Raw genomic sequence first — 72089 nt, forward strand, 5'->3', positions numbered from 1 at the left:
GCTTAATTATTAGGGTCCTAGTCTTCATTCAGCAAGAGCATTTCCTCTGCAAAAATGTCTGAGAAGTTACTATATACACTTAGGTTTACGATTGTATGAATGAGCTTTGTAATTATGCTTCATGCTTGCTAGGCATGACGCTTATCAATGGAGATACATCCTCAGGCCAAGTAAAATGATTTTTACTTCAGGAAATAACTATTGCAAGACACCTTGGATCCTAAGGCCATTGACTTAAAGGACTAACTTTCAAATGAAAAGATTCATTTCCGTACTTTTTAGGACTCCAAACTCAAATTGGAAAAAAACAAAACAACAACAACAACAAAAAAAAACCCCCAAAACTTTTAGTGAGGTATTTCTCTATCTCTCAGACCTCTTTGTTTTACCTCTACTTTATCCATCTAACTCTGGGACCAGCCAGTTTCCCAAAGCTGGTGACACTTTCCTGCCAGTATCAGACTGATGAGAGGATGTTGACTTTGTGGGTGGGTGTGGTGGACACTAAGTCACACTGGACTTGCAAGGGGGTGGGGGCACCGAGTTTCATTGAGTGGGAGGTGGCTAGTGCCTCAAGGCTGAGCAGGGAGGGAGAAGGTTGACAAACTTGACTTTGGATCCTGGTTCCACTGCTTCAGCCTTATGACCTCAGGGTAGTTCTCCTTGCGAGCTTTCTTCTGTCAGTAGAACAAGTAGGCAAGCTCTACTTGGCCCCCCTATGGGCCGATGTGAGAATTACATGGAAGGATCTTAAAAAGCACAGGTTTATACCTGTTAGGGGTCATTCTCCATTAAATAAAGAGGTGCCCTCAGCATCCAGCTATCAAAAGCTGAGGCCTTGGCTCTTCCTTTCTCTGGATACGTATTTCTTTGTTTTCTGGTGGTTTCTTAAGATCTAGAAAAGGACAAGACAGGCCACAGTAAGGACAGGACAGGGAATCTGATGCCCTTCAGTGAGTGAAGAGTTGAAAGCAAAGGTTAAGAAAGGTTCTAAGTTGACCTCTTAGACTCAAGGTCAAGCACTCTCTAATCGCCTGGAAGAGCCAGAATCCTGGTGTGCAGAGGCACATGTTACACCTGTCTGGGCTCTTCTTTCACAGCAGAGAGAATGTTCACCTTCAAACAGAGAGCAGGCCGGATAAGACACAACCAGACTGTATTCAAACCCATATAAAATGCAATTTTAAAAGTCATATAAATAATACAATGCAGATTTCAGCATCTGTGGCAGATAATACAGCAAACAGTGGTAGGGGGCACACATTAATTTAAAATTTCATTGAGGACAAGTCACCTGACCTTTTGTACCCAAATGTTAAAAAGAAAGAAAGGAAGGAAGGAAAGAAGGAAGAACCAAGCTGTTCTTTGGAACTGTGGCATTTAAAGTTTTCTTCTCACACCAGTTTATTCCCCTGAGATGTTGCTGTGTAAGCACAACATTGCATGAAATTTGGATAGAATGCAGCCAGTTCCTCTGAGCATTTCATGGAAATGTCAGCCAACCATGAAAAGCTAAGGAGGGACTGACCTGAAGGCTTGGGTTTGGGTAAACTAGGTAAGCTAAGCTGTCATTGGTGACACGCAATCAAGGTGACATATAATCAAGGAGGTCATTGTGACCAGGGCCTGAATGATTGGTTTAGACTCTAGCATGCAAATGTGGTTTTTTTTGTTTGTTTGGGAGAGAGTCATTATGGAGCCCTGGCTGGCCTCAAACTCATAGAGGTCTGCCTGCCTCTGCCTCCTGAGTCCTGGGATTAAAGATGTGTGCACTACACCCAACCTCCTGTCTAGGCTCTGAACAGTAGAACCCAGGACAGCAGAGGAACAACCACTACCATGCTCACTGCATGCACTTAACATCAGTGTCTGCATAAAACTTTCCAAATTAAGTCCTTCAGGATGGGAGGCAGAGCTTCCAAATGCCTAAAGCACTTCTGAGCTCAGGTGAGCCCCAGAAATTCAGTGGGTGCCTGAAGGCTCATGAATACACACCTCTAAGGAGAGGCTAAAAGAAATCTCCAGAAGGTTCTTCTGGCTCAGGTCTGTGGTCTCCAGCCAGGACTGTTTCCTGACTCCCGGAATTGCAGAACTCTCACTTCCCAGGTGGCTTTGTTGGGAAACAGAGCAACAGCTGATGTTTAAAGCGCTCTGGACTCCAGCCAAGCCCCTGAAGCGTGCAGCCTATGAGGGAGGCAGAGTTCAAGTTGAGTTCTTCCTCTGTCTGTGCAGTTTGAGTTAGTGTGGAAGGAGAAAGGCTGTGTATGAACAAAAGAAAACACCTCCCTTTAGCTCTGATGCTGCGTCCCACCTACTCAAAACCCACTCATTCCCTCTTAGGGAAAAACCAGGATATGACATTCAGGCAGCTGTCAAGGGCTTATGCTTGTAGTAGGGCAGGGATGACGCAGCAAAACGCAGCCCCCGAGAATCTGTTGTTGGCTTGTGATTTACAAAGCTAAAGCTGTTTAGGGAAAATGCCAAGAATCATAGAAACAGACTCCACCCCCAGAACTCCGCTGAGTGGATGAACACTTCCTACCACACAGACCAGCCAGGGCTCTGGAAGTCGCCAGCCATTAGTCTTCAGAACTTTACCACGGTGGACTCTAGGAACAAGTCTGCCCTCCCGTCCTTACTTGGTTGAAATGGAGGCCTGACTGGACTCTGAATCCTGTCCTGGGTGTTTTTGTCTTTTTGAGTCATTTTTAATTGTGTGTGTGTGTGTGTGCGCGCACTATGTGCATATGAGTGCAGGGACTCATGGAGTCCAGGAGAAGGACTCAGATCCTTGGAGCTAGGTACTGGGAACTCAGTTAAGGTCCTCTGGAAGAGCAGCAAACCCCTTTAACTGCCGAGTCACCCTTCCAGTTCCATGGAAGGTGGTTTTTATTAACAGAGAGCTGGGCCTGTTTTCTTGAGATCCAGCCCAGAACAGAAGCAATTGAATCATGGATCTTGGCTAAGAATGGGCTTCCCTGTATTCCTTCAGTACATGTCTTTAAGAAGGACTTCAGTGTGTCTGTGGGATTCCCTAGGAATGGGGCTTCTAGTCTCAGCAGTAATTTGAGGACCAATGATTTGACCAATGGCCAGTGGTCACCTTAACAGATGTGACAGCCACTGTAAACTGATGATGCTGAAGACCACTGTAATCCTGTCCCTCCCCCACTCATCTCTTTGACCTCCAGAGAAAAGGTGTGTCCCTCTGCCATTTTGGCAAGATGAGAGCTATGATCAGTTTTGTTAAGGAAGGACCTGAGTTTCTGGAATAAGATTTGTGCTTGTAACATGTCCCTTTTACCCTTCTGTTCTCACTGCTGACTTACCATGAGGCACATAGGCAGAAGGTCAACTGCTGGTTACTTACATGTGCTTGCAAAGTCACAGAGCCTGAGTGCCATGCTGGGCTTTAGAGTAGCCATAGAGTAGCAGCCCCCTCTCTCCCCACCCGCTCATAGGAAAAGCAGCAGGAGCCCAGTCTGCTGCTGGCAGTTTGAGGCAAAGTCCTGTGGAAGGGATGTGCTGGCAGTGTGTTCAGATGAGGCAAGGAGCTGGGCATCTGATGGGAAGTATACATTGTGTTAGCCTGGAATCTACACACTGGGAAAGCCACAGGTCCTATCCATCCTGGAAGATCTCCTAGGTCCACATAGGCCAAGTAGGCCTGTTTCACTTCAGTCCTGACCGCCTGTCAATTTGTGAAAGAGGTCCTCATCGAGCGTTTCATTTTGGTCCTTGGATCGGGTGGACAAGAAAATGTAGCCACCAATGTACTCGTGCACAATCTTGCAATCCGCACTTAGGCAGGTGAACGCGATGGAGACATTTTGGTCAAACTCGATTGCCACCTGGAAAAGTAAGCCATGGATAAACTTAAATTCTGACAAGTAAGGATGAGAAAGCAGTTGTTAGGCTGGGAATAGCCCCCCAAAGCTGAGGACTATGGAAGTCTCCAAAACACCAGGCAGAAAAATGGCTTTCTGAGACATGCCTTTGCTCTTTGCGCCCTCTTGTGGTCTTAACTCTGATGCGTGCCTTTGCTCTTTTAGAGGTAAGGACGTCCCAATCACTCCCTGTGTGGAGGAGAAAGAAGCTTTGCGGACTCTTGTTTGTTTTTTAGAGACAGGGTTTCTCTGTGTAGCCCTGGCCATCCTGGAACTTGCTCTGTAGACCAGGCTGGCCTCGAACTCAGAAATCTGCCTGCCTCTACCTCCCGAGCACTGAGATTAAAGGTGTGTGCTAGCTAGCTTTTAACTATTGCTGACTAGCTTTGTGGACCCTTTCAGAGGAGGTCTCACTGTGTGTAGCCTAGGCTAGAAGCCCTGAACTTGCAGCGATCCTCCTGTCTCAGCCTCCTGAGTTCTAGGATTACAGGTGTGAGCCACCATTGTGGGCTGCAGACTCTTTAGTGGAGAATAAAAGCCCTGCCTTAGTTCTCCAGCAGCCTCTGCCCGTCAGCCTTTGCTCCATGAAAGTTACAAGTTCTAAACACTAAACCACTTAGAGAATGGCCCATTTCTCACCTCTCCACTCTGGGATTCCCTGCAGAACTTTAAAAATGACTGACACTCACTTCCTACTCCTGGACAGTAATAGTAAAATGCTTTAAAATATTAGATCAATTTTCTGGCCTTCAGTCTATGCATGTGTGCCCAGACAGTTAATATAATCTGTCTGCAGGGGAAGTCTTCACAGAGCTAAGTTGATTGGCAGTGTTAACTGAATAACTCTGGGCCTAGATTGGCTAGGAAATTGCCCAGAAATGCATGCTAGTATTTTAATAGGCTATTACCACATGTTCCTGGCTCATGAGTTCTAACTATAAAGGCACCTGAATCTTTGCTAATGTACATCTGTGGGTCAGCTTAGACTATCAGAAGCTTCTACCTCACCTGCCGGATTTCCCAGTTGACATTCCACTGCTTCATATTGGCGAATCTCCATGTTGTAACTGGAATCCCAGTGACTGCATCGATTCTAATCAACCTGTTGTATGAAACTCCCAGAATGTCATCTTTCTTGCTTCCTTTAAATCTGAAAATAATAGTGTTAATTAAGAGAACAACAGTTATTCATATATAAGTTCTTTAAAATAATTTATTGTTGTTGTTTGTATGCAGGATGTGTATGTGTGGGTGCAAAACACACGTGTGAAGGTCAGAGGACAACTTTATGGAGTCAGTTCTGTCCTTCCACCTTTATGTGGGCCCCAGGGAACTCAAATCACCAGGCTTGTGCAGCTTTTATCTTCTGAGCCAGCTCTCTGGCCCCACATACAGTTTCTCAAAGGTGACCTCATAACATTTCTAAATTATCTCAGAAGAAAAGTCAATAAACCATCTACGTTCTGAAGGAGGACACTTTCGTGTTGATAGAGAAGATATGAAGAACGGGAGGGAATGAAGGCTTCCCTGAAGACATTCTTTAAAAGAAGATGACATCAGAGGAAACAAAATCAGAGGAAGTCAAACCACTTCATACAAAATTAGCACCACAGCGTTCTAGGCTTGGGGGGTAGACTATTCCTGACCAGCAGAGAGTGAAGAACATGAATAAGTGATGTCCATGTGCCAGATAAGGTAACAGAGGAGAGCAAAGTGCAGAGGTGACAGGGAGTTCTAGCATGAGGTCACTACATCTGTAGATAGAGGTCAGAGAAGGTGACAGAACCAAAGAGGTGATGCCTGGGGGTGAGTGAGCTACGTGGGTATCTGGGGGGAAAAGTATGGCAGGCAGTGCAGTATTGTAGCATTACCACTTACGTGTATAAATGAGTATGCGTAAAGACTGCCAGGGGGCCAGGGTGACTGGCATAGTATAAGGAGGGCAGAGGAATGGACACAGAGAGCTAAGCTGTAGAGACATGCTGACTCTGAGTGGCACAGAAAGATGCCAGGGGGTTTGGGGCAGAGGCTTAGCATGGACTGCCTCAGGTTTTACAGGAATCACTCTGAATGCTCTTAGAAAACAAGGCTAGAGGCAGAGAAACCAGGTAGGGCCACCCTGGCAGTGCCCAAGTGGTAGTGAGATTCTGGGTGTGCCCTGAAGGCAGAGCTGGTAGGATTTGCCAGTATACATGGTGTTAGTGCAACAGAAACCATGGTTTCATGTAGTGAAAGAGTTTCATTTAGTGAGGTGCAGAATAACTCAAGGAGGGGCAGCTTTAGGGGAGAAAGAATAGGAGTTTTGGACATGGGAAGATGAGATGCCAACTCATTAACACCATGATTTGATTGGATGGGTGAATCTGCAATTTAAGAGTGGATTTGTGGACCAAGACACACATCCCAGAGTAACAACTCCTTGTATAAAGAAAGCCAAACAAATGGCTGAGCTATAGTGTGAAGAGTGGGTTAAGTTGCATGAGCTTGTGCACTCTAGTATTCTAAGAAACTGGGGAGACAAGAATGGACCAGGAAAGGAGATTAAAAGAATTGGCCAGGGAGGGAGGAGGGTAACTAGAGAGGTCTGCTATGTTGGAAGTCTAGGTCCAGGAGGAAGGCATGTGTTGTAGAATATTATTTTAATGTGTGTTACTTTTGTTTATGTTGCATTTAATTCTGTGAAGCTGTGATACTGTGCTTGTCTAAAACACCTAGTGGTCTAATAAAGCTCTGAACTGCCAATAGCAAGGCAGGAGAAAGGATAGGTGGGGCTGGCAGGCAGAGAGGATATATAGAAGGAGAAATCTGGGAGGAGAAAAGATCAAGGAATGAGAGAGGAAGGAGGAGGACATCAGGGGCCAGCCACCCAGCTACACAGCAAGCCATGGAGTAAGAGTAAGATTTACAGAAGAAAGAGAATGGGAAAAGCCCAGAGGCAAAAGGTAGACAGGATAATTTAAGTTAAGGAAAGCTGGTAAGAAACAAGCAAAGCTAAGGCTGGGCATTTAAAATTAAGAATAAGCCTCTGTGTGTGATTTATTTGGGAGCTGGGTGGTGGGCCCCCCAAAAGAGAAAAAGCAAGCAACAATGGACATGCTTTACAGTTAAAGGTTGTTGAGAGGTCTTATGGCACAAAGGCTCAGAGTTAGCCACTGGATTCAGCAAAGGTCAAGGGTGACCAGTGGGTGACCTTGATGACAGCAAGTGGAAGGCTGTGGAGTGGGCAGGGACATGCCTGGGGTGGGTTCAAGAAGAGAAGGAACTGGAGACAGTATTTACAACACGTGTGAGGAATTCTGCTGGGAAGGGAACAGACATGTAGCAAGGGAGGATGTGAGAGGGGATATGAGGCTGATACCAGTATGGATATTGTAGAAGAGAGAAAAACAATTTGGGAAAAATTCTAATTGAACAAAACACTTTTCATCTTTCTTATCTCCTACCTTTGATTAAAGTTAGCTCTACTTTCTAGGGTAATTTTTATACCTTTTATTGTTCATTCTGTTACCTTAAGTATTTTGAATAAATAAATAATTTTTTTTAGAAACATGGTCCTATGTAATCCAGGCTGATTCTCTTTCCTCCATCTCTCAAGGATTACAAGTCTGCACCACCATATCTAGTTTTATGAAGTACTGAGGATTGAACACAGAACTTTGTACATGCTAGACAAGTACTCTACCACCTAAGCTACACCTCTAGCCCCTCAACATTTAATAACACAACTCAGTGCATGTCTTGCTCTAGTGGATGAAACACCCCTGGGCTGCTCTTTAGCTTCCAGGAAGCAGAGATGTACAGACCCAGTTTTCTTAGGGTGGTCAAGTCTCTGCTACTGTGGATCATATTACACATGGGGTCTGCGCTAGCCCTTCCTTCTAACTAGCCTTTGGAAGTGCAGATTTTTAAAAACAAACCTTGGGCTTCTGCCTCAACATCTTTATAAACAAATGTTAGAGGTTACAGGTGTATGAGCTGACAGGTCAAACAGACAAGAGGGAGAAGTCATGTCAAGGGGTCGTCATCCTGGGATGTCTGTTCAGGGCCTGCCCACACTTTACAATTAATTACCATGTAACTCACACTGTTACCCTGTTGGATTTGCTCAACAGAGCAGGTCCAGACACCCACTAGCATGTCTCAAAGCTGGATCATGGGAAGACCAATGCAAATGCCCAGGGCCAGAAGCTAGCGTAGGAAGAGGTGAGATTGGATGCTGGGCCTGGTTTGTCTAAGTACCCCTGCTTCCCACTGTGTGGTGATGACCTCTGAGTTACAGATAAATCTGTGCCATGTGTGCATACATGCACATACATGTGTGCTCATATGGGAGTATCCAATGTGATTTGTCCTCTCTCCATCGTTTTTCCCCTTTGTGCTTGGGATGGAATCCAGGGCCTTGAACATGTGCTCCCTCCCTAGTCCTTGATGCTTTGCCTGGCTATGTAGCTCTGGCTGGTCTTCAGATGGCCTTAAACACATGGTCCACCTGCCTTTGTCCTGCTTGCCAGGCTGATAATGGTGTGCCACCATGTGTCATTGCACAACAACTCTTTGTTGTGGTGAATAAAGCAGAAGGATTTTGTGGGGGACAAAAGTTAACAGTGAGATTCGAACAGAAGTGAGTAACTGAAAAGTCTGAACACATTCCCTTGCCGGCAGAGGCGGGAGGAACCAGATTTTTGGAAAGAACCGAAACGTACACAAACTGTATGTTTGTGATTGGCTGTATCTTACACAAGTCAGTCAACCACGTTATGAAATGAGGTCGTAATGTACCACTTGCTGTGCCAGAGGATTAAGCATTACATTTTGCTTTAGCTCCGGTTTCCCTTACTTGGATTTGGCTGGCTTAAAAAGGAGTACTTGAAGTTGGGAAAATGTTTGGAGGGAAGTGGGAGGATCTGGAGAGGAAGGCGTGGCAGAAGGTGGGTTTGATTAAAACATCAATTTATGAGCCTGTCTATGGACACATTTTGGAGAGCCACATTTTATGTGGTAGACACAGCCATTGTACCAGTGCAGATTGCCAATGTCAGTGGCCCTGGCTATTGGGTTGAACTTGGACAAATCATGTAACTCTTTTTTTTTCCATAGAGAAACATGTTCTCATCTGTAAAACACAAGAAGGTAATAATAGATGAGCCACACCACAGGAACAGTGTCTTTTCAGAAAAGGCTGGGGGACATGATGCGTGTGTTTGCTAGGACATCTCTCTGGAAACCCACAACTCTACCAAGCCCTACTGTGAGATCGTAGCAGGGAGGGAAAGTTGACATGGAGGGAGGTCACAGGTGGCAAAAACTCAGGAGCGGACACTCTCCTTTTGGTTCAGCACAGGTGGTTAGCCTAAAAGAATACAATTTGTAAAATCTGAACATTCCCCCCCCCTTTTTTTTAATTTTTCAAGATAGGGTTTCTCTGTGTAGTTTTGGTGCCTGCCCTGGATCTCGATCTGTAGACCAGGCTGGCCTCGAACTCACAGAGATCTGCCTGGCTCTGCCTCCCAAGTGCTGGGATTAAAGGAGTACTCCACCACCGCCCAGCTAAAATCTGAACATTTCCTTTCCTGCATTTAAGTTTCAGGGAGTGTTGACTCACTGAGCAGAAGGTATGGAAGATTCTTAAGGGCAGTCGAAGTACTTGGGCTGTTTGTGAAAGGGCAACATTCTAAAATAAGAGCTTGACATTCTAGACTGAGAACAAAGTAGGCTTCCAGAAAGCCATCTGTGGCTGAAGGGAAGGTGAAAAGACTCTGTAATTACCTGACGAGGTAGTAGGTGAGGCCGAACTCTGGTAAGGACTGCCATGCCTGGATGAACTGCAGTTTGGCTTCGACCAGAGGCATCTGGGCTACGTTATGGTGAGCTTCCAGGATCCGGGCTGCCAGCTAAGCAGAAACGGGAGACATCAAACTCTGCTTCACATTTGCTAATTGCTTTCTAATCATTCTTCTGGTTCTAGATCCCCAGTGAGAACAATCCATCCAGAGCTCCGCTGAACTCTGCACAGATGGCTCGTTCTACTAATTAACTAGTTAGTTCATTCACTTTCTCCTTTTGGCAGAGTTGTGAAAATCATTGAGGAGGAGGAGGGCCAAGATCAATCAACACACACACACACACACACACACACACACACACACACACACACACACACACATACTTCTAAGGTTCATGCAGATGGCTCTCTCTCTTCGGTGTTGCTTACACTGGACTAGGTTCACCTGTGCAAACTTTGATCCATTCGATGGGAGCATAATTTTGATTCTTAATGGTTTAACTCTGGAGTATTACCATATCCAGTCAGCAGTAAAATAATCTCTAACAAAACCAACAGTAATTCTGTCACATTATCTACTACCCAGGACATTGTCAAATTTCTCCATTAACCTATTTTTCATGATGATGGCCTTAATTGGATGGAGCCCCTCCTTTTATTTTAGAGCATAAGTACTGTAAACAAACAACCAAGCAGGTAAGAACCTGTTTAGACTTGTGCTTTTTTGCACAGCGAGGCGATACTAAACATTCTGGGTTCATGTCCATGCTTTCGATACTGGAAGCCACGAGAGGCGATGAGTTCCGGTTTTTCATCTTCAGAAATGAAAGGATGCTGACGACCTCTGGCTGATAGGAGCTGTCTGCCATGGTTTTACCCTTTGATGCCAAGATGCAGGCAGCCATCCACCGGGCATATTGATCCTCCTGAAATAAATGTCAGAGGACTTAGAAACAAGTCCTCAGTGGAGTCACCTTGCCACAGACCAGCAGAGATCTTAGCCAAGAGGGTGAGAAGCAATAGAGGCCTTGGGCATTGATACAAAACTATTGTTTTCCAATCACGGAAAGATGTGAAGCCGCACTCCTTCTGAGTGGCTGCTAGCCGCGGAAGGTAACACCCAGCAAGATCTTTTGAAGTGTGTCCTGTCAGCTTTGAAAGACATTTTAAAATAATTTATTTAAGTTTATCTTATGTGCATTGGTACAAAAGTGTCTGATCCCCTGGAATTTGAGTTAGAGAGTTGTGAGCTACCATGTAGGTGCTGGGAATTGAACTCAGGTCCTCTGGATGAGCAGCCAGTGCTCTTAACCTCTGAGTGTCTCTTCACCCCAGCTTTGAATGAGTTTGCACCAGGAACTCTGTGTGGAAAAATGATGCAAGGAGACAAAGGAGTCCTGAGAGGTGCAGACAAACGAAGCACCACATTTCCTGAGAGCCTCATAGATATGATTTCTAACTTCATAACTTCATACATGATGGAGAACCCCACCCCCAGGCTTTCTGTATTATTTGTATCCTCATCTATCCTAGGTAAAGATTCCAACTCTAAGGAGACAATCAGGCCTTGGATGGGATTTGAACCAGTCAGTGGAGTTTCTATTGCTCTTTAATACCTGTGCCAGGCAGTCTGGGACCCAGAATAAATAAAGTCAGCTCAAACTGAAGCAAGGAGCCAAGTCAAGGTAGACCTGTAGTTCAATAAGATGCAGCCAGCTAATAGCAGCCTGGAACACCAGACTCCTCCAGCCAAAATTCAAATGTTTTTAGAACATCAGTGCAACACTACTTACCATGTCTGTTACAGACAGAGGAGCAGCTTGAGCTATGATCTCTATGGGGCTGCATTTACTACAGTTCTATAGAGGAGACTTCAGTTTTGCGGTGATCCTTTCAGTACAGATTCAATACGTCACATATAGCATTTAGTACTTACTATAATATAGGCGTTGCGTTAGGTGCTTTAGCCTATGTGTAGGCTAATGTATGTGTTCTGAGCATGCCTAAGATAGGCTTAGTTGGGATGTTTGTAGGTTAGGTGTTTTAAATGCAATTTTGACTGAACAGTAATTTTAATTTATGATGTGTTTATGGGATTGAACCCATTATACGTACATCAACAAGTATCTGTGTGTTTTGCTCTTAGTATTAAATTTTATTTATTTATTGTTTTTTGGGGGGAGGCACATGTGTATCCTGGTGTATGAGTAGAGGAGGTCAGAAGACAACCTGGGGGAGCCAGCTCTTTCCTTCCACTGTGTGAGTCCTGAGGCTCGAACTCAGATCACTCAGTTTGGCAGCAGGCACCTTTACTCACTGAGCCATCTTGCCAGCCCCTGCTTAGTCTTAATACAGAGGAACTGATGCGATTTAGTGGCTTTACTTACATGGTCACATCTCAAGTACACTTCATTCATACCATCGGCGACAGGGATTAGTAACTTGATTCCAAATTTTCTCCCCGCTACATTCACATCTGGAGCAATTTCACAGCCTGAGGAACAAAAAACAGGTCAACACTGAGTGCCGAGAAATCTGTTGTAATAAATATCAATGTGTATCTACAGCCGAGACTTGCCCATGAGTCAAAGCTAGAAGAGCAATCAATAACAATGACTCAGGGAAAACTAATTAGGAATAGAAACAAGAATGATAAAGAAAATGATTCTATTATTTCCTTTAAAAATCAATTGAATTCATTTTTAAGATGATATTGACTATCTTGTTAGGAGCAATTATAATTATAAATATAAAATTTTTTTTTTTTTTGAGACAAGATCTCAATGTGTCCCAGGCTGGCCTTGAACTGGCTGTATAGCTTAGGCTGGCCTTGAATCCATAATCCTGCCTCAGGAGGGTAGCCCCACTCCTGGTATGAATAAAAAAAAATGTAAAAGTGAACAAAGCAGAAGTGACTGTCTGCCACAATGGTGGCAGAGCTGAGTACACGGGCTGATTAAATCACCCAGGGGGCTGAGACGCCACTTTCAGCACTTAGAACGGGCACTAAAGTAACTAAGACTGAAACACAACATTTCATGGCATTCCTCCCTACCCCCTCTCTGTAGTGCTTAGGATCGAACCAGGAACCTTGCACAAAAGTACATGCTCTACCAACCCCCAGCCTGGACACAACTGTTTTTGCATCAGAAAGCCTCACATGCTGGGTGAGAAGGGAGAATCCAGCACAGACCTCATGCAATGCCCATGTCCTGTAATGCAGAGGAGCTGCTGTCTGGTAAGCAGCGAGGCTCAGAGTTCTTCTGCATCTTGTTGGATGCCACAGCGAGATGCAAAAAGCCCTTACCTCTAAGGTTTAGTTTTTCTATTGGCTCTCCTTGTTCAAGTTCCTTATTTTTAAAGTAGGCTATAGATGTGTCTTTAAAGACAAACCAGTATTGCTTGAAAGCTTTTAACATTAGCTTCTTGGGCCTGCAAATTAAAGAACAGCAAATATTTAAACACTAGTCGGAACTGCAGAATACACAGCAAATATAGAGTGGATTAAGGCCTTGGGATAACATAGTCTTTATTGTTAAAACAATTTCAAATTTCTGATTTTAATTCTACTTTTTTCTAATGGTGCCGAGGATCAGACCCAGGGCTTTGGGCACGCTGGGTAAGTGCTATCCCACTGAACTGCATCCCCAGCCCACTAACAGATAAAAGCAGGAAGTGAAACATTGCTGTGTGATGTACACATTGATGCAAATTAATTCAAAGGCCCAGAAGTCATAAGTCAGACCTCTTGGGTCCATGCTCTTCCTCTGCCTCTGTGGGACTCTAACAGTGGGAGCAGGGGCTGTCTCTGACTCTTTTGCTGGCTTCTGGGACCCTGCTCCTCATACTGGGTCACCTTGTCCAGCCCTAATATAAGGGGGAGGTGCTTACTGCAACTTGATATGCCATGTTTTGTTGATATCCATGAGAGGCTTGCCCTTTTATGAATAGAAAGGAGGAGTGGATGCGGTGGGAGCAGAGGGGAATTGGGGGGAGGATTGAGAGGAGGGAGGGGAAACTGTGGTCTGGATGTAAAATAAATAAATAAATTAAAAAAATTTTGCCTGGTGATGGTGGTGCATGCCTTTAATCCCAGTACTCCAGAGGCAGAGGCAGGTGAATCTCTTTGAGTTTGAGGCCAGCTTGGTCTACAGAGTGAACTCCAGGACAACCAGGGCTACACAGTGAAACCCTGTCTCGAAAAACCAGAAAAAACCAAGCCAAGCCAAACCAAACCAAACCAAACCAAACCAAACCAAACCCAACAAACAAAAAAACCCTTAAAACATTTTAAATACCTGCCTTCTTGACGAATGTGTAAGAATATATAAACAGTAACACTGTACTACTAAAAACATTATTAAACTTACACAAAAATACAAAGTGAAGCACTCGGGAGGCAGAGCCAGGCGGATCTCTGTGAGTTCGAGGCCAGCCTGGGCTACCAAGTGAGTTCCAGGAAAGGCGCAAAGCTACACAGAGAAACCCTGTCTCGAAAAACCAAAAAAAAAAAAAAAAAAAAAAAAAAAGTACAAAGTGAATGGAACATTAAGCCCATTTCAAGAAAGGAAGCAGTTGCTTACTCAAAACTCAATGGATTTATCTCAGCTGTGATGACTGAATCATGACGCCGTAGCCCTAGCTGTACAAGTGTTTGTCGAGACAAAACTACTGATATCCATCTTCTCTGAGGCCAGTCACTCACTCAGGAAAGTTAAGTAGACCATACGGAATTTTAATATTTTTAATAAGTACATTTCAAACTCATTGTAGCTCTTGAAGTAGATCACATTTGTCATGGAAATATATGTTACCATGTTTTAAAAGCATTCAGACTTTTTTTTCTCGTATGGTTTTAAGGACTGAACTTGGACCTGGCACACTAGACAAACACTCTACCTCAGCCATTATTGTTTTTATAAAACCACTTTAGCAGGGGTGGGTAGTGGTGGGCAATGAGAAGAAAGTATAATGACATTTATGTAGGAAGATACCACAAGGCATTACTCTGTATGCCAGCTGTGGTGGTTTGAAAGAAAATGGCCCCCAAAGGAAGTGGCACTATTAAGAAGTATGGCTTTGTTGGAGGAAGTGTGTCACTGTGGAGGCGGGCTTTGAGGTCTTATATATGCTCAAGCCACACCCAGTATCTCAGACCACTTCCTGTTGCCTGCGGATCAAGATGTAAGAACTCTCAGCTCCTTCTCTAGCACCAGGTCTGCCTGCATGCTGCCTTGCTCCCCACCATGACAATAGTGGACTAAACCTCTGAACTGTAAGTGAGCCACCCCAATGAAATGTCTTCCTTTATGAGAGTTGCCATGGTCATGGTGTCTCTTCAAAGCAATAGAGACCCTAACTGAGACACCAGCCTAAAAATTACTAAAATACTGTAATCAGGTATGGTTGACATACAAAGAGTTTTGTATATGTAATATACAAATCTGGATGAATTTGCGGATACCAATGTGAAATCATTGCCGTTAATGCCATATACATGTTTGAAACCTCTCAGAGTTTCCTTGTCCCTTCCTTCTTACTATTCCCTTCAGTGTAAGAAGAGTTAATTTTCTTAGTAAACTACTCTTTGTTGTAGCGACCTCTAGGACTTACTTATCTTATGTACTGGATCTCTGTATCCTTTGGCCATCAGCCCATTTCCTTCTTATTCCAGGTCACACCACCACTTCTACCTTCCATTGCTGTGAAATTGATGTTTTAGATCCACAACATTTGTCTTTTGGTTCGTTTCTGTTTTTTGAGATGGGGTTTCTCTGTGTAGCCCTAGCTGTCATGGAACTCACTCTGTAGACCAGGCTGTCCTTGAACTCACAGAGATCTGCCTGCCTCTGCCTCCCGAGTGCTGGGATTAAAGGTGTGCGTCACCATGCTTGGCCTAGCACTTGTCTTTTTAATGCATGGCATGGTTATTGGCAACAGGGTAACCATGGAAACTTTGCAGAACATTTCTAAAATGTTATCTTTGGGGACTGGAGAGTTGGCTCAGCAGTTAAGAACATTTGCTGCACCCACATGGTAGCTCACAATCATTTGTAACTATTTCCATGGGCTCTGATGCTCTCTTATGACCTCTGTGGGCACCAGGCTTGCACATGGTACACACACACAAATGCAGTCAAAACACCCATATACATAAAATATTAAAAAAATTTAATCTAAAAAATGCTATCTTCACAACATTCCTATCTTTCAAAAACTGGTTATACTATAACTATTTCACAATCACTTGTTCCTTCAAGGAGAGGTAAGTGTGTATGCAGTTTTGGAAGCATGTGGTAGCTTACAAGTGATGCTAAGTGGGGAATACTTATTTTTGAAAAACAAAACCTCACAACACCATTTACTGGCTTTGCCTACATGAAACCAGAGAGTCTTATGGTGGGATCAAACTTTCATGATCATTCTCCATTTATTTATGAAGTATTGTAAAGATCCTGGCATATTTTAAGAGTCTTGTCTTGAAATAAATCAACTATATAGCTCATGTGTAAGTATTACTAGAAGTTCTTTGCTGTGGTAGCTTGCTGATAAATAACTCAGTGAACAAATTTTATCTGCAGCATTCCTATTAACTGTTGATGGAGCCATTTTATCTGCTCCAAAGTGGCACTGGTAGCAGCTTTGGCATACACCCTGTTCACAGGAAGTCATTTATTAGTAGCGCCAAGACTTATAAAATCTGCTTTTCTCAAATGCAGAATTTCTTAAGATCGTGTTTGTCTGGAATATATTTACAGACCTACAGGAAGTAGACTTGAGAGGTTTGACTGAGCACTCTCTTCTCTCAGAACTTTCTGGACCGCTTCCTGTTGCCACTGGCTGCCCATGTGACACTCTGGGCTGCCACCTTTCTGTTGTTCTCCTGTAGGGAGTCTGTCTTTTTCTTCTTCTTCTCATCTTCAGATGTTATCAATGGTTGGGTTTACCAAGATTTAACGATTTATTGATTTTTCCTGCCTAAGACCCATGACCCATGGATTTAAGCACTTTTATTTTCAAGATTCATGGAAAACTTTGAAGTATTCTCTTTTGAATGCTTCATTCTCTCCAATTATTTCCTCTAGAACTCTCAGTAGACACAGGTTGGGCCTTGCTAGTCTATTTAAGTCATATTTATACCATTTGGAATTTCTTTGATGGCATTAATAATTTGATGGTTAATATACTGAAACAATTAAAAATTTTATTTTGTGTCAGGTTCTCACTATGTAGCCCAGACAGACCTCAATCTTGCAGTAATCCTCAATTCTCTACCTAGCAATTTAAGATCCCTATGCCACACATTTTATGGTCAGAATTTCTATTTTGATCCTTTCAACAATTCATGTTCTATTTTCCTATAACTTTTACTTTTAAATTTACTTACTGGTTGTAATCATACTCACTTGATAGTTTCTTAGTATTTTAACATCTAAAATTATTAATGGCCCACCAAGTCACATGGCTGTGATTTTCCGTGGGAACGCATATCGTTTTGCATATGAAGTGTGTGGGTAGCTCCCTCTTAAGTATTTTCATAGCTGCAGTTGCTAGGGCTTCATGGGTCTTGTGGCCCAAACCAGCTTTCTTTTAGATTTCCTTATCAGTTAAGACACTTAGGTTATATCAGTCTGCACCAAGCATGCACCCTGCCTCTGGTTCCACAAGAGAAGCTTCTGTTTTCCCACAGATGGCATTGCGAGGATAGCTTCCTCTCTGCTTGCCAGGTGCCCTGTAGTTTTCCTATTTTGTTTTGAGCAGAGAAGATGGTCCTCATGAGTTCCCACCTTTCGCTGGTTGCTTCTGTCTGGCTTATTGCTTTATGTGACCTGCAGAGCTATATGTCTTATACTTATATAGAAATTAAAACCCCAGCCCTAGCCAGGTGTGGTGGCACACATCTGTAACTCCAGCACTTGGAGGCAGAGGTAGGCAGATCTCTGTGAGTTTGAGCCCAGCCATTCTACACAGTGAGTTCCAGGTCAGCCAGAGCTGCATAGTGCCCTGTTTCAAAACAAATAATTAAACCAATCAACCCAACACAGCAAAATAACAAACACCAGTCCCAAGGCATTCGAACCCAATTCCTGTGTGGCTGTGGCTTCATTTTACAAACATTGCTGTTGACTACAATCTAGTGTTGTACACAGCATTCAGGTGTACTTATAGCCAGACTGGGGTGCGTACTAGACTCAATGCCATGTTGCTGGAAACTGAAGCTCACCATTCAACAGTGACAATGGGGACAACAGAGTTTGTTTAGAAAACAATAAAGAGCTTCCCTGTACAAAGAATAAAACCTCGGCCTCAAAGGATTCATCTACTGTTCTCATATCAATGAGGAAAGGAAACCCAGGGAAATGCAGGGCCTCCTGGACCTGACACTATTAGGAATGCAGCTCTACCCACTCTCCAGGACTCCTCCTTTCCTCCCCCGTCTCTGTCCCTCTCTCACATAACCTCTCACCCTCCTGTCTGCATTTCTTCCATCTAGGAACACTACTGTATCACTATTACTGTATAGTGAAGTTGGTGTCTTGAGACCTTTGGTAGACAGTGTCCATTCAATAATATACAAGAACAGTCTTGGCGAATCTGGGTGTAAGTTACAGTCAAGCCACCGGGCAGCAGAAGTGAAGAGGACACTTTCAACACATCACCCCTTTGTCAAACACTAGAGCATGGACAGGAAGGGGCTGTCTCCATTTGTTTTGTGGTGTGCTGGCTACACTCTATTCAGAGACTATGAAACTAAATTTCTTTGTGAAATAGCTATATATATATATATTTTATAAGCTGTATTTGTCATGTCAAATTACTCTTTTCCCCTGAAGCTCCGAGTATCATTAGACTGATCAATTGTCGTTACAGCTACTTGTGTCACAGAAGTCACCTGAGATCATACCCTATCATCACAACAAAAGACCAAACAAACCAATACTAGAAACCCAGTGACAAACAGCCTCTTAGACCCTTGCTTCTCAGGTACACCTCATTCACCACTCAGACTTTGCAAGTCCTTCTCTGCCTCTAGTATGGTCAAAAGCGACTTGCATTTCTCTCAAGGCCTGGTGCCCCAGTAAGGTATTGGTTTGTTAAGAAAAGTCAATAAACCATAAAGCGACACAGTGACTGCCTTGTTTCTTTCAACTTAACACTCCTTGGCACTATCACAAGGGTGGCAGTCACCCAATAAAACAAGCAGAGATGGTAACAGACTGACCAACACTGAGCAGGTGAATGGAGGTTAATAAAAGTGACTACTCCCTGTGAGCCCAGGAACAAAGAACTAGAAACAAAGATTTATTACACTTCCAAACAGCTCTCCAATGGTGTAGGAGTCCTGAGCCTCCAAAGCAGACCCTAACAGAAATGTTGTTGTGATCTACACATGCTCAATCTTGCTGACCTGCTCATATTTACACCACTGGTCTGCGAGCATGTATGTGCCAGGCACCAAACTACATCCTCAAATGTCTCATTTTATTCAGTGCTCCCAACGAACTCAAGAAGAGGTCTACCCTCACTTTACAGCTTAGGAAACTAAAGCTCAGTGTTATAAAAACTCCACTCAAGGTGGCCAGTGCATGTGATGGGGGTTAAGGTTCAACTCATTATTGTCTTGTGACAAAACCCATTACTCAGAGCCCACCTTTGACCCATGAACCTGGCCGCTGGTTATGCAATTGTGTCCAATCCCAGACCCTACTTGTGAGGGTCTGCTACATGGGGTTCTTTTGCCCTTTCAAGTTACTTACCTAAATAATTTGAGATAATCTGCAAGTTTAGGGATATCAGTGATGTCCTCCTAAGGAGAGATATATGAATTACTAGCAGGAACTTCACAGATGGCACTGCTGGGCCACACCTGTGTCACCCAGCATGGCAATCACTTGCCACAGAGACTTTACAATCTGAATTAATTAACATGAAAGAAAGACCGAGTTCCTTAGTTACATGAACCACGCTAGTTCTCTCTGGGGGATGGGAGGAAGGAAGCTGAATGGGGAGCATTCAGGGGCTCCTGGGTAGGTGACAAGGTCCTGTTTCCCAATTCCGATGGTGACTTGGTTGGCAATATTAATTTGTTAATATGTATATTTGTGTGTTTTTTTTAAACTTTTCTTTGTGAGGATAAGAATGTGAAAAGAAGTAAAAAAAAATCAACTCATACTTTTTATACCTATACATAATTCAAGTTAAAAATTTGAGTTTGGAATGAAGACTTACGTATGAATAGCTCTTTTGTAATTTTTAAGTTAAAGTGGGCTACTATGGTCACATCCAGGTCACTGATTAAACTTGAAAGGAACCTGGTTCAAAGTTCATTCTGAGGTGGCGGTGGATGGCTGGCGGCAGTACATAAAACTCCTGAGGGAAGGAGGGAATTTCTCATTTGTTCAAGCAGGATTAACTTCCTGTTATATACTCCGTGGAGGTGGCAGGCCGAAAGCTCCAATTTCTGCTTGGTCAGGCATCGGCATTGTGTGGTAAGCATTTGCTTTCCTGTGGAACCAACTCCCCATTTTAAGGCAGTTCCTGATAAGAGAACTCCCAGTGAAAGCAGAAGAATGCAGTGACTCATTCTTAGCGTTCATTTAGATCACAGTTTCAGCAGACCCTCTTGCTTGGATTCAGGGTGATTAAACCAGTAATTATTCCTTTGGTTGAAGAAGTTAAAACAAAAGAGCTGCGCTCAGGGGAAGAATCAAACCAGAGGGACATTCCAATGACAAGGCTGTCATTCAACCACCTATGGGGAGAGGGGCCGGGTTGCTAACTAGTTTTCTTTCTTAGGTGTGACTGGAGGGTTTTAGTTCCTGAAATCAAAATTGTTTAGGAGTGTTTGATTATATCCTAGATCAGTGGTTCTCAACCTTCCTAATACTGCAGTCAATACAGCATTGATACAGTTACTACAGCATTAACACATTAACATACTTTTAATACAGTTCCTCATGTTGTGGTGACCCTAACCGTAAAATTATTTCCATTACTACTTCATAACTGTAATCTTGTTATGGCTATGAATTGTGATGTAAATATCTGATATACAAGATACCTGATATGTGACCCCTATGAAAGGGTCATTCAACTCCCAAGGGATCACGACTTACAGGTTGAGAACTGCCTGAGACAGGCCTTACTCAGTGACAACATATGACCAGGCCCCAAGGCCTTTTTCTTCACCCTCGTGGGTGCTGCATGCCATAGACTGTAGAGCTCTTTCTCAACTTAAAGGATCAATGGCATGTTCCACGCTAGTGTTGTGGGGCCATTGTCATTTCCCTGCATACTGTGCCAACTGCTCCCCAGGAAGAAATGCCGCATCAAAACTTTCATTGGTGGTGGTGAAATTATCTTACAGTCCCTTGCAGGGCTAACCTGAGAAAAGCCAGTTCTTGCTAAATTTAAGCTTGTCACATGAGCAGCATATTTTTTCTTTTTGGAAGAAATGTTCTTTTAGCTCCAATCTGCATTTGTCAGAACAAATTCTGAGTTAACAGAAACATTCATACCAAGGTGCTGTCGGCCTTCCCACCTTCGAGGGTCACTTCCAAACTGGACAGGGCTGCCTCCACTTCATCTACCTCAGACTTGCTTGCAAAGTCCTGTATTTCAGCACACAGTGACAGTTTGCTGATGTGATACTAAAACATAAACAGAGGTTTTGTTTTTATTTTGTTAAGTTACATTAATGTGTGTTTTTTGAGGCAGGATCTTGCTAAATTGTTCGGGCTAGTCTCAAACACTCTAGGTAGCCTAAGCTGCCCTTGACCTTGTGATCCTCCTGCCTCAGTCTCCCACATGCTGGGATCACAGGCGTTCTCTACCTCACCTGGCTCAAGAGGGAGGTTTTAGAAATGTTACTGCCACAAGTGGATCATTAGCCATGTCTTCTTCTTGGAGGAGAATTTCCCTGGAATCCTGAACGTCTCCGGGAAGGAGGTCTGTCTATGTAGGAAAATGACATCCAATTGGACTAATTTTGACATTTACAGTTAGTTGGGGTCAAACTTAGTTCTGCCTTGTCTCTGTGCACGTGACAGGCAAGTGATGGGAACTGCAGAATAGATGCCTTATATAGTGTGTGCAACTCGGAGATTGTGAGGAGCATTTTACACTGAAAATTACTCTCTTAATTTTCATTTCTTTCATCCAAGAAACAAATAGAATCTCTAGCCAGAACAAACTAAAATTGTGTCCCCACCCCCCTCGAAAACCTGCAGACACCCTCACAACCCGTAGACACCCTCACAAACTGCAGACACCCTCACAACCCGCAGACACCCTCACAACCCGCAGACACCCTCACAACCTGTAGTGCTGCGAAGATCAACATTTCCTCTTCTGTGCAGTCGATTTCCTCCAAGAGAACAGCCCACCTGGCTTGCTCGTAGAGTTGATTTATTCGGACAGCGTCATACTAGAGAAAGAAACAAATGTATATATGTGTGTGGGCATTTATTTCTAGTCCACAGTTCAAAAGTTCTTGGATAACTGGAGCCATTCTCTGTGAATCACATGGTCTAGAGTCTAGCTCAGGCAACTGCAAGGAGACCACTACCTTCCTGTCCCCCTGCTCCTTTAATGTCTGAAGTTAGAAGGAACTTTCCCTAAATATCTCCCAGAGCTTCTTCAAACAGCCTAAGCGCCAAACATGCTATGTGAAAGAGATTGGTCACAAAGTCCTGCATGCCGTATAATTCTATGTATTACTCTCTCTCTCTCTCTCTCTCTCTCTCTCTCTCTCTCTCTTTCTTTCTTTCTTTCTTTCTTTTTGTCAGGGTCTCATGTGGCTCAGGCTGTCCTGGAACTTGCCATGTAGCTGAGGATGACCCTGAACTTCTGATCCTCCTGCTTCCATCTCCCAAGTGTGATAGCTAAGATTACAGACATGCACCACCACATAGAGTTTCATGTGGTTCTGGTAATCGACCTCAGAGCCAGGTGAGCACTCTAGCCAATGAACTAAGTCCTCAGCCAGAATGGGCAAATCCATAGAGAAATTAGTTTATTGTTTTTGCCTGGGGCTGGAAGGATTGAAGGGCAATCAGAATGCTTGTTAATGTGGTCCAGGAATGTTTTATGGGGTCATGGAATGTTTTGAAAATAGATGCAGTTATGGTTGAACAATTCTGTGAATACATAAAAAACATTGAACCATGCGTATTATGTAGGTGAATGTGCAATCTTTAAATGGGTAGAGGAAGCCTTCTGTTTCCCTTCCTTTCTCTCCTCCTGTTTTTGGTATTGGGATTGAACCTAGAACCTGGAGCATGCTAAGCGCATGCTCTACTACTGAACCTCACTCCCTGGCCTGGAGAACCCTACATAAGACAAGATGCCTAAAAGTTATGATGTATAAAGTAGAATTGACAACATAAAATTAAACATTTACAGTGAAAATACATTTAAAAGGTCATACATTTATAAGGTAAAGACTGAAAGAACATACTTCAATAAATAGAAGAGACAATATCCATTAATAGAAACCATTCCCATGAATGAATATAAAAATCATACAATCTAAAAGGATGGAGAGCAAACAGAAACAGGTGTTTCACAGAGAAAACCAAATGGCCATTTAAACACTGGAAAAGGTGCCCAATCTTATCAAAAATTAGAGAATTCAAACTAAAACAAGACAACAGAATTCTTGTTCCATCAGACTGGCCTATTAGGTATTGTTGGTATCTGATGCTGTGGGATGAGGGGCAGCTGATACTCTCCTTGTACAGGTGTGGTTATAGGAATGCTATCTAGACACATCTCTTAATGCCCTCTTGCACTTGGATGAGTGTCTAGACAGAAATGCAGGCACTCACCAGACACTCTCATAAGAACGTTTGCCACACTTGGGTCCCAACAATATGGGTTAGCCTATGATTACGTTTCAGCTGATAAAAGGGCAAATTGGACTTTATATACTGATGTGAAAGACAGCTCCAACAGGTAAAAAGCTGCAAGCTCAGAGCATGTAAAAGCTCCTATTTTTACAGGAAATACAAGGCCTGGGAAACCCCATAAATACAGGCTAGTAAACATGGGAAAAATCTGCAAGGATGGTTAGTCATGAAGTTGTGGCTGCCTTTAAGAGAAAGATCATATAGCAAAGGATGATTTTCTTTGTTCTTTTGGAATGAGTTTACTGGGTATATTTGTTGTGCATGTTTAGGGTTTGCAACATGGAACAACAGTATAATATAGAATGTAAAATGGTTTTGTTCATGAAAAGAGCAGCTAACTCATCAAAATCGTCAGTTAAGTATTGAGAGCCGCTGGCAGTGAAAGTCCATGAGAGTATACAGCAGTGACAACCAGTGTTCAGAAGGTCAACCTATCAGAACTAAGGGTTGTGTTAGAGGAAACCATCATGCAAGGCGGTATGGAATTACTGCCTTTTGAATGAACTGGCTGTCTCTTGTTGTAAACTTCTTGTGCTGTAACAGCTATGAGTCTCCCCATTTACCGTGCATCTCCATGTTACGTGTACATGTAATCTCACGATTGCATCTCAATCTTGGGCACAACTTTCCCTATACATTTGGGGTAATTGGACAACTGTCCCCAGCTGGGCTTATTTTTCATTAACATATATCTGGCCAGGGCCATTCTCAGGACAAAAGTATTTCAGCAAAGATACCTTTTTCCAAGGACAAAACTGCACATACCAAAAAAAAAAAAAAAAAAAAAAAAAGCCGGGCGGTGGTGGTGCACACCTTTAATCCCAGCACTTGGGAGGCAGAGCCAGGCGGATCTCTGTGAGTTCGAGGCCAGCCTGGGCTACCAAGTAAGTTCCAGGAAAGGCGCAAAGCTACACAGAGAAACCCTGTCTCGAAAAAACAAAAAACAAAAAAAACCCCAAAACTGCACATAGATAAACATTAGCTCATCTCACAGATAGAGAAAAGAACCACTAACAATTAAATCCTCAACCCCTTACCTTCACCCTGGGTTATTTACACAAGACCCTAACTTAAGAGATTTACTGCTCACATTCCTGGGATGATGTTTTAGCCATTTGCTAGATACTGAGTTAAGGCAGTTACTTCCCACTGACCCAAGGAGATTGCCTCCAGGCCAGGCAGGCAATAGGTGCCAAGCTTCTTTCTTGTGCAAATTAAGTTTTTATTCCTCCTCAGCCAGGTGCTATTCCTAGATTTTCTCCTGAGCAATTACTCTGAGCAAAAGCGCTTTTACTAACCAAATGCTACAGGCTCTGACATAGGTCGCTTAGCCACCTAGCATATGTCCCCCTCCCCATCAGAAAGCAGCTGCAGCTGGGATGAGTGGGAACAGCGGCACCAAAGACAGTTTACTTTCTTGTGACTTACTGACCCCTAACATTTTACCTAGCTATTTCTAGATTATAGTTTGAGCACATAAATTCTCTAATTGGTCTTAGCCTTTAGTTGACCCTACCAGAGAACTCCCCTTTAGTCACTCCCCTTTTGGGTTGTAATTGGAAGCTGACAATGAATTGCTTTATGTGTGGATCCTTATCACCTCTCTCTGTGACCCTGAAAACTTCAAGCCTAGCATTGCTTTACCAAAGAATTACTGCATATGTATATATACTGGTTCTCTGAGAGCACTGGAAGAAGAGGATTGATGGAGAAGAACAAAGATGAGGACGGAGATGGAAAGAACTAGGTAGAATGATGAGAGAACAGCAGAAGGGACTGAGAGCAGGAGGGACTGGGCGCAGGAGGGACTGGGCGCAGGAGGGACCGAGAGGAGCTAAGTAAGAGAGCAGAAAAGAAACTGTGTAGATAGAATTGCCATAGAAGAATAAAGTGAATGGACTAAAGAACTCAATGTGCTTAGATTCATTGAATATCCCTCAGATTAGAATCCTCAGCTGGTTGATAGACTCTTCCACAGACCCTGGGAGCAAACAATATAGGCTGGACCTATTATTGTTTGCGTTAGTTAAGAAAAACTTGTAATATATACATGTCTACAGCCCATGGTCCTCATGTCCTACATGAGCACTCTAGAATTATTCATCTTGTGTGTCTGCTGCTTTCTATCCTTTGACCTGTGTCTCACCATTGTCTATCTACCTGACCGGTGCTGCCCTTGTTAATACCATAGCTTGGTGTGTCCACAATTTTTACTCCTATTTCTTCTTTTTTTGGAGTCTATGTACAAGAGTCTGCTTTATCTTACTTGGCACATGTGTCCTCTGGAAGACACATCTGTGTTGTGGCAAATGGCCAGATCTCTTTTCAAGTCACTCATATATATACATACAAAACTTCACAGAATCTATCCATTCAGGTTAAACACGATGTTTTATTCTAAATAATCCCTCTTTACATTGATTTTAAAAATAACCTCAACTGTGGCAGAATATGTCTAACAAAATTAATCTTGACCTTTTAAAATGTACAGTTCAGTGGCACAGGCACATCACCATGTTGTGCAACCACCCACCTTCCAAACTCTAGTCTATTAAATCATAGTTTCTATGATAGAGTTTGTTCTGTTTTTAGGAAGTGATTTCTAATTTCTGTGTGTGTGTGTGTGTGTGTGTGTGTGTGTGTGTGTGTGTGTGTGTGTGTGTGTGTGTATGTCAATTTGGGACGTGCTTGTGTGCTGTATGGACATGTGTTTGTGTAGGTGTGTGAAAGAAGACCAGAGGAGTGTGTTGATATCCTCTTCTATCACCCTCTGCCTATTACTTTGCAGCAAGGCCTCTCTCTGAACATGGAGTTTATGGTTTTTCACTTGGTTGGCATCCAGAAGGCCCCAATGTCTGCCTGTGTCTGCCCATCTCAGTGCCAGAGTTACAGGCACATATGAGACCTGCAGAGTTAGCTGCTTGGGGGCTGGGATATGAACTCAGGTCCTCATGGTTGGGCAGCATGCACTCTTAACCACTGAACCATTTCTCCAGGCCCATCTGATTTTTTTTTTGCAATGAGAATATATTATACTATATGCTTTGAAAAACTAAAATGAATAAAGAAAACATGAAGGAAGAATGGAAAATACCCAGAGCACCTCAGTAGACTCATCATGAATTGATTAACACTGGCTTATTTTTCCTTGTGCATTAATCTTACGCCTGTGAAGAAAAGAGGTGATAGGGAATGTCTAAATGGGAAGCAAGCCCAAACCAGCAAACAGCTCTGATAATGATAAGTGGGAAAGACGACACACTGTGTTGACATGTTCTTTCTCTGCATTTCTAAAGTTTCTGGGAAGACAAATGCAGAGCCAAGAGGATGGGATTTAGGATGTGACCTTCATGTCCTAAATGTGGTGATGTGCTGAGACCTTCAGGAAAGTCTGCCTCTGTTCTGTGATCTACAAAAGTATCTCAAAGAGCTGCCCATCCCTCCAGACAGACAGAAACACACTTGAGAATAAGCGCCACATCACCGTTCACAACAAGCCTGAGCAGACACAATCCAAGCGCCCTCACTGAGCTGGAAAATGGAGAAATAAACTGCACTATCTCCTCACAACGGGAACCACTTAGCAACAAGAGCAGCATGACGCCTTGTGAACATGCCTGGTGAACCTGACATGACTGATGTCCATCTGCACGACATTTCTAGAAAGGGCAAAACCTGTGATAGAAGGCAGAGCAGGCTGGGTTAGGACCAGTGTCTGACCAAAGACTTAAGGGAGCTTTGTGTGATGGGTTATGATGATGGTTACATATATATTTACCCAAACAAAAGAACCATTGTATTGTACACTTACTACATACATACACACATATAATTTTTAATTTACTTTTTGGTGTTTTTTGGAAAGAAAGAGTCTCATGCAGCCCAGGTTGGCCTCCAAATTGTTATACAATCCAGGCTTGAACTCTTGATCCCACTGCCTCAGCATCTTGAGTGCTGGAATTACAGGCGTGTGCCATGATGCCTGACTTCCAGTGAATGAGTTTTATGGTGCATCAATTATAGTTCAGTGAAGACTTGACAACTAAAGGAAATTCATAGTGTGCATGAATCCGGGTATGGTGGCACATGCTTATCCTCTCAGACACAGGGGAGCCTGAGGCAGGAGGATCATTCAGGAGTTAGAGCCAGTCTCCTCTTAAAAACAAACAAAACTGCTAGGTGGTGGTGGCACACACCTTTAATCCCAGAACTCAGGAGGCAGAGGCAGGCAAATCTGAGTTTGAGGTCAGCCTGGTCTACAGAGCAAGTTCCAGGATAGCCAGGGCTACAGAGAAACCTTGTCTCAAAAACCACCAACCAACTAACCAACCAACCAACCAAACAAACAACCAAACAAACAAACAACCAAACAACCAAAATCAAAGCCATGCAGCCACTACTACACCGCACACAAAAAGAATCCTGCTTTAATTCACAGATTATAGGCAAAATCTAAATAGCGATACAGTCACTGATTCTTACATTTGACTAACAAACTGTCAATCTAGATGTCTGTCAGCCCCTCAGTCCTAGTATATCCAGGTACTAATACCACAGGAACTCAATGGGTCACTCAGCAAGGCTTTCCTCAGAGTACTCAATAAAGATTTTAAAAGTATAATAAAAGCTCTCACACTTGACCATCTTCACATGGCCCATAAAACAAATAAAACAATGATGTGTAAAATACATTAAACTACAATCACCCACAGTTACAAGTTAACAGTAAGAGATCAATAGGATCTAGAATAAGATGCTCAATAAGATCTGGAATAAGATGCTCAATAAGATCTGGAATAAGATGCTCAATAGGATCTGGAATAAGGGCTCAATGCTGGCCAATCCTTGTCCCCAGAGCTATCCAGGGACTCTCTATTGGTCCTGCTTGGCTTTGGGGTTTCCCCCTCAGAGGCTGCTTATCCCATGGAGGTGCTGAGGCATTGTCTGCAGGTCATTAACAGGTATCCTATAGGTTTCTGTCTTGGAGAACACTTTTAGTTGCTCTGCATTGATTTAGGAACAAGTATTTCCTAAGTGGATATGCTGGCTAGTTTCAGGTCAACTTGACACCAGTAAAGTCCCAGAGAGGAGGGATCTTCAATTAAGAAAATTCCCCTATTGGACTGTTGGCAAGCCTGTAGGGCATTTTCGTAGTTAGTGATTGATGGGGGAGGGCCCAGTCAGTTGTGGGTGGTACCACCCCTGGGCTACCAACCCTGGTGGTCCTGGCCTGGGTTTTCTAAGAAAACAGGCTTAGCAAGCCATGAGGAGCAAGCCAGTAAACAGCAACTCTACATGACTTCTGTGTCATCTCCTGCCTCCATGTTCTTGCCCTATATGGGTTCCTGTTCTGACTTCTTTTGATGAACAGTGACGTCGAAGAATAAGCCAAATAAACCATTTCCCCTCCAAGTTGCTTTTGGTCATGGTGTTTCATCACAACAATAGTAACTCCAGGACACTGGGGATGGGCTACTCACATTAATGCTTAGGCTTAGGTTTTTTGTCTCCTGGCTGACTTAAGCTAGAACCCCACATCTTGGAGGACATGGATTCTGCCGTCTCTGTTATACGCATCCCTGTTTCTGTCTGTCTCATTAGTTCAGTGACTCCCTTTCCCACATGCCAACCACGACACAACAGCAATAAGCCTGCATCACCCTTTCCATGTTCTCAAGAAAGCTAACTGCTTACATCTGACCACAGGTTCTCTGTCTGCTGGGAATGGATGTCAGTATCCTGGGGTCCTCCAATGTGTTTATTGCATACAAACTTTGAAAATACTGTGGACTGTCAGAGTTAGAAAAGGATTTATTTCCTTAGTTCACATGTTTTAAACATATTTAAAAGGGGCATAAGTGTTTACAATAAACCAAGGGAGCTGACTCATTCTTTTTTAACAACAGTGCCATGGATGCACTATAATATAGTCAAGCAATTCTCTACTGATGGACATTTAGGTGGTTTCCAATCTTTTCTTAAAACCATTCATGCAGTAATAACCTATAGTAGTGATGTATAAAGTTACATAAGTGCCACTATGCTATAAAGAGTAGGTTTGCAGGTCAAAGTAGATATTGCCACATTGCTTTCCACAGAGGCTAGATTATTTTGCATTTTGACTTATAATCATTGTGTAGGACCTACCCTGGGCTTTATTATTTATTCAATTCATTAAGAAATACACATATAGCCGGGCGGTGGTGGCGCACGCCTTTAATCCCAGCACTCGGGAGGCAGAGCCAGGCGGATCTCTGTGAGTTCGAGGCCAGCCTGGTCTACCAAGTGAGTTCCAGGAAAGGCGCAAAGCTACACAGAGAAACCCTGTCTCGAAAAACCAAAAAAAAAAAAAAAAAAAAGAAATACACATATAAGCCGGGCGGTGGTAGCGCACGCCTTTAATCCCAGCACTCGGGAGGCAGAGCCAGGTGGATCTCTGTGAGTTCGAGGCCAGCCTGGGCTACCAAGTGAGTTCCAGGAAAGGCACAAAGCTACACAGAGAAACCCTGTCTCGAAAAACCAAAAAAAAAAAAAAAAAAAAAAGAAATACACATATTACTATGTCCACTTTGAAAAAGATTTTGCTCACTGTAGTTCATTTCATGTGGTAGACTTACACATTTTAGTTCATTGGCTTTAATGCCTGACAGTTTTAGATTCCCTGCATGCAACTTAGTTCTTGGCTAATAATTGTTGCTTGATAAATATGTGAATAAATAAACAGACGGGGAAACATTTGCATGGATAAAATGGGGCCAGAATACTGACTTAGCAACTGTCTGAATATATTTTCTATTGATATTTATCTAGTTTGTGGACAATTTCAGGTAGGTTATTAGAACTGAAAGCACAGAACAACACAGTTTAGCTGGGAATTCAATGAGGAAAGACTCAAGTTAAACCAAGGATAAAGCTTAAAAATGAAATCACAAAATCCCCATCAACAGCTGTGAGAAATCTTCTTTTGGGCTGTTGGTCAGGATAGTCCAAGAGACTCATAAAGTAATATAGTCTACAGATGTCACCCTTGGTTGCCTCCCAGAAATTGAAAGTAAGTCCTTTTGGTGACACCACAAATTTCAGTCTCAGGACTCAGAGGATTATGAGCTAGGTCTGATCTGAAAATCTCCCTCCTGGGTTATAGTACCAGAAGGTGCTATGCAAAATGCCAAGGAAAAGAAGCAATTAAAACTCCTACCCAGCTGTGACATCTATGAATCACAACAAGGACCAGCATGGCAAGATATTCCTGATGATGCAATAGTGGCACTCATATCTTGGCAGTAACCAACCATTTTCTAATTAGATTTGAGTCTCACTTAATAGGAGAAAAATCACGCCTGGTACTGGAAACCTAAGAGAACCTACTATTGTCCCTTTCCTAAATCAGTATAACCCCTTACTTTATTCTAAATATCCCTATACCCACAGAGAAGTGTAGCTCTCATTCCACATCAAAGAAGATTCTTTTTGCCACAAACAGAGTCTACAACTGGTCAAAACGCAGAGAACAACTGACTGTGGGGTGCCAGACCCCACTGACACATCCACAACACAGCTCCTACTTCTAAGACTCAGAATATTCTGGAAGAAGGAGTGGAAAAATAGTAAGAGCCAGATGACCAGAAAGTCTGCTATGAGATTGTGTCTTCCAGATATGACAGAGAAGATATACCCATCAAATTTCAACAATATAGCTGCCCAAATAAGACCTGAACAATTCTAATAGCAGTTGACATCTCAACGTGGATGGGTGAAGTCTCATGGTGCCCCATCCATAGATAATGAGCAACCAACAATGAATGACTGCTGAGAGAGAGAATTAGTCTTCCCCAGGAATGATTGATCAGCTATCCAACACCCAGTGGTCTGCCCTACACACACACACACACACACACACACACACACACACACACACACACACACACCCCTAAAAAGAAATAAAAAGGAGTAAGGTGATTTTTGGGTTATTTTTGTTTGTTTGTTTTTTTGGAAGAAATTAAGTAGGGAAGCTAGGGAACTGAGATGGGCCTTTGAAAGATAGGAAAAAAATCAACCAAGAAAGCAGAGATGTTGCTGCAGGGGGAAGAGTGGAGAGAAAGGTCGAAGTAAGCTCTTCACACAAATGCTCAGAGGGAAGTGAGGATGAGCAGCAGTCACAGACCCTGAGTGAGGCTGACGCAGCAAGGTTGCCTGGCCACCCAGAGAGTACAATGTTTCATTTTATATTTTCTACAAGGGGCCATTTAGCTGCTGATGCTCAACTCCACAAAATGGCTGACTGGAAGCAGGAAAGCAGTAGATGTCCAAAGGACTCATCTTACCCCTCATTAATAAGCTTTGGGTGGAGATTTGCCCTAAAATTGGAGTTGGTGACTAGCAGGGCTCTTTAGTTAGACAGATGATCCATTTTCCCTAAGGACATTTTAACACTGCAATTGGGAGTCTTGTATGGATCATGTGTGGTCCTGGCTTGCTCTTAAGAACACGTCCTCAAACTGGCTCTGGTACCTCCTCTCCTTCCTAAGGCATGACAGATTCTAGTATGTGGGCCCCTTGCTCGCGCCTTCTTGTTCCTGAGAATGTAGAGGCAGTGTATACCATGTTGGGTACAAAGACCCCGGGGAACTCCTGCTACGCCTGCTTAGGCTGCCCCAGGGAGCAGAGATGGAAGTTCAGAAGCAGGTACACCTGTGTCAGTCTACCCTGCAGAGATGAGGAGGTCACACAAATCAGCCCTGACCTTGATCACCAAACGGAAAGTATAGAACTTCCATGCACACACATCACAAAAGGAAAACAAAATGAAACAAAGGAACAATTTCTTACTTTAGGATTCAAGTCAAAGAAGGTGTAGTATTTAAATCTTAACAGCAGTTGATCATCCTCTTGAATGTTTTGTTCCATGAGAGATCTTGAGGAATCCAGCCAACTAGGAAACAACAGGTTAGGACTTAAAAACAGTCCACTCCTCCAACATACCCACCACACTGTGCTACATATTGCATATTACATAAATCCAAGAACACAGGCAGGGCAAACAATATCAACAAAACCAGTGAGCACATATAGCTTATGTTTACACTCTACCTTACCAGTGTTCCCTCCCCCCACTCCTCCAAGACAGGGTTTCTCTGTGTAACAGCCCTAGCTGTCCTGTAACTCACTTTGTAGACCAGGCTAGCCTTGATCTCACAGAGATCCACCTGCCTCTGCCTCCCGAGTTCTAGGATTAAAGGCATGTGTCACTATGCCCACCTATGTTACAATATTTAAGATAAAAAATATTCTCATTGACACATGAAAAAGTAAAGGAGCTAGGAGGGTTATTCATTAGTATTTCTTCCTTCCTTCCTTCCTTCCTTCCTTCCTTCCTTCCTGAATCTCACTTTGTAGTCCAAGCTGGCTTTGAACCTGTGATCCTCTTGCCTCAGTTCCCTGAGTGCTGGATTATAGACATGTACTACCATGCCCGGCATTATCTCAGTGTAGAAAATGAAGTGACCAAGTCTCCGTGAATTAGATGATTTATGAGGGTTACAGCTCCATGGTGGAGCCAGCATGTAACTCTGTATCTCTGCCTGCCTGTTCTGCTACTCCACTGTGGCCAGCCCAAAGCAACGCCTAGCTTAGCCACTGTCCAGCCTTTTGACAAGCAACATGTCATTGCCATCTACAAAGTTCGTGCATAACAGAGTTACAAAAATTAAAAAAAAAACTCATGCTTTAAGGAACTTTATCATTTTGTGTTAGGCTGCATTTGTGGCTATCTTGTGCATGTGTGGCCCACAGGCCGTGAGTTGGACATGCCTAGTAGACCCTTCTGCAATGATGGGAAAAGTCCTCCTTGGGCTGTGCAATGCATTCACCTCTAGCCAGATGTGGCTTTTGGATATTTAAATTTGAGTAATGTCGCATCTTAATTTTAATTAAGGAGAAGCAGTGTTCTATAAAATATAGCATGAGCTGAATTGACCACCTTCAATGTCTCTAGCAGGTTCATAGAGGCCACCAGGCATACATACTACTCTGTGTTCCCCAGGACTCTTTTCACACCTGTAACAGCAGCAAGAGGCACAGTCATGGATGGTAAGCCACTGAATTATTTGAAGACAGTTTTCTCATACTTTTAAGGTACTGAGACCACCATAGTCTGTGTTCATGCCCCCTCTTTTTTTTTTAAAGTTAGCACTCTGAATTTTGCTAAGGAAGCATAATGCCCATGCCTATTAACTAAAAAACTGGATAGTCCCCAGCTCTTTAACATCTCTTAGTGTATGGACACCTGTAGATGGAAGTTTCTGTCCCACCTAGTCCCACAGCCATTCCGTTGCAAGAAAACACACAGAGGCTTATATTAATTACAAATTGTTTGGTCCCCCCCCAACTCCACCTTCCTTCTCCCCATATCTTTGCTTAGATTCCCCACCTGGCTCTATTTTGCCTTGCCATAGGCCATAGCAGCTTCTTTATTAACCAATGATAGTAACACATAGTCACAGAAAGACCATCCCATGGCAGATACCAGTTCAGACAGGAGAAAGATGGAGCCCTCCTTACCCTGCATTCATCTTGGCCTTGTCCACCAAAGATCGAGGCTGGAACATGTCGGCGAGCACATCTGGTGGTGGAGGAGGTTGGCTGAAGGCCAGAACACTGCAGTTTTGCTCGGTCAAAGGGCTGTCACCGAACCAAGTCATAGTGGATAAGGCTGGCGTCCCATTGATGGGGTCATATGTGGGTGTCATAGTTTTACTATACAAGCCAGGGCTTACTGTGAGGCAGGCAAACAATAGGTGATTTGGGTTAGGAATATTTAGAAGAAGATTATACTAAAATGAAATTTGATTCTAAATGTATCAGGAGTCAGGAGAGTAGGGAGATCAGTTGCATAAGTAAAAATTTTGCCTGGTCTAGCACGAATCTTAAAAGTTCTTACTAATAAAAACAAACCCAGTGCCAGTTATTGGGGTGAATGCTGGAAGATCAGAGAAGCAGAACAAGCCACAGCTTCCTCACCTTGACAGTTCCTCAGCTGATCCTGTTTCCTCAGACTGGAAGCTTCTGAGTCCTCATCCAAATAGATCTCAGCTGAACCGCTGCTCAAAAGCCTAAAAGCTTAACCAGGCTCTAGTTCCTCGTCCTCATGCCTTATATACCTTTCTGCTTCCTGCCATCACTTCCTGGGATTAAAGGCTCTTGTTACCACGTCTAGCTGTTTCCAGTGTGGCTTTGAACTCACAGAGATCCAGACAGATCTCTGCCTCTGGAATGCTAGGATTAAAAAAGCATGTGTGCCACCATTTTCTGGCCTCTACATCTAGTGGCTGTTCTGTTCTCTGACCCCAGATAAGTTTATTAGGGTGCACAATATTTTGGGGAACACAATATCACCACAGCCTGGGATCCCAAAGATGTAAACATTTCCAAGAATCGACACAGAGAAATGTTGGTAAGTCAGTCCTTTCCAGCCATTCAAAGTTCTCTGTTTCTTGGTGCTATTAGCAAACTGAGAACACAGACACACAATGTCTCAGACAGCAAGGAGCTACATTTCTACTTGTAAGAACCCAATAGTTGGCTACCTTGCCATTACCTCTGAACACTGCTCAAATCCCCCTTTTATTCTTTGCATCAGAATATATCATACGAGAAAGCCCTTGATATTGCAAGAAAGCTAGAGACAGTTCTTTGATACAGGAAGAAAAGTATATACCTTCTCAAAGTCTTTACTGCCTTTACTTTACAAGCCAATGAAAGCATGCTTAAGAAAGAGCCACACAAAGGCAAACCAGGGAAAGAAAAAAAATATATTTAAATTATCTTCTTTCTTAAATGTCCTTTTTCACCCACAATTCATGGCCAGATGTACTAGCATTTTACAACATAAGACACACAATTAAAACTGTGAGTTACTAAGCATACCTAAAGTAAAAGTCTAAATTAAAAAAAACATTTGAAACTAACTTAACTATGTATCTCCTTTTCAACTTGTCTGTTGATCCTTCAACAACATTGGTCCTTCTTTGTTTGGAGAGAACCTGAGGGGAGGGAGCGAGGAAGAGAAAAGAGGAGAGGGGACATAGATCTCCTCTGCTGCTTTGAGGGTTGGGGTGGGGGGCTCCCTTAGATCTGCTCATGCAGTCAGTTCATGAACTGCTATATATGGAGAGAAAGGGGGCAGAGGGAGGGAGGGAGAGAGAGAGAGAGAGAAAGGGAGAGAGAGAGACAGTCAGTCCACAGTCACATTTGAAACAGCCCCTTACCTGGGGAACCCGAGCTTGTTGAAGAGCTGTCCAAGGTCAGGATGTCTTCAGCCACAGGCTCTTTATTATTTTTGTCCTTCTTCTTTTTTTTCTTAGAATAGTCACCAGAAGGCTTTAACAGTGAAAGTTCTTCTGGTCTTCTAATATCTAAAGTAAAACAAAGTAACGACTAACACAAACAAAAAGCGAGAAAACTGAAAAGAAAAAGAATTCCTCCCGAGACTCAGCTGTTCTGTGTATTTGACAGGTCTTAGGGGATTGGGGCTGCAAATAGAAGCCACTGCATCCCGTTTGAAGGAACAAAGACCCTCAGATGGAGAAGGACAAACAGTGGCAGAAGGTTAAGTCTAGTGCGATTTCTAGTTTGCGTTTTAATTTGTGATGAAAATATTTTAAGTACACCCAGAGCGAAGGGACCGGTGTAACACCCTCTCTATGGGTTTGCTATCCGACTTCAACCACTGTCAACACTGTGCGGCTCCGGTGTCATCCATGAGCAAGCAGTTTTTCTCCTTTCCTTCCCCTCCCATCTCAGTTTCTCTCTTCAGTTTTGGAAATAACCACGAAGGGCCCCACATCCTTTTTTTTTTTTTTCTTTGTGGACAATTGACTCTGCATCTTTTTTTCCTATACAAAGCCCACCATTCCCTGCCATCTCCGTGGAGCTGTCCTCATGTCCTGCCTTGTACTCTTCACTACCATTTCAATGTGTGCCAACCTGACTTCCAACATTTTAAGAGTACTTGTGTGTCTGTCAAGAGCTTGTGCTGGCAGCTAGCCATGTTCTGCACTGCCCACCTCCACCGGTCCATGTGAGAGGATTCATGCTCTCCAAGAAGGGCCTTTAATGGTAGGATCCTTCCTTGGTACCTTCACCCTGCTGGGGCAACCCAAAGGTCCCAGAGGTCCTGGCTGCCCACAGTGTGACTCTTACTGGAAGCCAGGTGTTTACAATCGCTTCCCTGTATATGTATTCCACACAGTATCTCTGGGCATTAGGACTCCAGATCTAGATTCCTTATCTTAGAGTCTGCTTCTGAAGAACCCCAGCTGTGATAACCCTTCCCCAGTTCATCCAAGAGTGCAACTGTGATCAGAGCCACTGATAACCCACAGAGCAGCATTAACCCAAGGAAGCGGCTGCTTTAAGGGTCCTGGTACCCCTCTCTTAGATCCTCTCGTCCAGTCAGTTCACGAACTGCATGGTGCCCAGAGGCAAGGGCAACTCTGCTGACTCTGCCCATCATCCAGGATGCCTGACTGTCAGGCTATAAAACACCTGGAGCAATCCCAAATGTATACTCTATGCGCACCTGACAACTCAAATATTATAGTGTACACATTAAACAAACAACAAAGTGAAACTCTTCTGCCCAAGATCTGTGCCTCTTCTGTTCTTCAGGGGAAATTGCCATACTGCTAAATCTGAGCGAGTGCTGATTGATTAGACTTAAAAATCATGGTTAGAGATGCTGAGCAGAGGTCTCCCCTCACGTGTCTTCAAAGCCACAGTTAGAGAAGAGAGCACCCGACTACTTGGCCTCAGCTGTGACGTGTCACCTAGTCCCTGTGGGGCATGGAAAAGGCCTTTTCATATGACGGCTTACTTGGTATTCAAATTCTCACTAGATTACTACTAACAACAATGTGTTCTTGTGTTTCTCATTTGCCCACCACATGGCAGGGACACTCCAGGAACTTGTGTTCTGCAATGGACTGTTCCATGAATTGATTGGTTCACTAAACAGCCACTGGGCAGCCGATGTGTGCCAGACATTGATATGCTGAGGTAGTGGTTTCTGTTCTAATCCCATTTCAGGCTATCAGAACCCTTACTGTCTAACATGGGCATTCCTAAATCTGTGGATACTTTCCTTCATTTGCTCTACCTCCCACCCTGTTTCAACACTCTCTACTCTTTTCCTTGCTTATTTGCTGACCAACCTTCTCTCTCTGTTTCAAAGGGCAAGATTTCAGTGATCTTCGTCACAGTGTTTACCATTCACCACACTACCTGCTGCACAGCAGAGCTCAATGAGCATTTTTGAGTGAACGAATAAAGCGGCTTATAGTTTAATGGAGGAGGGTGAATTCTTAGTGATGTGTAATAAATATTCTGTGTTCACATGCTGGGTGATGATGCATAATATTCTTGGTACCAACCAAGGAAGACACCCACACATTTTCAAGAAATAGGAAATAAGAACCATTCATGGTACAAGGGTCCTTCTTTCTACAGTGTATCATAAAGAAAAAAATAATCAGAGTAGGGTTATCTCTGTGATACTGTACCATGAGACACCAAATTATCAGGTGAGCCCGGTGGTACACACCGGTAACCCCAGTGTTTTTCAGGCTGCGGCAGGAGGATCACAAGTTTGAGGTAAGCCTTGACTACATAATAAAATCATATTTAAAAACCAAACAAAAATAAGATTGGGTTGCTATCTACAAATACTTTTTGTGTGTGTATGTGTGTGTGGTGTGTATGCAGATATTTATGTGTGTGCAGGTACACACGCACTTGTGTGCACACGTGTGTGAGGCCAGCAGACGTCCTTGGTGTCATTCCTCAGAAGTCATCCACCTTGTTTTTCTTGAGACAGGGTCTCTCACTGGCCTGGACCTTGTCAAGTAGGGCAGGCTAGTTGGCCAGTGGACCCCAGGGATCTGCCTATCTGTTTGCTCGTTGCTGGGATTACAAGTGTGTGCCACTGTGCCCATCTTTTTTAAAAACATGAGTTCTGGGGATTGGCAAGGCAAGCCCTGTACTGATAAGCTCTCTTCCCCAAGAGTACTTTTCTGCTTAAGCTTCCTAAGTGACTTTTGTAGACAGGGTATTTACAGGAGCCAAGTACTAGTGAAGGAATTGAAGTGTGCGGTACCACCACCCCAAAGACAGAGATGTGTCATAATGAAGGATTCAACAGAACTTCCATTCTTTCGTTTGTCTTAACACCTGAGTGTGGTTTGGAGGAACGAGTTTGGAGAAGCGCTCTTAACCTGACCACTTCTACTTACAAGTGTGTTTGAAACAATTGCAAGCTCGTGGAACTGGCTCTGACGTGTGCAAATAGTGTTCCTTTTATTTCCTTCCACCTGAACAACTGCAATGCTCTGCTCTGGGCTTGGGAGTATGCTTCCTTGTAAAGGAGGGTTCTCAGCCAATGCCTGAGGCAGGCAGAAAGCACAAGGAATTTTCCTGTTTTCCTTTGCCAAGAGTCTAAAGGGCACAGTGGCCCCGGCAGGGAACTCACTCAGCACTTTGCAGATATCGGCCACAGCCTTAAACACCACGGCTGAAAAGCTGACTCGCAGTCGCACAGTCTTGGCATTGGGTAGGCGAAGGCGGAGCATTTTATGCTGCGGGGTGAAGAGGAGCTTGGCGTCGGCCTGGACGCCACACTTGTCCAGGGTCCAGTGGGTTTTCAGAAGCCAGCAGCGCTTCTGCTCCCACCACAGAGCAAAGTCTGACCAGTCTTGGGCTATGTCTGCAAGAGTGGAAAACACAGTCAAGCGTAGGCAAAGAGGCCGAGCACGCAGGTTCCAGACACCCCAGTCCATTCATGGGTAAAGCACTAACCTTTAGCTTACAATCTCTTTTTATGGCTCACGGCTCAACAGTTCTTAGCTCCCTTCCAAAGTCTCCCAGGAGGGGCAGGGAACAAATGGTGTCTGAACTCTACCCTCATTTATTTTCAAGTGTCTTAAAAAAACATAAAGCAACATTTTTGTTCTGATGCGTTCTAAACCACACCCCCAATCCCTCTGTGCACCAATCTTCATTGTTTAATCAATCTTAATCTCCAATAGAAATGAATCCTCTCACTATTGGATCACAAGGGAACACTGCTGGTCTCCACAGGCCACACAGAGAGCCGACAGCTCACTCTTCTCAGCCATGTCCAGCTCCTCTAGCAGCTTTATATCTGCAGTTTGCAAAGCACCTGCGTTGACATCAGGGCTGCACAGTCTCCCCTGCAGTGTGGGCATCTACACCTAGACTTGCCTTTGACACCAGTAACAAAGGTGAAACTTCCCTCCACCAGTATAAAGTCAAGCCCACCTTTTATTTTGCTAAATTAAGAGACATCAACATCTTAATTTACTTATTTTTCTCTCTGTGAATGCTGCCTCTTCTTTAATTAGAAAGCCCCTCCTCTCAATGCTCTTAGTGGAAGCATCGGATTATTTTGGAAGGCGATGAATCAGTAACTGTTCTCTGTGGCATAGGCTATATCTGCTGTGGTTGGGATAAGGCTTGAGAGTTTCCAAGACTTCATGAGTTGAGGTTTGATCCCCATTGTTAGGAATGAAGAGGGTGGAAACTTAATCCAACCACTGTGTTGGGAGATGGAGCCTTTGGAAAGTATGTAGGATTAGGCATGACCATTAGAGTGCAGTCCCTCTGGTCAGCTCTAGTGGCTTTATAAGAAGAGGCAGGAGAGAACCAGGTACACACACACACACACACACACACACACACACACACACACACACACCCTGCTTCATGCTATAGAGTCTTGTAGTCTTCTGTCATCAGATGTAGTCCTGAGATCCCTTAGCCAGAACCATTTGCCAAAATAACCCTCTGTTCTTTACAGTCACCTAGACTCAGGTGCTTTGTTATAACAACAAAGGAATGAACTAATGCAATCTTCAACAGTAATATCTACCAAGAGATAATGATCGTATATTCCACTACCTATATGAAAAGAAAATCAAAATTCAAATGTTCATCAATGGACAAGCGGATAAATTGTGGTAGGTTCACATAATAGAATATTATATAACAACCAAATTAGATTAACCCAAACTATATGCAACAATATGGATTTCTTTCGAACATGATATCAAATAAATAAAGCAGTTGTATAAGAGTATATCCTGTATGAGCCCATTTATATGAAGTTTAAAAACAGCAAAATGAGAGGCCAGGATAGTGGTTGCCATTGGTGAACCATTGATTGAGGGGTGAGTGGGTAGTAAGTAAGGGCTTGAGAGGGCAGCAGGTAATGCTCTTTCTTGATTTGGGTGATGATCATGTGAATATGGATATGACATGCACTTAGAAAAAACCTTTATCTCAGTACAAATGAGAAGCCAGCATCCAAGGTCTCAAATAGATACACAATAAAACATTGAAGAAGACTTCTCTGTCTTTGTTGGTGGACGAGTGTAAAAAGACCCATTCACAGCAAGCTGAGTTTAGCATGAAGTTATCAAATGTTAATAGAGAATGGACTCAGCAGTCTAATGCCATGTCACCTAAGATCACCATGGATGTCACCAGTGGGATGGCCCTTGACCTTGCAGGAGTAGAGCATTCTACCTTCTTGAGAGCTTGAAATCCTCTTTAGTATCTCTAATACACCTGTGTTATTATATTTCTCCCAGTAATATTCGTATCTTCTGGTATGAGAAAATATAAAAACTCAGCAAAATAACTGCATATTAGTTATTATCTTACTTCAATGTACACAATGGCATAGGCATGTGACTATAAATTATTTCCATATATTAGATTTACTTAAGCTATTTTCTTTCTATAGTGTTGGGTGTCTAACCTAGGGCCTTGTGACTTTAGTCAAATGATCTCAGCACCGTGCTATAACTCCCAAAGCAAGTTACTTTTTTTAAAGCACACAATAATTGAATCATAAATTACATTGATTAAAAAAATATTTTTTGGGGGGTTGGCACCTTGCAATCTTGCTTCAGCTACCAAAGACTCAAGCCTTTGCAAAGGTGGCTGGATTCACTTGGAAGCTCTTGTGTGGTCCCTCTTCTTCTCTCTGGGGGAAACCAGGGGTGAGGAAGAGGAACATGCTCTCAGGAAATCTAGGGCCTGCCATGGCATGATGAAGTAACAGAGAGGGGTCCAAACCCAGAAAACCACGGAGAAGAAATGACTTACTCATCTGTTCCACCAACTTGAGCATCACTCCCCCAATATGCAGGTCTCCCGACACCCTCAGTGTGATGTTTCTCTGCTGCTTTTCAATGGCATGGTCAACCTGGACCACAAGCTCCCAAGAAGCAGATGCAAAGTCACTGGACGACAGCATTGTGGCACAGGCAGGTGTCTTTAGGGACAAAAACAAGCATAGGTCAGAACGGCAGGGGAAAGTGGAAGGTGCCAGCAGGTTGTCAGAGGAAGGCCATTGCTTTTTTTATTTATTTTTATTATTATTTTTTTTTCCCGGAGCTGAGGACCAAACCAAGGGCCTTGCGATTGCTAGGCAAGCGCTGTACCACTGAGCTAAATCCCCAACCCTGCTTTTTATTTTTATTTTAGATTCTTGTTCAAAGAATTCTTCAAGGTTCCTGGTACCTAGATACTAAATTAGGATCCTAACTGTATATACAAAACTTACAAAAATAATCCCAGTTATTTAAAGTTCTATATTTTCTTTTCTCCACTGTGGTATATATTTTCTTTGTCCACATAATGTATCAATCTTCATTTTCCCTTTCTACTACTTTTTATTGACTTTCTCTGAACTATTTCAACAAAACACAATAAACTATGGCAATCCTCCAGCAATCTTAAAGTTCCCTCCATCTTTACTGAGATATAATTTGTGTGTGATACAGACTTTAATGTAACAGTTTAACACATTTTTGCATGCAAATTATACTTCAATAAAGTCAATTCAAAGAAGCTTTCCATTAAAACCATTTCCCACTGAAATCCTCTTTAGTATCTCTAATACACCTGTGTTATTATATTTCTCCCAGTAATATTCGTATCTTCTGGTATGAGAAAATATAAAAACTCAGCAAAATAACTGCATATTAGTTATTATCTTACTTCAATGTACACAATGGCATAGGCATGTGACTATAAATTATTTCCATATATTAGATTTACTTAAGCTATTTTCTTTCTATAGTGTTGGGTGTCTAACCTAGGGCCTTGTGACTTTAGTCAAATGATCTCAGCACCGTGCTATAACTCCCAAAGCAAGTTACTTTTTTTAAAGCACACAATAATTGAATCATAAATTACATTGATTAAAAAAATATTTTTTGGGGGGTTGGCACCTTGCAATCTTGCTTCAGCTTCCCAAGTGCTGACGTGACAAGCATGACATGACTCTTGGCTCCATATCATTCTTTGTTGTTGTTGTTTTGTTTTTACAAATTTTTTGGCAAAAGATTAAAAATCATGAGTGATGGGCAAAAATTTAGTCTTTAAGATAGAGTAGGAAGTTCAAACCCATGATTTCCTCCTAACTGGAGGTACTTAGGAAAGAAAACAAGTAGAATCTAGACTGAGATGACCTTGTGATTTCGGGAACATCAGAATCCTAAGTAGGCAGGACTTCAACAAAACTTGAGATGTTGGCTCAAATGACATTGCTAATTTGGGCTTTTAAAAAGATTTTAACTGAAGGTCATTTAAATGACTGTAAGGATCCCTTTGCACACCACTGTGTAAGACAGCTTATGAGAAGCCCAGGCTTCTCAAGGCCTATCTTGAGGGACCCACTGCACTCATTTCCTAAGGCAGCACTCCTGACCATGACCCAACCTCTGGGGATCTTACAGAGGTGTGAGGCAGAGCCAGAGACTCTGAGGCCCAGCCAGCTTTCGTGGCATGGCTCATACTCTGAGTCACAAGAGCCAAGTGAAAAAAATAGATGTAGGACTCAGTACCCCCTTCAACCTACCAGAGTATGAAGCTGGGTTGGTAATGATGTCTGGGGGCACTGTTTTCATAATAATTGGTGGATAATTAAACCACCAATGTCACACCACGTTCATCTCACGTGGGGTATTTGTAAGCACTAAGTGAATCTCAGAAATACACCAGATACATTAACTACCACAAATCCATAGACCAACCAGTGCAATCTGAACATGCATTACAGATAAAGGTGTTTTAATTAAATTCAAAAGTTCAGGAGCATTTTATAACCAAAAGTACCCCCAGGGTGCAGTGTAAGGATGCAGTGGTGTGCTTCTCAATACAGAGGCCCTCAGGGTGACTTCTTGCATTCAGTGATTGAACTGGCCTGAAGGCTTGCTCCCCTTATCAGCCTGCAGGGGCATTTCTGGTGATGCAGGCACTGTGTATCAGCTACCAGCCCAGCATCAGGTCCACCACTCTCACCAACACTCATCTGAAAATAAGGAGACGTGGGCTGAGGGAAGGCAGGTCACTTGCTGTAAAGCCCGTTAAATTCGATGGGGGAGCCCAAACGTGAATCCACCCCGTCTTTTACTCTAACTTATCTATCCATCACTCTGAGAAATGTCCTGGGTAATTTTTCGATAACAGGAGGAAATCACATGAATGAAATTCTGGCTTTCAACAACATTTATCATCTCTACAAAGAGATCAGCAGTGAATAAGAACACCCTCTTCATGGTCAACTTGACATGGAAGGGTTTGAAGAGCCTTATGGTCTCCAAATGCTATTTTCCGAGGCTGAGTTTTTAAAATAACGTTTGATACATACATAAACAACTTTATTTTTTAAAAGATGACTTCTTGTTGCTCATTTCCTGGGCCTTCAGACACGCGGTCCTTAGTTTTTCTGACCAGAGTAATTAAAACATTTGTATAGCCAATGGGCAGATTCTTTAACAATGGAAATTCCTCCTAAAATTAAGACAATCTGGTTTCCCCACATTCCTTTCCTATCTCTCCGTGCCTTCATTTTAGCCTGAAGTTCTCATCCTCAACAAGCTGTTACTTGTGGAGTAAACTTCAGCCAGTGGAAGCGCACCCGAGGAGACCAAAACAGGACTTAAAAGGCACCTTAAGGTCACCCCTCCACCCCACCCCCCACCCCGGTTCAAAGAGAATGCCAGGAAGAAAAGATTCTTAGTTTTGGAGGGTGTCGCGGGGTCCTAGGCGTAAGCTGGTGCCCAGACACCTGCCCCTCGCCCATTAACGACAACCTCCCGAGCTGAACCGATGAGTTAATTTGTGCGGCCAGATTACTGGGCCCGAGAAGGTGATTACATCCAGACAAAATTATTTCAATTCAACAGCCATTTAACTGCACAGAGCTGCAGAAAAGAAGGGGACAAGGGTCCCAAGTCTCCGCGGGGCGGGATCACAGCCCGGCGATCCCCGCTCGGCCGTCCCAGATCTCACCTGTTATGGAGCCCGCGGCGGCGTCCAGTCTGCAGCCCGCACGTGGAGAGCAGCGTCCCCAGAGCCCGCCTTGGGCGAGCAGGGGTCTCGCGGGACAGCACAAGGCTGCGGTGGGCCGGGTGACGCTGCGGGGACCTCGCGACAGCCAGTGAGTGCGCCTGGAGTCCGCCGCCCAGCGCCCAGCACGGTCGGTCCCAGGGCCGCAGCGTCGCGGCGGGCGCAGGCTAGCGCGGCGGGCAGGCGGGGGCACGTCCAGCCCGGCCTGCTAGGTCTTGCTCGCGCGCGGAGCAGGCGAAGGCTGCAGATGCAATAAGGGCTGAAGGGAGCCGCAGGGCTGCTCCTGGCAGGAGCCAAGCAGCCTGGGACACACTCCACCCCTCCCGCCTCGACTTTTATATGGCTTCTCCTGGGCACCTCCAGGGTTGTGGGTACCCTGAAGCCCTCAGCCACTGGCCCAGGTCGCAAAGCCCAGGCGTTTCTCCTGCCTGCTAGGTACATTCGTCACTCATGCCCGGGGCTCGGGAGATTCCCTTCCTGTCTGCAACTGTCTGCCTTTGCAGAGTGCTGGACCAAGCCTACCAGACAGGTGGCATGCACAGAGGCGATTCACCTCTGAGTAAGAGGGTGATGTCAGTCCTCCAAAAAGGTGAGGCTCGACAGGAGGAAGCCCCTCCGATCAGACCAAGCTCCAAGCCAAAGGCTGGATCACCCCTGGGGTGGTTCACCCTACTCAGTCATCTGTTAGTTTCCTGTTGTATGTACCAGACAGCAGCCTTCCCAGGAAGTGTAGGAGACCTTGGGTAATTAGCACCGCCTATCGAACTCCCCCCTCTCCCCCGATAGTGTACACTTGATTGACTGTTTACTGTGTCAGGCCCGGGGCTGGGCTCTGAGGACATAGTGGTTAATAAAGCCATAGTTCTCCAACTGGAAATGAGTAGAAGGACGAGGTGGCAGCCACTCCTTGGGAAACTTTTATGCATCATGCCTCAAACCTCAGGTATTTGCACCAATGAGGTGGCTTCTTAAATCGAAAATATTCTGAAATTTAAAGTCACATCTTTGTTTTTGTTTGAACAGCACAATATTTAGGAATTGTTTTGGTTTCTAAGTATTTTAAATTAGGATTGAAAGCTGGGGGTATAGCTCAGTGGTACAGAGCTTTCGTGACACACACAACACTCTGAATTCTATCCCTAATACCTAAATAAATAAACATCACTTGAATTTTATCAACAAATGCAGTATTTTAAGAGCAGAGGGTGCAGTTCAGTTATAGAAGACTTGTCCTTGAGTTCCTTCCCCAGCAGTAATGAAAGATATTTTACAATCAATAAAATAATTAAGAATTAGGGGATGTGCTGGCTAGTTTTTATATCAACTTGACACAGGCTAGAGTCATCTGAGGAGGGAATCTCAAGAAAATGCTTCCATAAGATCTGGCTGTAGGCAAGCCTGTAGAGCATTTTCTTAATTACTGATTGATGTGGAGGGCCCAGCCCATTATATATGGGGCCATCCCTGGGCTAGTGGTCCTGGGTTCTGTAAGAAGACAAGCTGAGTCACACTCTTCCAGGTTTCTGTCTGAGGGTGGGACTGGGGTGGTGGGGTGGGGCTGGTGGTGGTGGTGGTGGGGTGTGTGTGGTGATGTTGTGTTCTTGTCCTGACTCCTTTTGATGATGAGCTGTGATACAGAAGTGTAAGTAAAATAAACCCTTTTCTTCCCAACTTGCTTTTGGTCACGGTGTTTCATCACAGCAATCGTAACTCTAACTAAGACAGGGACGTTCCTCATTTAGAACAGTCAACTATAGGGATGGGATGGTCACCTGACCCTCCTTTTCCCAGGTAAATCTGTCCAGACCTTGGTCAGACAGCAAACGTTTACAGACCTTCTTTCGGAAGACTCTGCTTCTGGCAGATTAGAAGTGAGCCCGTGTTCAAGGTCGGCAGTGTGACCTTGAAGGATTAATGGCTCTATTAGTACCAGTGCACATTTTTTATCCCACTGAAAACACCTGGATTGTACTAAAGAATTCAGCTACCTTTAGGCTTCCTTCTTGCTGTTATTTTAAAAATTCATACAGATAACTCCTTGGCTCTGATAGGGTTGCATCCCCAAATGCTTATTGTAAGTTGAAAGAATCTTGAGGTAAAAATGAATTTGCTACATGTAGCCTCTAAATATAGTTTGGTAGCAAAGTATGCCAGAGAGAAGTGGCCCTCTCCCCTGAGGGTGTGACTGCCTGGCTGCAGTGCCCTGCAACAAGCGAACATGTACAGCCTCAAACTTACAACAACGCTTGTTCTGAACCACTGAACATGGAACTACAATAAATAAAAAAAAAATAGATCTCCTTCTTAGATGGGTTTTTGCCAGTATTTGCACTTCATTTAAATGAAATAGAATAGTATGTATTGTTTTGTGTGTGTCTTGTGATATATTTGTGATTTTCACCCATAGAATGTATCCTAGACTTATGATTTAAAATTTTACCTATCACTTGGTTATTTTGAGTTTTCTGAAACAGGTCTAAGATCATGAGTACAAAACAGATTGGAATGTGCGTTCTGGACTTAACATTTCACACCCTTCCACACACCCATGTACACACCCACACACACCCACATATATATAAACGTAACCATACCCACCTATACACATACACACCCCCACATACACACATATACACGCCCCCTTCCCTCCTTTATAACACAAGCAGAGTCAACACTGAGTCTTTCATTAATTAATTCATACATAGTAATCAGCAGTGAATTTAATTTGCCCATTTATTTCTTTAGTCAATGTGTTAGCTAGATGCTGAACTAGATCTGGCAGTACAAACTGAAAACACTTAGTGGCTTATTTTCAAATTTTAAGTGTAATGTGGACAAATAGAAAAGAGATGTTTAATTCTGGCAGGTGTTCAAGGTGGTGGGGCAGGAGAACAGGCTTCAGAAAGAAGACGATGCCTTTACTTATTGTTCTTTGACAATTTCACGCATGTGTACAATGTGTTTTGTCACAGTTCCTCCCCATCACTCTCTCACTTCTACTAAACCCCTTCTTCTTCCTAGGAAGTTTCCCCAGTTTTCACGTATTTCTTCTTCTTCTTCTTCTTCTTCTTCTTCTTCTTCTTCTTCTTCTTCTTCTTCTTCTTCTTCTTCTTCTTCTTCTTCTTCTTCTCCTCCTCTCTCTCTCTCTCTCTCTCTCTCTCTCTCTCTCTCTCTCTCTCTCTCTCTCTCTCTCTCTCTCTCTCTCTCATGTGCTGAGTTTAACAAGGGTTGCTGGCAGGCACCCGGGAAATCACAGCTGATGGGCGTTCATGAGCGCAGTGGCCGGGCCATGTTCAGAAGACAGCATTCTACAGCTCTCCTCCCCACCCTCCAGCTCTTACATCCTTTCTATCCCTTTTCTGCCATGTTTCTGGGCAGAAGCATATAAATGTCCCCTTTAGAGCTAATCACTCAGCAGTCACTTATTCTCATTCTTTTGACTCGGCGTGAGTTTCTGCATTAACCACTGCAAAAAGAAGCATCTCTGACCGAGACTGAGGGCAGCACTGATCTATGAGTACAAACAGAAATATTTAGAGGGCAGCTTGACAACATGTTTATTTAGCAAAACAGTGGTATGCTCCCTCATAGACTCCTTAGCCACAGGCTTTTGATCAGGTTGACTGTACCAGACATAAATTCCATCCTGTAGGCTTCAAATCCAATCAGCAAGTGGATGGTTACCCCCATAACTATCATGCCACTATTGTTGTACCAGCGGGCACATCTTGCCTGGCTTCTTAGTGATGTAGCATGCAGGGTCTACAGCTGGACAAAACTGTTGATTGCCTCCCTCCCCTAGGAGCCTGCATAGCACCTTCCAGTACTGTGAAAACTAGTCAACAAGGAAGATGTCTTCACGTCATTTCCAGCTTGATTTCTGCTTTGCAACTACAGTGTGTGTTGTTTTCAGCAGTAGGGTTTTACCACGTGGTTCTGGTGGGCAACCAAGAACAAGAATGGATTGTATCACTTTGGGGACTTCTGAGCCTCTATTACTCATGATGTATACAGAAGTATCCCGCACTTGGCACTGGGATTTTCATTTGATAACCTACCGGCTTCTAGGAGGAGCATCATTTACCTATTCAGGGCACCTAGGAGGTGACTGCTGAGACAGAACTTTCAGCTTCAGATGAGATCCTAACAGGCTGTTAAGAAAGATGAGTGTGTGTGTGTGTGTGTGTGTGTGTGTGTGTGTGTGTGTGTGTGTGTATGTGTGTGTGTGTGATACAATGCACATGTGTAGAGGTCAGAGGACAACTTTCCAGGAGTCTGCTCTCCTTCCACTTGTTCTTGAGGCATGGTTTCTCACTGTTTCTGCCATTGTGTTCTCCATGCAACCTTCTACCCGATTCTCCTGTCTCTGTCTCCCACCTTGCCACAGGAGTCCTATGACTACAGATGTGAGCCACCACATCCGGCTTTTCCGGTGGGTTCGTGAGGATCAAACCCAGGTCATCAGGTTTACATGGTGAGTGCCATCTGACTAGCCCAAGGTTGTCATAACCCTGCCTGAGCCTTCTGGTCCACTGGATGTGCCCTGAAGTTGCACACTGACTTTGGTGAATTGAGAAAGCTACCTGAGGAGGAAAAAGGTGACACTCCATGCCCATTTATTCCTGATGGATGGTTTTGCTTGTCAAGATGAATAGGCTCTTACCCAATACACATTTCCACATCAAGATTTCAGCTCAAACATGCTCAGAGTCTGGCAAATAAGCAAGAAATGTAGCAGATACCTAAAGTTTTGTTTTCATGGACCTTGGGATGCACACAAAGATGGTGTGACCAGTTGTACGGAGTGCGTGTTCCACTCTGTGTGAAGACGCAGAATGTGTTTTAATACTGGGGTCCTTTCCACTGGGTGAGTAGCGGACAGTTTTTATGCTCAGGCAAGTTCTAAAAGGTTCTCCTTGCCCCAGTGGAAAGGGCATATGTCTCATGCATCTACAGGCCCTGGAGGAAGGTCAGTGATAAAGGGAGGCTTTCCACAGAGGCCGTGCTGCAGCCACCCGCAGAAACATGGCTTCTGTCTTCCCCTCTCTTCCCCCTCCTCCCTTTCCCTCTCTCTGGAGCTGTCTCTTACTCCTTTTCACACTGTATTTGTCTTAGTCAAAACATACAGTGCTAATTAAGTCTTCTTCCTACCCCTGATTATGAATTTTCCTTCCCTGGAATAATAGTTACATGTTTCTGCAGAAACTCCTTAAGCAAATGATGGGATTCCAGATACCCCGTTATTATACCTTTTGCTTTTCTTCCTTTAGAATATCTTGTTGATTGTCATAAATGTTTTTAGGACTGCCCCTCCCCCCATCTAATATTTGTGGAAATTCCCATGATTCTATCGCAGTCTAGAGGTAAGAACTCAAATCATCCGATTTCCCTTGTAGCCACGCTCCCCCTTGACTTAGGCTTTTTCATTCAGATACACATAAACAGGTAAGAATTTGATTTGGATGAGGGTAGGGTGAGAAAGCAGGATGTGCTTGGGGTTTTCATCCTTCCTGGTAGTAGCAGGGTGACTAACTTCGGTGGCAGTTGTATAATAATGGTGTTTCCCCCTAGAATGTGAGTCTGAAATTCTGTTACAGAAGTGATGTCAGAGCTGGCTGGAGCCAGCAGCAGGCACAGTGAAGTCAACGTCAGATGCATCACTGTCTTCCTGCTGTCAGTCCTAAAGCATTATTTCAGATGTGGCTTTAGATATCTAGTTCTACCCCTTGCTTGCTGTACCCAAAGATGCTGCATTTTGTGATTAATTGTTTTCCTGCTCAAATAGCTGTAATGGATTCTGTTCTTTGTACCTAATCAGAGTGTGGTATTTAGAAGTGAGGCTAATGGCAGGTACAGCGTCACATAAGGGGAGGTGGGGGACAAACATTTCAGACTGGAAAGTGATGACGACTCCTATTACATGCTTGCTCAAACCATCATATCATTGTGTGTATGTGTGTGTGTGTGTGTGTGTGTGTGTGTGTGCATTTAGTTAAATTTTTTAGTGGGTATGGTGTTACTTATTGTATCATGGGCAAGTTACCTGTGTCCATACCCCTGGAAGGAAATGATTCCCCCGGCTCCCAGTTACTATTAACTTCCAGTAGCTCCTCAGCTAGAAGTGGGACTTCATGTGCCCCTTTACCATCCGAGACAGAGTGCTGACCAGCTTTGGATCTTGTCCAGGTTGCTGGTAACCACAGCTGTTGTGAATTCATGAGTGCGATGGCCACGTCAATGCCAGAAGGTAGCATCTCACAATCTTCCTCCCTACCCTCTAGCTCCTCCATTCTTCCCACCCTCTCTTCTATCATGTTCCCTGAGTCTTGAGTGAGGGGTTGGTAGGGATGTTCTTTAAGGCTGAATGCTCAACAGTCACATATTCTTCTTTTTATTTTTATTTATTTTTCTGAGACAGAGTTTCTCTGTGTAACCCTGGCCATTATAGAACTCATTCTATAGACCAGGCTGACCTCAAACTCAGAGATCTGCCTGCCTCTGCCTCCCAAGTGCTGGGATTAAAGGCATTCACCACCACCTCCCTGTAATCATTGATTCTTATCACTTTGACCTGTTAGGAATCTCTGCAATTGACTGCTGCCCACTGAAAAAGAAACATCATTGGCCAAGGTTAAGAGTGGCACTAATTGATGGGTTTAAATATAAATATTTAGAAAGCTGTTTAACTGTGTTGTTCAGTTAGGTTCCTCTTATTTCTGTGACCCCCTAAACCGTGGGCTTTTGGTCATATTTACAGCATCAGTAATGAACTCCCTCCTGTAGAGTGGACCTCAAACCCAATCATTTGTACCCCTGTAACTTTCACGTTTCTTTTGTACCAGTGGGCACAGCTTGCCTGGCATGCGGCGTCCACCATGGGTAGGACTGTTGATGGCTTTTCTCATTGAGTGGCCTGCATAGTACCTTCCAGCACTATAAAAGTTAGCCAGCAGTGGGGTGGGGTTTCTAGCTTGATTTCTCTATGCCATAAAACCAAAGTGTGTGATGTCTTTAGCAATATAGTCTGTCTATCTATTTCTGGTAGGTAACCAATAGGAACGGCAATAACTTCCATTATTTTGGGACCCTCTGGAGTCTCTCTGATCAATAACGCATAAGAAGGTATCCTGAATCCAGCATTGTGATTTTTTCTTAATTAGACATCGTGTCTAGGAGCAGTATTGTCCTCCCATACAGGAGGACAATTCAAACTCCCTTAACAATATTTTAAATTAGCATACACAGTTTTGAACGTTCATATGTTCTTCATTTGGTTAACCCTCACCCTCTCTTTCCCCCATCCCCAAAAGTGATTTAAGCCTTTCCGCCCTCAGTATTCTCTCCACCCTTATTCCATCTTCATGTAAACCTTTAGCCCCGCCCCCGTATTCTCTCCTGTTTGTCACGTGTGTTGTGCCATCCCTAACTCCCTTAGGATCCCCCCTCCCCCATCTCATGAGCCCTTTCCAACTTCCTGACCTCACAGACACTCCAAATGAGACATATAAATCTAAATATTCACAGCCAGGATCTGCATATGAAGAAGACCGTGTTACCTCACGGTCTTCTTCTGGGCCAGGTTACCTCACTTAGTGTAATATTTTCCAGTTATATCCATTTTTCTGTAAATTTCATTTTTTAACATATTTTTGTTTTATAATTTAAATTTTATTTATTTATATTTATTTATTTTACAACCCTACCCCAGTTTCCCCTCCTTCTCTCCTCCAATTCCCTCCCCCAACCTCCCCTCTGCTCCACCCTCCAATCCACTCCACCTCTGTTTCTGTTCAGAAAGGAGCAGGCCTCCCATGGATGTCAACAAAACATAGCATATCAAGTTGCAGTAGGACTAAGTACCTCTCCTTGCATTAAGGCGGGGCAAGGCAACCCAGTATTTCTGAATAGGTTCCCAAAAGCCACCAAAGCATTAGGGATATCCCCTGCTCCCACTGTTAGGAGTTCCACAAGTAGACCAAGCTACACAACTGTCACACGCAGTTTGGTCCAATGCAGTATGACCTAATGACTGTCTGGATTTCCTCAGTGTCTGTTGTTATGCCGCCCCCTTTTTGTTTCTGATTTTGTTAATTTGGATATTCTTTCTCTGCCTTTTAGTTAGTTTGGATAAGGGCTTGTCTATCTTGTTGATTTTCTCAAAGAACCAACTCTTTGTTTCATTGATTCTTTGTACTGTTCTCTTTGTTTCTATTTTATTGATTTCAGCCCTCAATTTGATTATTTCCTGGTGTCTATTCCTCCTGGGTGAGTTTGCTTTTTTTTTTTTTTTTTTTTGTTCTAGAGCTTTCAGGTGTGCTGTTAAGTCGCTAGTGAGAGATTTCTCCAAACTTTTTACATAGGCACTTAGTGCTATGAACTTTCCTCTTAGCACTTCTTTCATAGTGTCCCATAAGTTTGGGTATGTTGTGCATTCATTTTCATTGAATTCTAGGAAGTCTTTAATTTTTTTCCTTGACCCAGTGGTAATTTGAAAATTTAAAGTTGAGAGTTGTTTAGTTTCCACGATTTTGTAGGTTTTCTGTAGTTTCTGTTGTTGCTGAACTCCAGCTTTAAATCATGGTGATCTGATAAGATGCAAGGGGTTATTTCATATTTTTTTTTTTGTGTGTGTCTGTTGAGTGTAGCTAGAGTTTTCCTGCCTGGCCCACAGTCAGGACAAATCTCTGTTACCTACCAGTCCCACAGCCGCTCCGACCCAACTAAGTAAACACAGAGACTTATATTGCTTACAAACTGTATGGCTGTGGCAGGCTTCTTGCTAACTCTTCTTATATCTTAAATTAATCCGTTTCTATAAATGGATTAATAAATCCACCTTGCCACGTGGCTCGTGGCTTACTGGCATCTTCATATGCTGCTTGTCATGGTGGCAGCTGGCAGTGTCTCCTCCCGCCTTCCTGTTCTCTCAATTCTCCTCTCTGTTAGTCCTGCCTATACTTCCTGCCTGGCCACTGGCCAATCAGTGTTTTATTTATTGACCAATCAGAGCAATTTGACATACAGACCATCCCACAGCAGTTGAGACTTGCTTTGTGACTGAGTATATGGTCAATGTTGGAGAAAGTTCCATAAGGTGCTGAGAAGAAGGTATATTTTTTTGTGTTTGGGTAACATGTTCTGTAGATATGTTAGGTTCATCTGAGTCTGTTAGTTCCATTATTTCTGTTTAGTTTCTGTCTGGCTGACCTGTCCCTTGGTGAGAGTGGTGTGGTCTCCCACCATTAATATATAGGGTTCAATGTGTGATTTAAGCTTTAATAATGTTTCTTTTACAAATGTGACTGCCCTTTCATTTGGGATATAGATGTTCAGAATTGAGATATCATCTTGGTGGATTTTTCCTTTGATGAGTATGAAATGTCCTTCACCATTTCTTTTGATTAATTTTGGTTTGAAGTCTATTTTTGTTAGATATTAGGATAGCTATCCAAGCTTGCTTCTTAGATCTTTTGATTGGAAAATCTTTTTCCAACACTTTACTCTGAGGTAATGTCTATCTTTGATGTTGAGGTGTGTTTCTTGTATGTAGCAAAAGGATGGGTCCTGTTTTCATTTCCATTCTGCTAGCCTGTGTCTTTTTATTGGTGAATTGTCTTTGAAACAGCTCTAGCTGTCCTGGAACTCACTATGTAGACCAGGCTGGCCTCAAACTCACAGAGATCCACCTCCCTCGACCTCCCAAGTACTGGGATTAAAGACATGTGCCACCATGCCTGGCTTAATTCCTGTTATTTTTGTTGTTGTTGGTAGTGTGTGTGTGTGTTTCTCTTCTTTGAGTTTTGCTGGTGTGAAATTATCTATTTCTTGTATTTTTATGGATGTAGCTAACTTCCTTGGGTTGGATAGATATTGTTTAAATTTGACATTGTCATGAAATGTTTTGTTTTCTCTATCTATGGTGATTGAAATTTTTGCTGTGTATAGTAGTTTGGGCTGTCATCATGGTCTCTTAGAGTCTGTAAACCATCTGTCTGGGCCCTTCTAGCTTTTAGAGTCTCCATTGAGAATTCTAGTGTAATTCTGATGGGTCTGCCTTTATATGTTACTTGGTCTTTTTTCTTTGCAACTTTTAATATTCTTTCTTTATTCTGTATGTTTAGTGTTTTAATTATTATGTGATTTTTTTTGGTCCAGTCTATTTGGTGTTCTGTATCTTTATTCACATGTTGAGTCCCCTAGAACTGAAGTTACAGACAGTTGTGAGCCATCATGTGGGTGCTGGGAATCAAACTCCGATCCTCTAGGAGATTATCCAGTGCTCTTAACTGCTGAGCCCTCTCTCCAGCCCCTTCTTGTACCTTTATAGGTATGTCCTTTTTTAGGTTGGGAAAACTTTCTTCTATGATTTCATTGAATATATTTTCTGGGCCTTTGAGCAGGGATTCTTATCTTTCTATTCCTCTTATTCTTAGTTTTGGATTTCTCATAGTGTCCCAGATTTCCTGGATGTTTGAGTTAGGAATTTTTTTTTTTTTTTTTTTTGGTTTTTTCGAGACAGGGTTTCTCTGTGTAGCTTTGCACCTTTCCTGGATCTCGCTCTGTAGACCAGGCTGGCCTCGAACTCACAGAGATCTGCCTGCCTCTGCCTCCCGAGTGCTGGGATTAAAGGCGTGCGCCACCACCGCCCGGCGAGTTAGGAATTTTTAGATTTAACATTTTCTTTGACCAGTGAATCTGTTTCCTCTATTGTATCTTCAGCGCCTGAGAGTCTATCTTCTATCTCTTGTATTCTGTTGGTGATGCTTGCATCTGTAGTTCCTTTTAGTTTACCCAGATTTCCATTTCCAGCATTTCCCCAGTTTGTGTTTTCTTTATTGCTTCTATTTCCATTTTAGGTCTTGAACCATTTCCTTCTCCTGTTTGTTTGTTTGTTTTCTCGGCTTTCTTAGCATTCTTGAAGGGATTTATTGATTTCCTCCAATTTTTTGTTTGTCTTTTCCTCAATTTCTTTAAGAGATTTTTTTTCATTTCCTCTTTAAGGGCCTCTATCATCTTCATAAAGTTATTTTAAGGTTGTTTTCTAGTGCTTCAGCTGCATTGGAATATTCAGGTCTTGCTGTCATTGAATATCTGGGCTCTGCTGGTGCCATGTTGCTCTTTCTACTGTTGATTGTATTCTTACACTGGTATTTAAGCATCTGGATTTGGGGTGGTTATAGGTCTAGGTGTTGATTCCTGCATTTGTCTTTGTTGCATGTGTATTTTGTTTATTGGTTTCTGTTTCCTCTCTGGTCTTTTGGCCCAAGTGACCAAGGATTCTGATGACTAGGGAGTCTTCAGGTCCAGTAGGATATCTCCACTGGGGTTTTTGAGGCCTTGGGTCCCTAGATCTGGCTTGGCCTCTTCTTCTGAAGTTGTAGGCCAGAATATGGAGCCCAGAGGAGGGGTGCTGTTGGGGGATGTTGGGTGGGATTTAAGGAGTGTTATCAGGTAGTGGGCAGTGTCTTATCCCTAGGACCAGCTTGGCCTCCAATAAAGTTGCTGGAGCTGTGAGCCAGAGTATGGAGCCCAAGGGAGGAGTGCAGCCTGGGGTTGTTGGGAGGGCTTTAAGAAGTGCTGGGGAGGGGAGGGTGGGAGCATGGAGGTGTGTGTCTTACCTGGGGTCCCTAGGACCAGCCTGGCCTCCCGTAAAGCTGCTGGGGCTGTGGGCTGGAGTATGGAGCCCAAGGGGGGAGATTAATTTCATTTTTTATATAGCTGAATAATATTCTATTGTGTACGTGCAGCATATTTTCATTATCCACTATTTGTTGATAGGCATCTAGATAGATTCCTTTTTCTAGATGGTGTGACTAGAGTAGTGACAGCATATGTGATATTGGAGACAGATGCACATTGCAAGTTGAATGAGGCAGTAATATTAGTGAGAATGGTAAGGAATTTTAGGATGTTGGTTTATAATAATGGCTTCTTGCCTGTAGCAGCAGAGACTGGTATATTTGCCACTTTTTACAGCTGTGATAAAACAACAAGGAAACTTGTAGAAGAAGGAGTTGATTTGGGGTTAAGTTTCCAGAGGGTTAGAGTTCATGATGGCAGAGTGAAGGCATGGGGGCAGGAGCAGGAAGCTGAAAGTCCAGATCTTAACTATAAGCAGGAAAAAGAGCAAACGAAATGGCAGACTCTTTCAACTTTCAAAGCCCACCTCCAGCGACACAGTTCCTCCAATAAGACTATGTCTCCTGAGCCTCCCCAAACAATACCATCAATTGGGGACCAAGTGTTCATATGCCCAAGACTATGGGATGTCTCAAGCAAACCACCACAATTTGTAAAGTGGATATGCCAAGACCAGAGCCCACAGCTGACAAAAAGAGACGGGAGAAACTGCACTTTGCTGGAAAGGCTTTTACAGTGACTGGAGGTCCAAGTTGAATGAGAATCCTATAATTTGGGCTGAAAAGAAAAACAAACTGTTACTTTTTTTTTTTTTTAAAGTCAAAGTGGTGTAAATGGCTGAAGCATCCAGTAGCAACAGTGAGGATAACTGAAAGAATCCATGTGGCCAGTGCTCGAGTAGTGTGTGTTCAAAATGGCTCTGAAGTCATGAAGGGCAACAACCTGTTTTCTCTGGTTGGGGATGTGGCACTTGCCCAGCTGTCAACCCCCCACCCAGCATAACAAGAAAGTACTGTGTTGTGTTGCCAGCTGGGAGAAAAAAAATAAAAATTCAAAGTATGATTTCTGCCTTTGAATCATAGATAATATCTAAAGTTTTTAAGTTTGGGGTCCACAGGAGAAATGTTACACATATTTAATTCTCATTTTTCATGACAGTTACATTCTCCAAAGTCATCACAAACATTGACTGCTGACCTCAGGGAAGCATGCATGCACAGGCACACATATCAGGACTCACATTTTAACAGACTGTGATCTTTAATCCTAACAATAACTCATCCTGAGCCTACTTAAAATTGGCCCCAAAGATAGAAGTGTAAATTGTCTAGCCTGAGGATACCACCATAATGGGAGGCCAAGTTGGGGTTTAAGATCATCCAAGTGGCTTCTTGTACTGAACTGCCCCACGGTCCCTGCTCTCCCAGGATCTCTTTTATGAAAAAACAGAAGCACAGGTTTGCCTTGTCACACCTCAGTGGGTCAGGAACACATTTGGGGGGACTCAGTTTGTTTTTGGATATCAATAGCAAAAGTGCCATGAGAATTATTGTTTTTGAAGTAACAAAGTATAGCTGGTAGGAGAACTCACAGATAGAATTTTCTAGCACTGATGATGAGCTCCATAGAAATATGAATTTAAAGCCCAGAAACAGCCATTTTTAATTCTTTTCACCCTTGTTTCTTGGCAATAATAGGAAGAAGGAAGAGGAAGGAGACCCTTCAGTGCCAAGGCTGATGTTTCATTTTGTGGAACAGGACTGCCCCTTACCAAACTGAGACTGTTCTCAATGAGCAGCTGCTTCTGGAACACTTTCCAGGACATAACAAAGCCTGCATGTCTCATGAAAGCTATCTCACTTTCATCCATGAACAGAAAAACATGGCCCTTCTCCCCAGATCCACAAATTAGAAAGGCAAACAATAAAAATATTTTTTCTTAAAAATGTGAGTCTTGATGGTCTTACTGGTGGTAAAGACTTTTCGTGTTGCTTAATGTGACAGTCAAGCTTTGCATTGTTGGATATACCTAATATATTTAATTCATTAACTCTACTATTTTGAATAATTTCAATTTTTCTCTCAATATTAGTCTGTGCCAAATTTTTGTAAATGTGCTTAAGTACTTCCTTATAATGAATTCATACACCTAGATTATGTCAAAGAATATATGCTAAAGGATTTTGGTATGATTACCAATTTTTTTTACCCAAAAGATTGTTTATATGATCTCTCCAGTACCATGTCAGAGCTCCAAAAGATTATTGCTTATTGCTACAAAGTACGGTCTTGTACCAAGTATGTGTACTCTCTCAAGTGCTCCACCAGGACCTGGGTATACTGCATTGGATACGTAAGTGAGACAGTAGGGACATATGACAAACAACTGAAAATATAATAATGGCAATGTGTGCATTTATAGCCTTATATTTTACATTCTCACATACCTTGGCTCACAGATATTCAAACGTAACATGAATCTTAGGGACTTTGGGGATTTTGCTACAATGTAAATGCCGATTCCTTGATTATGGGCTAGAGCAGGGGATGTTTTATTTTAGCAAGCTCTCAGGTGAAGCCAAAGCAGACTGCTTTTGACTAATCAGGATCCGTATATCTTAATTCCTGTAATAATCTAACTTGGTAGGTTTTTAAAATCATTTATATTATGATTTCCAAGTTTTTGAGATAAGGTCTCACTGTGTAACTCAGGCCTGGAATCCACTATGTGTTGTGGGATAATGTCGCGTCCACCTCGACCAGCAAGGAAGACGCAACACCGGGCTCTTCTCCAAGCAGTTTATTCAGGAACCTTGAACAGTCTTCTGACCCCGGGGAAAGCCATCTTCTGACTCCAGGGAAAGCCAGCCCACGCCCTTTATAGCCACTGGGCAACCAACCCTGTAATGCCATGTGGACAATGCTGATAGGGTCAGACATACGCACGCAAGCCAGATTCCATGCCCAAGCCAAATAAGGAGTTGTTTATCCCAGAGAACACCTGCCATCGGGAAGGCGGAAGCCGGATGCCGGCGCCATCTTTGAGGCGCGGCCGTGCACGGCTCTCTACAGTTCCCCCTTTATTGTTTTAAGCAGCAGGCAAGAGCAGAGGTCTAATCTCTGCCAAAATACAACTTGGACATTGTACTGGTGTTAGTCCAGGTGTCATCCACCCAGAGAACACTTGACCCGTCCGATACCCTTTTTTGCAGAGGTGGGAATTAGGGTATCAACCCACATGCAATTAGACTTGCTCTTCTTGGGTTTTGCAATACAGCTAGACCCAAGTGCAGTGCACTAGCCTCGCATCCTGTGTCCTGTGCGATCAAGCTTTTTTTTTTTTTTTTTTTTTTTTTTTTTTTTTTTTTTTGGTTTTTCGAGACAGGGTTTCTCTGTGTAGCTTTGCGCCTTTCCTGGAACTCGCTTTGGAGACCAGGCTGGCCTCGAACTCACAGAGATCCTCCTGGCTCTGCCTCCCGAGTGCTGGGATTAAAGGCGTGCGCCACCACCGCCCGGCTGCGATCAAGCTTTTAATGCGGCCAGCCAGGCCTGGGGAGACTGTCCAGCCTCTATGGCTGTAAAGGCTTGGATAATCATGGCTGCATTGCGCTGCTGAGAAACCCTTAAACGAACAATGCACCACAGGCACATCAGGGAGACAAGTACCAGTAGGCCTACCAGGGCACCTAATTCCACCCACTCCTTTAAAAAGGTGATAGAATTTTGCAGCCAAGACATCATTTCCGCAGTGGAGGCCAGGTGCACACAGGTGGTGTTGACTGCAATGATCTCATTGCGCAGGATCTGGGTCAGGTTATCAAACTCCACCAACCAGGTTCCGCTCCTGAGTCGATCCTCAGCTGCTCCCACTGGCACACTTGTCAGAATCAGGGCTATCAGGATCAGGCACATCACGTCTCTCCGTCTGAGGGGCCCGTCGCACCAATCATTCAGGTACCCAGATAGGGTCTAGCCGGTCCTGTGGGAAAACACAAACAGAACCTCATGCCCATGTCAGCACGGGATTGGAGCCATGCCAGCTACCCGTGAGGATATCTTTCCACTTCACCATGCCCTTCATAGGGCTGTATGGATAAAGACCTCTTATGGTGGTGGAGGATCTTCCTATCAATAAACCCACCGTGCCTGGCTTCAAAGGGCCTTTAAAATCAGACTCCACTAATTGTACTCCCATCTGCGGAGTCAGTAATTTCAAACCACACCGTTTTCACTGTTAACTCAGGTTTTTCTGTGTTGCATTGATTTTCCACAGATCTCAGCTGCGGATGCCTTGTTGTGCTGGTTCTGGTGTCCACCATTCTTAGCTTCTTAGCGGCTTTTGGAGCTTTTGAAAACCGCTCAGACTGCCTGCTTTGCAGTCTCCTAGGACACTAACTCTGTATCTCAGGTTCTTTCACCACATACATTAAGCTTAGATTCACAATCAACATTTACACCTTTTCACAAACTCACATGTAACATGTGCTTAAGCCTAAACTCACACTCAACATTTACACATTTTTACAAACTCACATATAACATTATTAACATCTACTTATTTATACTCTTTAATGAAACTATAGAACTACTTTAGCAAATATATTTCTTATTACTTCTTATATACTTCTTATATTTCTTATTTAAACTTACATTTACAACTAGCATCTTTACTTCTTACAAGCTTATTACTACATGTCTTAAGACTACCTTAGATACTTCTTGCAAGCTTATATTCTTAAAGGAACTCTATGGATCTATCTTACAAACTTATATAGGGCTACCATTAGCATCTATTTAACTTAGCAAACACCTAAAGATTTCTTAACACAGATTTAACAAGACAGAATTTCTACAAACTCGCATATCTTGTTTTCATCCCGGACAGATTCCGCTAGAGACTTGATGACCTTAAAATCCAAAGGTTCATGGTATCTCTGTTGAGTCTGGGCATTGAGAAACACTGGGCAAGCTAGCTGCATTTCAGTTCTAACCTGTCTCCAAACCTCCAGGTTACTCTTCTTAATCTTTAATTTCTTTGAAAGGAGCAGCTCGTTAAGAGCCAGAAAAATTGGGTGCGAAGAAGTTGCGCCCATGATACTAGCAGCACTTTTGCCTTCACCTGCTTTCACTTTCTTTAATTTTCCCATCTGCTTTTGTTGCGGCAGCTCTATGTTTTACTTACTTTTAATTTTCCCGTCCGCTTTTGTCGCGGCTCTACTCTTTAATTTTCCCATCTGCTTTTCCCACTTTTGTTGCGGATCACCACCTTACCTGGGGATTTACCAGTGCACTGCCCTGACTGCGAAGAGTTCTGAGCCTTAAAGGTTCCCCGTTCGGGCCACCACTTGTCGCGTCCGCCTCGACCAGCAAGGAAAACACAACCCCAGGCTCTTCTCCAAGCAGTTTATTCAGGAACCTTGAACAATCTTCTGACCCTGGGGAAAGCCATCTTCTGACTCTGGGGAAAGCCAGCCCATGCCCTTTATAGCCACTGGGCAACCAACCCTGTAATGCCATGTGGACAATGCTGATAGGGTCAGACATACGCAAGCAAGCCATATTCCATGCCCAAGCCAAATAAGGAGTTGTTTATCCCAGAGAACACCTGCCATCGGGAAGGTGGAAGCCAGATGCCAGCGCCATCTTTGAGGCGCGGCCATGCATGGCTCTCTACAGGATAATCTTTTTGTACACTGTGAAGATGTGTCTCTGTTAAGGTGCCTTCCAACTGGTGTAATAAAGAGCTGAATGGCCAACAGCTAGGCAGGAGAGGATAGGCAGGACTTCTGGACAGAGATAGGAACTCTGGGAAGGAATCAGGGAGGGGGAGATTTGCAGGGAGACTCAGAGGTAATCGGATGTAAGGTACTGAAGAGAGGTTACAAACTATGTGGCAAAACACAGATTAATATAAACAGGTTAATTTAAGTTTTAAGAGCTAGTTAGGAACAAGCCTAAGCTAAGGCCAAGATGTCATACTTAATAAGAAGTCTCTGTGTTGTTATTTGGGAGCTGGTGGTCCAAAGAAAGACCCGTTATAATTATGTAACCATGCTGATCTTAGCTGGTAGTGATCCTTCTACCTCTGCTTCTCCAGTGTGGGGGTTATAGGTGTGAGCCACCATGCCTGCCCAATCTTTATTTCAATGATGAAGAAATCAAAACCCACGTTAAGTAATTGTCTATAATGCCAACATTGTAGTATATTTGGATCTTGTTTCACCCACTCATTTGTTTAGATACTTAGTTCTTTAGATATCATGGATACAGGGGTGAGTGAAATCAAGTCCTTATCTCCTGGGAACTTGCCTTCTGGTGAAGAGAAGTGACAACAGAGTGGACAAACACAGAGAAATTGCAGCTTCAGATACTAGAAATGTTCAGTAAGGAAAACCAACAATGTCGGGGGAATGGTTATAAACCAGAGGGTGTTCTGAAGCTGAAGTTTACTGCTTGATCCTCCCCAGTTAAAGACACAGCTTTCAGTACTGTGAGCACTTGGTGGTTCATGTTCATCATTCACATCCCTTCCTACTAAATTCCCACAGTAACCCTGTGATAATTTTAGGGCAAAGATCCAACATGGCCCACCAGATGATGAGCATCAAAGCTTCTTGAACTAAAGCATGGAGGGGAAAAGGCACTAATTTAACAGGAGGTGTGTGGAAAAGGCCTAGTGACAAAAGCAACTTAAAGGAGAAAGGGTTCATTCTACTCACAGTTTCACATTACAGTCTGTCATGGCAGGGAAGTCACGTTGGCAGGAGCTTGAGGGAACTTGGTAGCATTATGACCAGAGTCAGAAGAAAGAAAAACAGTAAGTGGATGTTTGCTAATGCTCAGCTTACCACTCTTCACTCTTACGCAGTCCAGGGTCTCACCTCAGTCTACACTTCAGTTCATGTAATAAGGTGATCCCCCACAGATATGCACAAAGACCTTTCTCCCAAGTGATTCTAGATTTTCTCAAGCAGGTAATTAGCACTGACCATCTTTTTTTGTTATCTAGGTTGACCAAGGAAACCCTCACCTTTTCTTGTCAAGCTCACTCTTCACAGTTTAGGGATATGAGAGAGGTGATAGGGTGGGGGGTTGAAACACATTCAATCTCAATGTCTTTGAGGACTGAGTCTAACTGTTAGGATAGTATAGCAATATAAAGTGGCTCAGTCTTTAAAGAGTAGAAACAATGAATTCTATGGTAAGCATATGGGGTGTGGTCCATAGAACCAAGGGAAATTTCCCAGTAGACCTTGGGAAGCATGAGAACTAAGGTGAATCAGGGGTCTAGGGACTCCTTCAGGATCCTTTCTTGGGATGTGTAGTGGGTAGCCATTCCAGCTTTGACCTGGAAGTTCCAACCCCCATTGAGGCTTTGGAGGTGGGGCTGAGAGAGGACACTGAAGACCCGAGATCTGGATGCGCTGGCTCTCATGGTTCCTGGACCCTGGACACTGGAGGTAGACCGAGAGTTCTCCAGAGAACACCACCAGACTGCACTACACTTTTCCCAGACCCTGTAGCCTATCCCTTCACTTGTAAGTTACCCCACAAAATAAACCTCCCTTTTAACTACGTGGAGTGGCCTTAATAATTTCACCAATAGGGATGAGTGGGTTCAATATGATTTTAAGCTTCATGTCTGTTAATAGGGTGAACTGAACCTCTCCAAAAGCTGGGTGGAGCCCTCACCCCCAGGACCTGTGAATGGGACCTTATTTGGAAGTAGAGGTTTTGCAGATGTAATTAAGGTATACAAGCATTGGGTAGAACTCAATTCAAAAAGATAGTTTCTTTTGAGGCAAAATTTATCAAGAAAGAATTTTAATACATAGTTAAGTCTGAGCATGGATGAGGAGAGAGACATGTAAGAAATAGACAATGGTGCACATCCAGTGGACATGGGCTTCTCAAAAGAGTTGCCTCATTGGTCTTCATATAAGAGGAAGAGAAACAGACACTGAGGGGGATGATATACATATGATAATAGATTCAGAGATGAGGATGATACACCTATAACATGAGGAATGTAAGATATTGTCAGCAAACATGAAGAGCTGAAGAAAGAAGGAATGAATCTTAGCTGGGTTGGGTTGCTGTAAAAAGCACCATAATCAGTGTGGCTTAAAACAGCATCAGTTAATCTTCACAGGTCTGGAGGCTTTACCTGTAAGACTGAGTGTTGGTGAGGTCCCTCTTCTGTGCTGTAGATGGCTGCCTTTCATTACATCTTCACATGGTGCAAAGAGAACACCATGGAACTCTGAATCTTTATTAAAAGGCCTCTAAGTCTATCTCTCTGCCTGCCCTTCTGTTCATGGCTGATGGTTTCAGGGAGACTTCAGTTCATTGTGGTGGTAAAGACAGGAGAAGTTCAGTTTCTGGTGGGAACTTGCTGTCTTGGTGGCTTGTTCATGTGGTGCCAACCAGGGAGCAGAGAATGAAGATCAGAACTAGAGGAAGGTGCAATCTTTAAGGTCCACCCCCTGTGACTGACTTCCACCAGTGGGCCTCATATCCCACAGGCACTTCAAAAATAGTGCCTGCCACTGGTTGGGGACCAAGAGTTCAAACTCACGAGCCCGTGGAGAGCAACTCCATATTCACACTACAATAGCACCTATTGTCCTGCCTACTTTTGTACACAGCCATTAACCCACCTGCACATTTACCCACTCATGGACTCTGTCACCTGTTCATTCATCCAGCCACCCAGAAATGATCACCTATCACCTGCCAGGAGTCGTAGGGTCAAGCAATCAATAACTGTTTGTTGAATGTTTTCCAGATACAGTTCTAGGTACTGGAGATAAAGTAGTAAATAAGATATGGTCTCTGCCTTCATGGACTTTGTAAAGCACGTGTAAAAGCAGACATACTTCAGAAGATAAAATGCAAAGCAATGTTTCTCCCTGTCCTGATTCCCTTTTTGTGGAGGTCCCTCTCTCTCTTCAGTGTGACTGGAAAGCTTTTCTTCTGGAAAACCAATGGTATGTTTAGCATAGAAAGATGACTTTCCCAAGCAGTGGGGTATCTGTGAAAGCTGAATGGGAGTTATGTCCACCAGAATCTAAGCTTCTGAAGGGCAGCAAACATATATATTTTAATCCATCAATTTGTCTTCAGGGCCTATCCCCAAGGAGACACCAAATAATGTCTGCCAAGTGTGAGGATAGCTCAGACTCATGCTATCTTCCTGAGTTTGGGCTCACTGGGATGTTAAGAGAAAATAAGTAATAATACTAGTTTTTGAAAAGGGGGCCTTGAGAACTGGCTCAGGGGTTAAGAATACTTGTTGCTTTTCCAGAGGACCAGATTTCAATTCCCAGCACCCAAATTGCAACTGTCTATAACTCCAGCTCCAGGGCATTTGTTCTTTTCTTCTGGGGCACATGGTAGAAGATGTAGGACACTCATCTGAAGAGCTACTGCAAGGGAACCCGTTTCCCGCCATCAGGGGACAATGATTTGGTATTTGGGGAGAGTTCCCTAGGGAATTTTGCTTTCCCTTTCTAATAATCTACTACCTGGAAACAAAGGGATCTATGGTAGTGCTGCATGCATGCAGAAGCTTAGGGTTCTGTTGAAAAGTAATTGGGCAGGGGCCCATGCCTGGGGCTGCCATATTTTATGGTTTAACTGTATCTCCCCAAATTCTGGTGAATTTCCCAATGCAGCAATGTTGTGGGGGTGAGGCTTTATGGAAATGTGTGGGTCATAGGGGCTGAGCTCTTATAAATGGATTAATGTGCCCTCACAGCAATGGATAATCAGCCTCACAGGAATGAAATCACTGTCAGCAGAGTGTAGCCCTCTTTCTGCTGCGTGGACTCTCTGCCTCCCAAGGCTCTCCCCACAGCCATCTTCTTCCCTTCCCAGCCTCCAGATCATGAGCTAAAGCAATGCCTTCCCTTTCTTTTTTCTTTTTCTTTTTTCTTTTTTTTTTTTTTTGGTTTTTCAAGGGTTTCTTTGTGTAGCTTTGTGCCTTTCCTGGAACTCGCTTTGGAGACCAGGCTGGCCTCGAACTCACAGAGATCCGCCTGCCTCTACCTCCCGAGTGCTGGGATTAAAGGCGTGTGCCACCACCGCCCGGCGCCTTCCCTTTCTTAATTGCACCACTTGTTTTTCTTGTAAATGTGACAAATTACCCACAGGAACAATCTAAGGGAGAAACGATCAGTTTTGGCTCAGCATCAGAGATGATATAGTCCATCACAGAATAAAGGCACACTACAGTTTATAGAGACAATAGCATTCTGCTGGAATTCCACATAAATATTCAGACCAGAAAGCAAAGAGGGCTGGAGCGAGAGGCAGAACTTGACTGTAACCTTGAAGGTCCTCCTCACAGTGACCTACTTCCTCTAGCTAGGACCTAATGGTTCCATAATGCCCAAAGCTGAGCCACTGGCTGCGGACTGGTTATTGAGACATCTGAGACTGTAAGCCATTATATTCTGCATCAGATCCTAATGAACTCATGGTCATCTCATAACACAAAATATATTCAGTCCAACTTCAAAAGCCAAACAGCCTTTTAAGAAGGGGTTTGCTTTTGTTATGTTTAATTGTGTGTCTATGTGTGGGTATGCAGGTACCTGAAGAGGCCAGAGATGCTGGATTCCCATGGATCTGGATATACAGGTAGTTGTGAGCTGCCTGGTGTGGGTGCTGGGAATGGAACTTGGGTCATCTAGAAAAGCAGTATATGCTCTTAATACCTGATCCATCTACCCAGTCCCCCAAAGTTGCAATCTTAACAGGTCCAAGCCAAAAGACTAAAGTATCTTCTGGAATTCAAGGCAAACTCTTAGCAATAATTCCCTTCAAAAAAAGTTATTTACTTTCAACAGCCAATGTAAATTTTCCCATTCCAAATAGGGAAGGATGGGAGCTATGGCAAGGTAAGATTGGATGAAAGCAAGACCCAAACCCAGTAAGCAAGACATAAAATGATGTAGCTCCATGTCCAGAACCCAGGGCTAATGGTGGCATTGTCTGAACTCTGAAGAGCCTGAGTAACCCTGCCCCTATGGCCTATGCCTTCAGTATATATGACCTCTCTTGAGTCAGCTCTACTCTGTACCTGCAGCTTTCCTTGGCTCTAGGTGTTGTTTGAATCTTAGATGGTCTTTAAAAAAAACAAAACAAAACAACAAACAAACAAGCAAAAAAACCAGAGCCAGGTATCAGGGTGAAAGCTGAAAGATCAGAGAAGCAGAACAGCCACTAGTTCTTGCCTCTACGAAATCCTCAGCCTAAAGAGAGTGAGTTCCTGTTTCCTCACGCCTTGTATACCTTTCTCTGCTCTGCTATATTACTTCCTGGGATTAAAGGCATGTGTGCTTCCCAAGCAAAGGCACGAGATCTCAAGTGCTGGGATTAAAGGTGTGTGCCACCACTGCCTGGCTGTTTCTCTCCTAGACTGGATCAATCTTCTGTAGCCCAGTGTGAACTCACAGAGATCTAGACCGTTCTGTCTCCCCAGGGATAGGATTAAAGGACCACTGTCTGACCTCTATGTCTAATCTAGTGCCTGGCTCTGTCCTCTGATCCTCAGGCAAGTTTATTAGAGTATTCAATATATCACCACACCTAGTCCCATGTCCCTGGCATTGCTAACTTCCCGTTGTCCGCACTGTGACATAGGTTTTACCCTCACAGCTTTACAAACTGTCTGTTCAGGACATCTCTGCTGAACATTGATTGAGCTCCCTGTGCTCTGATGGGACCTTGGAGCAAACCTTGATGACCCATAGCTCTTCCATTTTTTATGATTGCAAAGTAGCACCATATGGATGATTACCAAGTTCTGCTCAGTGTAGCCTGGTCACTTCGGGCCACAGCTGCAGTGGCCTTCCGGGGCTCACACAACTGAACTGGCTTGGGCAGACATTTCTCTAGTAAGTTCTCTTTAAGAAAGGCACTCAGGAACTACATTCTCAGGTGCCCTCTTGTAGGTACTATCTTTCCAAGGAAATGCCCCACAGACTCGCCCACAGGTGGATCTCATGGAGACATGCCTTTATTGAGGCTCCTTCTGTCCTGACGACTCCAGTTTGTGTCAACTCGATGAAACCTAGTCAGCACAGAGGGGCTCTTGGTGGTGGTGGGTCTCTGAGCTGAGAAACCAGCTGCTGTTCTCATCTGTCACTAGCATACAGAGCTGAATCAAGGAGAATGTCCATTGCAAGGGAAGAGGGCATTTACAACTGGAACAAACATCTATTGGCCCCAGCTGAGAAGTCTGGAGGCTGGATCCAGTGTTTCCCCTGTGTCTCTCCTCATTCTCGCCATTTTTCACCTGCTCTGTCTGCAAGAGCACCCCTGCACAGTTGCATTCCACCCCGTGGAAAGAATGATCTCTGCTATCATTGGGTTTCTACTGACATGATGAACACCCTGACTAAAAGCAACCCAGGGCGGAAAGTGTTAACCAAAACACCAGAGTTCTCATCTTAAAGAGAATGAGAGGTAGTTTATTCTGAAGCCATTATGAATGGTCATGGTCTGGGGACACAGATTTAGGTGACCCCAAATTCCATATTCTAATGTGGAAGCAGTGTCACATGGTTTTTATAGTTTTTACAGAACAGAGAAAGTCATAAATCAAGGCAGTTTAAGATACATTGGTGGGTACAGCAGAGAGACGGGCACAACAAGGTAGGGGGCCACTCTGATGGACCAAGATGTTCTCTGATGACATTCTTAGCTCCTATATTGGTGGAGGCTAGTGGTCTGCTAAGTTAATAGCTTCTAAGAAGTTTTTACTTATTATCATGTGGTGTTAACTCAGATACAGAGTGGGGCAAGGAGTGTCTGTTCCAGAAGGCCAGAACTAGCTCAAGATAAAGTAATTAGCCTCTGAACCTACAAAACACCAGTTTCTTCAAAGCACTGAAATTGCAGTTCGCCAGTCAGTGCAGACACAGAAGCACCTTGCAGGAGTTCTTTGTTCACATCCAGACACAGATGCTTTTCAGGAATTTCATTCACAAGTGTTTATTTCATCTTATCACTTATAGTTCATCATCCAGCGAAAGTCAGGGCAAGACCCGAAGGCAGGAACCTGGAGGCAGGAACCGAACTGAAGCAGAGACCATGGGCGAATGCTGCTTACTGACTTTCTCGTCATGTTTTGCTCAGCCTGCTTTCTTATACACCTCAGGACCACCAGCCCAGGGATGGCATCACCCACAGTGGGCTGGGCCTCTCCCACTTCAATCACTAATGAAGAATATATCCTACAGACTTGCCTACATGTGACCTGATGGAGGCATTTTCTAATTGAAGTTCCTCTTCCTAGATAATTCTAACTTGTGTCCAGCTGACAAAAAAAAAAAATTAACAAATAAAAATGACAAAATAACAAAACCAAAAAGCAAAACAAAAACAACAAAATCCACCACCACCAGGGCCATGGATAACAAACCCAAACCACAGGCAATAGCTACTTCGATGTACAGACTCAATGTTGGCAGCCCTACTGGGTGTATGTCTACCTGGAAGCCACCTCTGCCCCTCTAGCTTTCAATCTGCATCTTGGGATACAGGAACTCCCTAAGTGTTCTCAGGATTGCCTGGGAATCTCTCTCCTTGGCGATGGGCTCTGACCACCTGGGTTTACCCTGCTCTGAGGGACAGGGTTTCAGGACTGAGAGGAACAGGGCCTGGGTGCCTTCCGTTTGCAGGGTGACCCAGAAGTGTGTGTACCCCAAGAGTCTGTCTTTGCCATCACTGTCTGCATTCTCCTCTTCCTCCATCTTTCCCTCCCTGTATTGTCCGTGAGTCAGATTGGAGTTGTTGGTGGGAGGAAGGAAAGAAGAAAGTGTAATGGTCATAGTTTACGGAGGAGCCAGAGACCATCCCCCAGCTCTCCAGGACCTGCTCCAGGGCACAGGCCCTTCTTTGTCCTTCCTGGACAAGTGCCCCAGTCTAGGTTAGGTTGTCCTATACCTGAGTGACTTGTTAGGTTGGTACAAGATCTCTAATCTGTCTGTTTTAGGAAGGAAAAAGCAGGATAATTTTCTTCATTTGCTTTGTGACTGGGTCTTGGCTGAGGTGTGTGAGATGAAGCTACTCATGGTGTGAATGGATCCAGAAGAACTTGGGGGCATTGTCCACAAGCCCGCCTTGGTATTAACTTCTGTTAGTGTTTAACAAATATTTAATGTCCATGGGTTCTGTGTGTCTGAAGTTTCACCCTCGGCACTGGTGTGGTTTTACCAACGGTTCCCACTAGATGTCACTATTGCTGTGTCTGCTAAGTCTATCCCCTACCCTGATTGCCTTAGATTTATTACACAAATATGTTCGCTTTGAGGGAAGATTTTCCTCTGTAAATTCCTGGAATTTTGGCTCCATTCCCACATGGCTGCAGACTTTCTATTAGTGTTGTTGAGTTCTCGCCTGGGTTGGACGCATGATGTTTTCGGTACACACTTGGTGCTTAACAGTCCTATTAGACTTGAACAGGGGAGATTTTGATTCTGTTTTAACTTGATGAAGTATAATGTTAAAAAGTCAAACAGTGTCTTTATGCCCCCACCCCCAGGAGTCTCACTCATGTCTTCAGCCCAGCTCAGTGAATCTGCAGGGAGAAGTCAGGAGCAGGAAGCTACTCTCGCCTTTCCTTGTACATGTAGGCTGCAAACAATGGTAACACCTGCGATTATGGCACAACAGAAATGGAATTCTTTATATTACAAGATCTGAAATGACAATTCTGAAATGTTATTTACATTCACATCCATTTTGAAATGAAAGAAGTTCCTGGGTTTACTGTTAGTTCTTCGCCATAGTAACTTTCCCTGTGGCTGTGGTAAAAGCAACTAAGGGGAGGAAGGGTTCATTTTGGCTCACAGTTCTGGGTTAAAGCCCATCATGGTGGGAAGTCAGGACAGCAGGTGCTTGAAGCAGATGGCCGTGATCCATGCATAGTCCAGAAGCAGAGAGTAATGAATGCTAGTGCTCAGCTCACCTTCTCCTTCTACACAGTAGGCTCCCAGCCTGGGGGATGGTGCCACCCACAGTGGGTGGGTCTTCCCACTTCAATAACCTGATGGTAATAATCCCCCACAGGTATTCTCAGAGGCCTGTCTTCCAGGTGTTTCTAGGTCTCAGCAAGTTGACAATCAAGGTTAACTATCATAGTCTTGCTTACAGTCTGCTATCAGAGAATCATGTTCTACTGTATCACAGATGTTTAAAAGGAATTTAATAACTGCTTTCAGGAGAACTAATTTCGTTTCAGTCATGTGTACAGTATTTTGTATATTTGAAAGCGTAATTCTGAGAAGGGGTCCATAAAATTGTCAGACTGACTGTGGCAAATAACCCCGCAGACTGTAAAGTATTAATGTGGTGGTTTGAAAGAAAATGGCCCCCAAAGGGAGTGGCACTATTAGGAGGTGTGACCTTGTTGGAGTAGGTGTG

The 72089-nt window shown here is 43.5% G+C and overlaps 1 protein-coding gene across 1 annotated transcript; it reads right to left on the reverse strand.

The window, feature by feature from the left end:
* Positions 1–1222: 1222 nt before the first annotated feature.
* On the reverse strand, positions 1223–45149 carry Fermt1 (FERM domain containing kindlin 1). Its single transcript, XM_052724080.1, has 15 exons — positions 44958–45149; positions 41763–41931; positions 39103–39336; positions 35846–35992; positions 34140–34353; positions 32409–32511; positions 21989–22096; positions 21189–21320; positions 19428–19477; positions 12977–13101; positions 12057–12163; positions 10374–10595; positions 9654–9778; positions 4896–5037; positions 1223–3851 (listed from the first exon to the last, which is right to left on the reverse strand). Exons 2-15 carry the CDS (start codon positions 41911–41913, stop codon positions 3678–3680), a joined length of 2034 nt encoding a protein of 677 aa, XP_052580040.1. The 5' UTR covers positions 41914–41931; positions 44958–45149; the 3' UTR covers positions 1223–3677.
* Positions 45150–72089: the final 26940 nt, after the last annotated feature.

This window comes from Peromyscus californicus, unplaced genomic scaffold (assembly GCF_007827085.1).
Source record: "Peromyscus californicus insignis strain IS unplaced genomic scaffold, ASM782708v3 Scaffold_7__1_contigs__length_154581171, whole genome shotgun sequence".
NCBI lineage: Eukaryota > Metazoa > Chordata > Mammalia > Rodentia > Cricetidae > Peromyscus > Peromyscus californicus.

What these genes read in the sequence shown, in the direction of transcription:
- Fermt1 (XM_052724080.1), bottom strand. Translation starts at nt 41,913, where the DNA reads ATGCTGTCGTCCAGTGACTTTGCATCTGCTTCTTGGGAGCTTGTGGTC. An exon ending in AACAAGCTCGGGTTCCCCAG is followed by an intron (nt 34,354 to 35,845) that starts GTAAGGGGCTGT and finishes CCTGCCTCACAG; the next exon opens with TAAGCCCTGGCTTGTATAGT. An exon ending in AGAAAAACTAAACCTTAGAG is followed by an intron (nt 12,164 to 12,976) that starts GTAAGGGCTTTT and finishes TTTGTTCCTCAG; the next exon opens with GCTGTGAAATTGCTCCAGAT.